General features: G+C 37.8%; 3 protein-coding genes across 7 annotated transcripts; all 3 read right to left on the bottom strand.

The window, feature by feature from the left end:
- Positions 1 to 38,091: 38,091 nt before the first annotated feature.
- LOC126605589 (uncharacterized) lies at positions 38,092 to 39,329 on the bottom strand. Of its 3 annotated transcripts, none has more exons than XM_050272994.1 (5): positions 39,164 to 39,329; positions 38,985 to 39,077; positions 38,800 to 38,876; positions 38,673 to 38,713; positions 38,092 to 38,579 (listed from the first exon to the last, which is right to left on the bottom strand). In XM_050272994.1, exons 1-5 carry the CDS (start codon positions 39,234 to 39,236, stop codon positions 38,351 to 38,353), a joined length of 513 nt encoding a protein of 170 aa, XP_050128951.1. In that variant the 5' UTR covers positions 39,237 to 39,329; the 3' UTR covers positions 38,092 to 38,350. The 3 variants fall into 3 exon arrangements, with proteins under 3 accessions (XP_050128951.1, XP_050128952.1, XP_050128953.1); XM_050272995.1 differs by having other exon boundaries at positions 38,092 to 38,490; XM_050272996.1 differs by lacking the exon at positions 38,985 to 39,077.
- A 3,049-nt stretch (positions 39,330 to 42,378) lies between these two features.
- LOC126603876 (uncharacterized) lies at positions 42,379 to 50,145 on the bottom strand. 3 transcript variants are annotated; one of them, XM_050270880.1, is made up of 13 exons: positions 49,361 to 50,145; positions 48,587 to 48,668; positions 48,162 to 48,218; positions 47,444 to 47,499; positions 46,369 to 46,597; positions 45,468 to 45,554; positions 45,312 to 45,386; positions 45,074 to 45,157; positions 44,497 to 44,561; positions 44,231 to 44,420; positions 44,065 to 44,153; positions 43,254 to 43,362; positions 42,379 to 42,623 (listed from the first exon to the last, which is right to left on the bottom strand). In XM_050270880.1, the coding sequence occupies exons 1-13, from the start codon at positions 49,993 to 49,995 to the stop codon at positions 42,588 to 42,590; spliced, it is 1,794 nt and encodes a 597-aa protein (XP_050126837.1). In that variant the 5' UTR covers positions 49,996 to 50,145; the 3' UTR covers positions 42,379 to 42,587. The 3 variants fall into 3 exon arrangements, with proteins under 3 accessions (XP_050126837.1, XP_050126835.1, XP_050126836.1); XM_050270878.1 differs by having other exon boundaries at positions 43,254 to 43,368; positions 49,361 to 50,144; XM_050270879.1 differs by having other exon boundaries at positions 43,254 to 43,368; positions 48,587 to 48,665; positions 49,361 to 50,144.
- A 7,339-nt stretch (positions 50,146 to 57,484) lies between these two features.
- Positions 57,485 to 64,166, bottom strand: LOC126605120 (protein LIKE COV 2-like). Its single transcript, XM_050272484.1, has 7 exons — positions 63,868 to 64,166; positions 62,967 to 63,019; positions 62,771 to 62,880; positions 61,316 to 61,483; positions 60,006 to 60,103; positions 58,663 to 58,789; positions 57,485 to 57,856 (listed from the first exon to the last, which is right to left on the bottom strand). Exons 1-7 carry the CDS (start codon positions 63,982 to 63,984, stop codon positions 57,756 to 57,758), a joined length of 774 nt encoding a protein of 257 aa, XP_050128441.1. The 5' UTR covers positions 63,985 to 64,166; the 3' UTR covers positions 57,485 to 57,755.
- Between the last annotated feature and the right edge of the window lie 7,923 nt (positions 64,167 to 72,089).

Below are 72,089 nucleotides of genomic sequence, written 5' to 3'. Positions count from 1 at the left end.
ACATATGCAACCCATAGATCGTTAAAGCTTTAAACCCATTCAACCTTTTTGTAAAAATGTTGGAGCCACATTCAACTCAAGATTAAGCCTGCTTATCTAGCTCAGCCCAACTATGTTGGGGCCAGATTCAACATTTCTAAAACTTAGTAAACATCGAGTAATATTTGAACAAACTACAACATTCCGAATACGATGTCAACGATTCAAACCTTTCTCCTTTTGGATTCCACTAAAAGATGATACTTTGAAAAAAGAATTACTGAAAAACTTTTACGGCGATGCCCAATCAAAGCGTAAACGTAAACGATAATTTAACAGTTAGTTTGATCCCAAGCTTTGTCCTCCTTGAGATCTTGATGCGGACAACATGCTTGTGTTGGCGGGGAAGAGTGTAGGAGCTATTTTCTTCTTCTTCAGGCTCCACATGAGGTGTGGGCTCGTGCCCCCCGAGCGTTGGTGTTTGGCCTATACTAGCCATCATCTCCATTTTAGCTTGGTCTCCTACAACCATATCCATTTTCATGGATTTTTCATTGGGTGGGGCCATTGTTTGGCCTTCATCAATGTGTATGATTTGTTCTTCCTTGGTTGTAGTAGGGTGAGTGTGCTTTGTAGAGGGGATTTGACACATTTGATCTATCAACTTTCTCAAAGTTTCTCCAAAAGTTGTATAGCTTTCCTCCACCCTTTTAAAACACTTAGTTACCTCTTCACCATATTCGATGCTTGCCATATGGAGTTTGGACACCTTCTCCAATTTGCCCATATCCTCTTTGTAGAGCTTTTCATCCGGATGATCATGAGTTGGCATCTCATATATTGGCTCTATGTACTCATTGGAAGCATTTTGATACTCAAAGCCATTTGTTGGCCTATCATAGTATTCATGAATGCGATTGTCTTCAAAAGAATAATAACCTTCATCATAGCCATAAGTTGGCCAATCTTCAAGATTATTATTTATTTGATGGCCATGAGTTGGCCGACAATCATATTCCATGGGATTTGAGTACTCTTCAGCCATGTACCCATAAGTTGGCAACTCATAGGTTGGCTCTATGTGATAGCCATAGCTTGGGCGCTCTTCCACACTGTCATCCTCCAAAAAAGCAGAAAATCATGAACATAAGGATTGTTCATGATCTAACTTCATATAAGTATCCCACCAGGCGTGCCAAAATATGTTCGTGGCGGGAATTTTCGTGGAGAATGCTTCCTGGCCGACGAGCACACAGCTCCCCGAGAGGTTGGCGCCGGTTGATGCTTTCTGTCGGGCTTCTGCTTTACTGGCGGGTTTGTCGGGCAAAGCCTGTCGGGCAAGGCTCGAGCAAGGCTTGTCGGGCAAGGCTGATCGTCTTGTAACTTCCTATTTTTGTGGGTTAACAGAAGGTTTGAAGGCTTAGAAAAGGGGTAGGGAAATGAGTTTGTAGAAAGAAAATTGATACTACAGCAGGCGTTGAGCAGGGTAGCAGAGCTATTACAAAGGGTTTATCCTGAAAGGGATGAAGGCTTGGGCTGACTACAGCTTCGTTTTGAAGGCAAATCTGGCTTTGAGCAGAGTTTGTGTATTTGTTTGTTTGTTTGAGTGTCCATAATCCTTCTCCATCTATTTCTTTATATAGAGGTCTGGAAGAAACCCCCTGCTGAGGTTTTTGTACTTGCCCGAAAGAAGCTTGGGCAACTTGTATTCCATTGCTTGGGCAACTTGTATTTCACTTGCCAACTTGCATGGAGAAATAATATTAAAAGGGGAACTTGCATTTCCACCACATGCTTTCATCACATGTTTTCCCACTTGTAATAAACTAACATTAAAAAGAAGCAAGTTGGCTTCTTTCACATGTTCCTTGCCCAAAAGCTTGTTGATGCCTTTCCATCTACTTGCAATACATGCATGTATCTTGATTAAACAAAGGCTAGACAAACCTCCACCACCCAAACAAATAGGAGAAACAATATTATAGTGTAAAACCTATCCCACTTGCACCAAATATCTCTCCAGATTAGTCTTCTTGCTCATTAATCCTTTAAATACCATATTTTACCCAAATTGCCCAAATAAGTAAAAATGGGTATATTTTGAGTGCAAACAGAACCTATTTCACATGTGATGTCAAAGCATAAGTAAAATGAAGGTAAAAGAGGAATTATACCGTAGGTAGTATTCCTACCACAACCTTTTGCTAGAAATTATCGTCGACACGAAAGCTCAGCCACTAAAACCTAGAAGGGCAAAAAATAAGGGTGAGTGGGCCTGAAAATAAAGCTTTATAAAACATTTTCGAAAGCATAATAACCTCTCACCGTAAAACAAGTATAATTTCCAAAATATGTTGGAAATGTGCCCTAAAACCAATCATATGATGATACTTTACGGACATTTCACATGTTAAACTAATCTAGTTTAAATATAAAGGGCAAAGATTATTGTTTGAGCCGTCTCATATAAATGTTATATGCTTAAACGATAAAGTCCAAGGAATATGTGATTGGGAGAATGCAATCTAAAAAAGTTAGATTCATGAGACCATTCTTTCGTAGACACATCCTAAACGTTCCTGATCATAGGATTGCCAATTGGGCATTGACAGTCCGTTAAGATCAGTACGTGCTGTGTCTTCTCTCAGGGAGAGTGACTAGTCTCGAGTCATTGGTGTGTGTGACATCAAGGCAAGTACGTAGGTTCTCAATAGAGAATGAGTTCACTGAACACGATCAACGAAGAGTTCTCATATTCATGTCACATGAGAACTCATGGTTGGGATAATGCAAAGTAGTCCTTTGACCTGAGGCATCACAGTTGTCTTGTGGTTAAGTCCTTGATCTTTGATTATGTCAAAGTCACTCCATTTGGAGGGTGTCCACGGCATCGTTGGGGTTAAGCCACTTAGCTATGGAGGCAAGTGAATGCGCAACAAGGGATCTCTAACCTTCAAACCGTTTGGGGGAGAATACTCTGGCCAGAGTATGAATGAGATTTAGGAAAGTCATTCCAAATCACATTCAAGGTAATCATATAAGCACACGAATCACATTGGATAGTAGACATGAATAAACTATCAAACCAAACAATGTGGTCAAGAGTATTGTATTAGAGAAAGACCGTATTGCATTTGTAATCCTAAACTGAATAGGTTCTCTACCTCTTCTGATTAGCTTGGGTAACCATGATATGCTGCTAGGTGTCACTCTTGGTTTGTGGAAGCCCTAAACGTGTATAAACACTAAAGGGAGAATTGAAAGTAAGTTTCAATTCACAATCGATTTGAAAGAGTTCTAATCGCCCACTGCCTCGCTAAAAGGAACCTAATGGATCGTACACCGTGTAATGCATTTGTAATCCTAAACTGAATAGGTTCTCTACCTCTTCTGATTAGCTTGGGTAACCATGATATGCTGCTAGGTGTCACTCTTGGTTTGTGGAAGCCCTAAACGTGTATAAACACTAAAGGGAGAATTGAAAGTAAGTTTCAATTCACAATCGATTTGAAAGAGTTCTAATCGCCCACTGCCTCGCTAAAAGGAACCTAATGGATCGTACACCGTGTAAGGTGGAGATTGAAGAAACAATGGAGATGAGTAAGAATAATTAAATGGTTTAATTATTTATGGAAAGGATTAATTAATATGTTAATTAATCAAACGAATAAGTTCGTTAAAGACCTCGAGATAGTTTTGGACCTTAAAGCCCAATGGGCTTCGAACGTCAAGCCCATTGACTTAAGTTGTATGACAATTTAATGAATAAAGATTCACAAATGCCCAAAAGCCCAAATTCCCTATGTGGCCGGCCATGTGTGATGAATTAGGGTTTTGGTTCTTTAGGTCACTTAAAGAAGTGACTATATAAAGGACTTTATAGCCTAAAATTCAAAAAGGGTTTCTTTTGGAGAAAATTGGTGAGAACTTGTCTCTCCTTTTCTCTCTAGGAGGCCGGCCCCCTTGGAGGGTGCATCTAGCAATCCCACTACTCCAAGGTCACTCATTTCTTCTCCAATCTCTCCTTGGTGTGGAGACTTAGAGGTTCTCAATTTTGAGAACTTGGAGAAACCTTTTCATCCAACCAAATCCATAGATTTTAGATGCAAGGAATGAAGGCCCTCTCTTTGGGTGATTAGCCTTTGCTTATGCAAAGAGGAATCTACAAAGGTAAATTTCAACTCACTTTGATTTTGAGTTGAGTCTTGGTTCACCAATCTACTAGGCTTTGAATTTCATGGGTAATGTTTTGTTTTTGAATGCATGCAAGCATGATTCCGCCTTTTAATTGTTAATTGCATGCTATAGATGTTATTCAAATGAACATGTTTTCACAAAATCATCCTTCAAAATATACATACTATGTATATTAAGAAAATACTTACCGTAGCCTGTAATATCTCAATAATTCAATACGGCACAATATTTCTTAAATAATCACATGACATCCATAATCACGTAATCTCGCATAAGCAAACACATCATATCAGGTGCTCATCGACACATGCTGACACACGAGTTCATGCAGAGATATTCTGACATGAACAGAACTAGGTGTAACAATGATATACGCTCTAGTACTACAATCACGTAAAGACTGGCACTACGCGCAGCACATACGAGTCCTAATATATAGTAATATAGGACAGGACTGGCACCTACAATGGATCGAAAGTGAGTGTATGGTGTGATTTGCACATACACGTGAAAGACTAGTCCTGGCCTGGTCGAGTACTAACACTAGTGTAGCAACAATGAGTAGATAACACAAATATAATCATGCAAATTTTGCGTTTCGCTTAGAAATGAAACCATTTATGTAAATACATAACGTACTAACGTATCAACGCGTTTTCGTACAAAGTAATAAAGTAACTATTTTAAAACAATCGAATTTCAGAAAACGGACGGCGGATTCGAATTCAGCACGTCGAGAAACCTAAGGAAAGACCTTAGGTTCCTCCACATGCCGCCATAAGGTGGCTGTACATGCAGTCACACGCCGCACACGCCGACCACGCTACACGTCCACCTTCACCCACGCGCTTGCGAGTAAGTACATACTCACCTTCCTTGCGAGTTCCTGCAATTTTGTAGGTTTTTTGTCCAACTTCCAGAGCTCCAAACGAGCTCATTTCTCAAACAAAATCTGTGATTCAACAACCTAATTAAAGTTAAGAATGCAAGGAATAGATCTATACCGGAGCGGGGCCGAGACATGGTCGGATTGGGCAGAAAAATCCTCTGAAAGTGGCCTAACGGCCACGATTTAAACTTCCAAAATTTCTGGGGAAATTTTCCCTGAGGTGTATCTGCACCTATACACCATCAAACACATGTATAAGCTCAAAATCTTACTCAGAAGTCCCAAACTAGGGTGATTTAAGTCGATTGCTACACTTACCTTCACTAAAATCCAAGGTAAGGTGGTCTTGTGCTTCTGTGCATTGTGTGCATAGTGGGTGAGGGAGAGGGTGGTTCCAATGAGGGTTAGTTTTCCTTAGTGCTTCCCCAAGAAAGAGGTGAGGGTAATGGCATTGATGGGGTTCCTAGAGAAGATGGCGAGTGAAGTGTGATACAGTGGATACATGTCTTGGCCTCTCGGACAATTAATGGTGCAAACGGAGGAGAGAGTTAAGGGAGAAAGAAGAATCGGGAGAGGAATGAGAGCTGAGAGGGTTAGAGGAAACAATGATGTGGCAGCCATCTAGTGGAGGGGTGAGATAAAGGAGTTTTGAAAAAAAAAATGAGAGAGATAGGGAGACACGTGAGTGGTGAAGGAATGGATAAATTTTTAGTTGTGACGGGAACATGGATGGTACACTATGTGTTTTTATGTAAGTGGTGAAAATTTTAATTTTTAAGTGATTAACCTTTTAACACACATAACTTACCATTTATATAGGAACACATGGTGTACCATCTCGTGTGACGATCACACTAAAAAATCTCTCAAAGAAATGGGGCATGGGCCCCACATGTCTCACAAAACACTATTAAAATATCTCTAAACATGAAATTACCAATTTGCCTTCGATATTCGATATTTCATAAAATTTTAACTGTAGCTCTGATTTCGATTCCACCTGTGGCTACGCGTTCGTATCGTCGAGTACTTTAAGAATATGGTAAAATAGAAGCTCGTGCACATCACAAAATGACGGTCAACAAAAGTCAACAATCTCACCTCTAGTGGCATTTTCGTAAATTCACTCTTTTGAAATTTATAAAATCGTAAAATTAAGGACGGTCGTCACATTTGTATAGTTGACGACTAGCAAAAATGGTAGGAATGATTTAGGTTTGGGTGATTTGAATAGTTTGTCATTTGGAATAGTATGGTATAGGACGTAAAAATTCTAAGTGAATACTTATTCGAATTAGAGGATTAGGTGATGCGTTTTGTATTATATTTTGTTTATGCATTATTGATTAAACTCCATCATTGTTTTTTTATTGAAGGTATTAGTCCTTACTGAGCCTTTAGCTCAACCTAATTATATTTGTACATGTCATGGACTGGAGAACTAGTTGTGTATTTTGTGTGAAGTGTGGACCAGTGTTTATACATAAATAAATGAAGAAGCTTGGATGTTTTCTTCTTCTTTTTGTTATGTTTCTTTCTTTCTTGGGTAAATTACATAGTAGCCTCTCAGGTTTAAGGTCTATTACAACCCCATACAACATCTTTAAAACATTTCATTTTCATACTTCAAGTACTATTTTATTTCAAAATAATACAACCGTTACATTTTTCATCCATTGATCCGTTAAGCGCTGACGTGGCTACCACATTTGTGCCACATGGCTGCCAAATGTGTGCCACGTGGCAAAAAAATAATTTCTTTTTTCTTTTTTTTTTAAACCTGAATTAAAAAATTAAAAAAAAAACTTGAAAACGTAGAAACCCACCCCACCCCTCTTCTTCCTATATCTGTTTCTTCTTCTCCGCCCAACACAAAAAAACACCAACCACTCTTTCTTTTCTCCCTCTCTGCTCTCTGCTATCCTTTTTCACTTTTTCTTCAGCCTTCCTCCCCTCTCTCCTCCCCTCTCTCCTCCCCTCTCTCTCTCTTCTCGGTGCGGCATTGTTCTGTGGTTTGAGATTAACCCATTCAAAAATCAGAACTTTGACCACATTCGTAAGCACCCCAAACCCACCAACCAAGCACTGAAAAAATTCAAAATTTGAATACATACCTCGTTGTCAGAGCCGACCGACTAGCCGACGAGCCCACTCAGCGATGCGTCGAGGAGCACTGGGTCTGGGTTTTTTGGGGGGGAGAGGGGAGAGGTTTCGGATCTGGGTTTGTTTGGGGGGGGGGGAAGTTTTCTAGGTTTGGTTGCAGATTTTTTTGGGGTGGATGTTTCCAGGTTTGCTTGTGGCGCCCCAGGGGGTACGTGGGTTTGTATGCAGAGAGCAGAGAGGGAGAAAAGAAAGAGTGGTTGGTGTTTTTCTGTGTTGGGCGGAGAAGAAGAAACAAATAGAGGGAGAAGAGGGGTGGGGTGGGTTTCTGCGTTTTCAAGTTTTTTTTTAAAAGAAAATTAAAAAAATATTTTTTTTTTGCCACGTGGCACACATTTGGCAGTCACGTGGCACAAATGTGGCAGCCATGTTAGCACTTAACGGATTCATGAATGAAAAATGTAACGGATGTATTATTTTGAAATAAAATAGTACTTGAGGTATGAAAGTGAAATGTTTTAAAGATGTTGTATAAGGTTGTAATAGATCTCAAACATGAGGGGCTACTATGTAATTTACCCTTCTTTCTTTGTTTTAGGATTTCTTTTGTCGTTTTCTGTATGTTGGCATAAGGGTCTACTTGTGTGATCTTTTGAGTAGTCCCAGACGTTGTAATTTTGAATGTAAAAATACTTTTAAAGTTCATGTCTCCACTGATCCTTTCTATGTGTAAATATAAATTTGTATTTTGATCTTCATATTTTAATTACTTTAGATTAGCTAATTTAAGTAAAGTGTGAATCGCGTCCAAATCCCGGGTTTAGACTTAATCTTGGATTGGGGTGTGACAAGGTGGCATCAAAGAACGGTTCATCTGATTGTTTGTGTTATTCCTTGCAGTTAGCATCAGTTACTACCAAATAATATGTTGGCTTAGTTCAAACATATACATTGTATATACATATATAAATGGGATGATCATATATAAGAATTATATTCTTATCAAATCAATATAATCTGTATAACTACAAAAGTAGTTTGGGAAAATATCGATATCTTATAGACTATTACATTAATCTTCATACTGATGCATACAAAAATAAGAGTTTGTATGACATCTTTTAGTGAAATGGGTTCAGAAGGGAATCACTACTTTGTCTTTGTATTTTCTACATATTTGAATTGGTAGTATTTATTACAATAAACAGTTGTATTTCTACTTTTACATAGTACATAAAAGTTGATTATTAGAATTGGGAAGTTATAGTTTAATTGATTTTGATATGATATATGTGCATAAATGAGTATATGATATTAAATTGGGTTGGAATTGAGAATTATTTAGACGTGATGGTTTTATATATCTTGAATATTCTAGTTGATAGCTTTGCTGTTGCAGCATGATCTTTTGTTCATTTTAGTTATAATTTCTTAGATTTCTTTATGTTAGAGTTGTCTGTCACCTTAGTGAACTTATAAAATGGTGCAAAATTGTCTTCTTTGTCACGTTAAATTATGCCAGGATATGTGACTTTGAAGATTTCTATCATATGGAATACTTGTGAATCCTCAAATTTTCTGTAATGCTATGTATTGATAAATTGATTCGCTTGCCACACTCAATCCACTATAAGTATTAGAAATCTTGCTTTACATTCTTGTACAATAATATGAATTCCTTTTTTCTGTTAACATGTCAAGAAGCATATAGTGAAAGAGTTAATGACATGATGCATATAAATACTTTGAAGAAGGTTCACTGTTCGGAGATGCAAAGGGCATTAGTAAGGTATCATAATCACTCTTTACATATAAAGTGTCATTATAATATGAAATTAGAGGAGAGTTGATGGTGGACCATCTGAAGAGTCGCTGAGAGAATTAAAGTCCGAGGTGCTATATTCTATTTTCAAGAAATGTCCTAGGGGGATGATCACTAAACCCATCAGATTCCATGACCAAGAAGATTAATAACATTGGGAACGGCAGTACCTATTGAGCTTCCTTATTTATTTCATGTACTAGTCTAATTAAGTTCCTTTTATTATATAATTTGGTTGTGATTTGGATGCGGGGAGACCAAGTTGGAATATAATTTTATGGCCTAATCGGATAAATGGTCCTTGTGGTGACAAGGTAATCGGAAGATAGCCCTCATGGTAAAAAAATTAGGATTTAAACCCTTGTGGTGCTAGTCCGTTAGTAAATTTAGTCCAAAAGTAATTTTTCCGTTAAATGTATGTTAATTAAAAGGTAAACATGTACTTTAACTTGTGCAACTTCTTCTTCCTCACCTCTCTAGTTCTTTGTTAAATACGGGATCAAACATTTACATTTCTTCAAGTACCACCCAGGAGAGAGAGACATTACTGCTCAAACCAAAACCCTGAAATCTGAATCGTTTCTTCCCCAGGAGAGAGAAGTTTTGATTAGGGATCCAAATCTTGTTCTTGTCCACAAATTCTACAAAACCCAGAAGAAGTGCTTCTTCTCCAATCACTTGTGAAGGAAGCAAGAAAGCTTCATCTCTGATCTGGGTTTTCAACATCCTCTGTTTCTTGAGCTTTTTTCTGATTTTTGTTTTTCTGGAATGCGGTGGAAAGATTCAAACTTTCTCGGAAAATTGGAGTCCTTCTTGGTTTTGGACTCTAGGTTCGTTTACTTTTCTGGTTAGGACGATGGAGCAGGTGTGCAAGCTCTGCAAAAAGAGCTTCTTGAGTGGCAGAGTCTTGGGAGGTCACATGAGGTGCCATGGAGCAAAGAAATCGGCTAAAACTGAGAAAAATATCGAAATGTGCAAAGCACATTCTGAGGTTGAAGACGATGATTATGCTGGTTATGGATTACGAGTGAACCCGAAAAAGTCCTGGAAATTTTCAGGGCACTCGAAGTACATGAGGAAGAAGAAACAATGAGATGCTATTTCTACAACCACCATTATTTCAAAAATAACCTTGATATTTTAAAATTCTTAACAATAAATAAAAAAGAAAATTACAATTAAAAATTTATTTTGTTTAATCTGCTTATGATTTATGAAAAAAAAATCATGAATTGGGTCTAGTGCTCCTTATCAATGGAATTTTTTTTCGGTGATATCAATGGAAAAGCTTGAGATCTCATAGTTTTTTGAAAATTTCCCTTTGGATCCTAGCTGGAGAAGGTTGTCGTGGGTTGGATTTGGACGAGAGAAGCTGTCGCGTGTGGGGTATGGAGAAGGCTAGACGTTCCAGTTCGGTTGCGTATATGGAGGAATCGCGCGGGTCGCCTCTTCTCGGACCTGCAGGAGGCCGGTCTGCAAGTAACAGTTCGTGGGTCTTCTAGCCGTGAGTTTTATCTTTGCAAGAAAGAAGTGGAGGCCAGCGGGGAGCAGTGGTGGTCCTGGTAGATATGGAAGAAGAAGAAGGTGAGGAAGAAGAAGGTGCACAAGTTAAAGTACATGTTTACCCTTTAATTAACAGACATTTAACGGAAAAATTACTTTTGGACTAAATTTGCTAACGGACTAGCACCACGAGGGTTTAAATCCTAGTTTTTTTACCACGAGGGCTATCTTCCGATTACCTTGTCACCACAGGGACCATTTATCCAATTAGGCCTAATTTTATCTCTATTGGGTTAGCTTCCTATAGTTTCTCTTTTTATTAGCTTGCGTATTGTTATTCCCTTCCTATACTCTGCAGCTTCTACGTGAACTGCATCTTCAAGAGTAACAATTTATTTTGACAAATCATGGAAGAAGTCAGCGCTCTTGGAGGAAATGTGTGGCCACCCTCTTGGAACCCATTTGAGCCCAATGTCAATACCAAAAATAAATCTCATCATTATACCGCAGTCGTCGATACCAAAAATAAATCTCATCCTTATACAGCAGCCACTAATACCAGAACTACCAACTCCGCAACTACCAATACCAACACCAAATCATCTTTCCTCACCTTCAAGTTCCGATGTGGTAGAAATTCGAGGACAATCAGTTAGTCCACCTCTTGTCATCTATATTAGTTCCGACTCAGAAGTGGACAAAGAAGAGTCTGAGGAAGAAGAAGATTTAGAGCAAGCAGCTCCTGAGAAAGATGAGAGTTCACTTGGACCTTCACATAGATCAGGACCATCTAGACACGTTAAGTCTGATAAAGACGACTGATGTTTTATGAAGTGACTATATGTTATGTAGGTAGTACGGCTGGTATTTTTGGAGTAAATGACTGCAAGCCTATATAAGGTTTGGAGTTTAGAAATCCATGTTGAACAACTCAGTTTTATTTTGTGAAACATATGTTGTATTTTGCTGGAGAGTTGTAAAAGTAAACTAGTTGTTGTACTGTGGTTTCATAATGTAAAATAGTTGTGTAATATGTATGTTTGCTTTATTCTCTATCCTGTGTTATAACTACAGACCATTGTAAAGTGAATGTACTTAGTTTCAGCCCAATGAAATTTGTAGTAAGTTTGAGTTTGTGTTTGAAGTGTTTAAATATTTGAGGGTTAAGTGGTGTGTGATAAAGGCAGTCAAAATCAATAGTGAGTTCGGTATCTGGGAATTTGGCCTATCTGGGTGTCTATAAATTAAGGCTTTAGGTGTGCGAATTCATCTAGCCTACTAGCTGGAGCTGGAGGTCTAATTCTAGGTAGTATCATTTGAATTCGTTCGATAAATAGTGGGTGTTGGAAACCCTAGTTTGGTTTTTTCCAATCTGAGTATTTTGAGGGTTTTGTATCTATAGAAGAAGGGGAAATTTCAAGTCCGTTTCTGTAAGTTGTAATCTTTAAGGGTAAATTACATAATACTCCCTCAGGTTTGGGTGCAATTACAATCTCATACAACATTTTTAAAACATTTCAATCTCATACATTTACTATTATTTTTTTTCAATTTCATACAACCGTTAAAAAATCTGTTAAGTTAACTGTTAAGTGATGACGTGGCAAATATAAGGTCCTCATTTATGCTGATGTGACTGCCACATTTGTGTCACGTGGCTAAAAACATTAAAATAATTAATTAAAGAAAAAAAACACACAAATCTTCATCTTCTTCTTCCCCACCTGAGCCACCCCTTCTCCCACTACCCATTTCCCCACCCGAGCCACCCTTCTACCATAACCACCCCATCCCCCATCACTTCCGCACCAACAAAGCTTCTTCCTCTAGAACCACCACCATCAATTTCCTCATCTGCAAAGCCCGGAGCAACCTAGAAAACCCCAATGCCTCACTATGAATTTTGCCCCCACCTTCTTCACCACCTTAAACCCTTGCCTCGATTTCTTCTTCCAAGTCGTGTCCTTGCCTGCTACCCATTTCTTCCCCCCATTTGCAATCGAAACAACAACCAGCAGCATGATCAAACAACAAGCCATCCCCCATAAAAAATTTAAAAAAAATTCCCATATTTGTTTTCAACACAAGAATCAACCAAAAATATATATAAGATCTGAAACAGATTACCCATAAATAAAAAGAAAAAAGAAAGAAAGATGGAACCTATTTCCCCTCCCCTACAAACACCATTGATGCCCTCCCACTTGATCCCGGCGACCTCATCCATCTTTTTCTCTTCCTCATTCTCTCACTCTAACCTCGAATTGGCTTTGATCGAAACCGCGAGACACAGCCAGCAACGAAATCGAAGGGGAGTTTGGGGATTTTGGTATTTGTGTAACATCTCACATCACCCAGGGGAGTGGATCATGTAAGCCTTATATGTATATTCTCATCTCTACCTAGCACGAGGCCTTTTGGGAGCTCACTAGCTTCGGGTTCCATCGGAACTCCGAAGTTAAGCGAGTTCACGTGAGAGCAATCCTATGATGGGTGACCCATTGGGAAGTTCTCGTGTGAGTTCCTAGAAATAAAACCGTGAGGGCGTGGTCGGGGCCCAAAGCGGACAATATCGTGCTAAGGCGGAGTCGAGCCCGGGATGTGGATAGGACCTAGGCCGGGATGTGACAATTCACCCCTCTTAGGAAAATTTCGTCCTCGAAATTCACACAATAATTACAAACCACTAATAACCATAAAACAAGCGTGGATGCATCTCTTTCATAAGCTCCTCCGTCTCCCAGGTGGCTTCCTCCACCGAGTGATTCCTCCACAAAATTTTCACCAGACGCACGGTCTTATTCTTTAGAACCTTATCTTTCCAATCCAAAATCGTCACTGGCTCCTCATCATAAGTTAAATTTGGATTAATTTCCAATGGTTGAGGAGGTATCACATGCGATGGATCAGAAACATAATGACGAAGCATAGAGACATGAAAAACATCGTGCACTTTAGACAACTCTGAAGGCAACTCAAGCTTGTAGGCAACTTCACCGACTCACTCGGTGATCAGGTACGGTCTGATGTATCTAGGACTTAGCTTACCTTTCTTCCCGAACCATACCACGCCTCTCCACGGGATGTGACAATTTGGTATCAGAGCCAATCTCTGGCCGGAAGTGTGCCGACGAGGACGTCAGGCCCCTAAGGGTGGTGGATTGTAACATCCCACATCGCCCAGGGGAGTGGATCATGTAAACCTTATATGTATATTTCCATCTCTACCTAGCACGAGGCCTTTTGGGAGCTCACTAGCTTCAGGTTCTATCAGAACTCTGAAGTTAAGCGAGTTCGCATGAGAGCAATCACTTGATGGGTTATCATGTGAGTTCCTAGAAACAAAACCATGAGGGCGTGGTCGGGGCCTAAAGCGGACAATATCGTGCTACGACAGAATCGAGCCCTGGATGTGATGGGGGCCCAAGCAGGGATGTGACAATTCGATTGGTCGCTTAGAATGAAATTGAAGGGCAGCGAAATTCGGGTTTTGGGGATTTTGGCTTTAGGTTCAGTGCTACTTCGTTGAGCTCACCTTCGACGACTTCTAGATGACCTATGCCTTCCGTAAGAGGCTTAGATCTCAGTGCAGCTTTGTCGAATTTGAGGTTGAGCTTCTACTGGGACTTCTGGTCCTTGAGTGGACTAACTGGAGATGGAAGAACATGAAAAGATGAATTTCTGTGTGTTTGAAACTTTTTTCTATTTTTTAATTATTCAATTATCTTTTTAATTTTTTAGTTGAATTTCTAATTAATTTTAAACATAATAAAAAATTAATTTTTTAATCCACATGTCCGACTTGCTTCAGCCACGTAGACAGTCAACAGAAGGAATAACAAGAAAAGAAACGGTTGTATGAAATTGAAAAAAAATAGTAAATGTATGAGATTGAAATGTTTTAAAGATGTTGTACGAGGTTGTAATTGGACCCAAACCTGAGGGGGTATTATGTAATTTACCCAATCTTTAATTTTGTTAGTTTTTATTTTTCAATTTTGTATTTTTATTTTAGAGAAAGAAATGTGATTCGGTTTTGTAAATTTCTTTCGGAAAAGAAGTTTATATAACTTGTAACTTAGTTTTTCAGAATTTAATTTGTATTCTAGTTTTTTATTTTAAATTTTGTTCTATGCATCTATGTGTTCACTATAGTGAACGTTGTAAGGTTTGAACAGCTTATGGAGCACCTCAAGTTCTGTAAATAAGGTAGGCAGTTCAAGCAACCTGGATCAGAGGTTCGACTTCGGCTCTCGGTTGATTGTTCTCTTTCTCCTTGTGTCGTACACAGCAACAAGGATAAGGAGAAGCAAATGGAGAAGAGATGATATGAGATACTTTTCCTTTTGAAGAAGTAACTTTCCACAGGCTTATTCTTAAACTAGGCTGGAGGGTTTTCTGGTTTCCTCCAGAGTATAAGGTCGACTCAAGAATTTGAGGGTCAAAACAAGTCCATCAAATCTAGAGTACGTTCGACCCTGATGATATGGGATACTTTTGATGTTAACAAAGTAGTGGATGTATCGGCACATGTTATGTTATGCTTGTCTCCACATGCTTCCCTGTATCCTTCTCACTTGCCATATCTGTTCCTCAGGCAGATGTGATATCTTCTCTGGAAGCATAAGATGTTGAAGATGAGTACTCGAGAGCAATGCTAGGTAAGTAATCAGGCAAGGGGTCCCAGGCAGTCAGTTCCTGACTGGAAGCTTGATTCCAAGTGCTGACTAATTGCTCTCTTTCTCCTTGTCTTATAGGTAAGAACAAGGCCAAAGGAAAAGATAGAGAAAAAGCATGATATGGGATACTCTTGCTTTTAACCCTGATGATATGAGATACTCTTGCTCTGGTGTGGCTTGTTTGCAGAGGTATTATAGGGAGGAAAAGAAGCTGAGTATTTCGAGAGACTCTGCTGAGAGTGCCCTCTCGGATGTGAAGAACAGTTGAACATTTTTTTTTATTTGCAGGTTTGCCTGGCTGTGGAGGATGGAGGTCGACATATATAGGAGTCTCCCTAACAATAAGTAGTAGTGTTATTCCTTTACCCTTCTTGATCATAGTAATGTAGTGGAAGCTGCAAACTTCATGTGTTTTAACTTTGTCAGAGCACTTTGAAAAAGTGGTATGTGGTATCTGGAAAGCTAATGTTGCGTGTGAAGATTGCAGACAAGCTTTATCCGAGGAAATCTGGTTCTCGAAGTTCGGAGAGCGGTGCCTCTTCGGTTTTCGAACAAGCAATCATGTCGGGGATCTGGCTCTCGAGATTCAGAGAATTGTGCCTCTTCAATTTTTAAGAAAGCAATCATGTTGGGAGTCTGACTCTTGACATTCTGAGAGCAGTGTCTCTTCGATTTTTGAGAAAGTAATCCTGTTGGGAGTCTGGGTCTCGAGATTCGAAGGGCGGTGCCTCTTCGATTTTTGAGCACGTAATCCTATTGAGAGTCTGGCTCTCAAGATTCGGGGAGCAGTGCCTCTTCGATTTTTGAGAAAGCAATCCTGTTGGGAGTCTGACTCTTGAGATTCGGAGAGCAGTGTCTCTTCGATTTTTGAGAAAGTAATCATGTTGGGAGTCTGGCTCTTGAGATTCGGAGGGTGGTGCCTCTTCAATTTTTGAGCACGTCATCCTGTTAGGAGTCTGGCTCTCAAGATTCGAGGAGCGGTGCCTTTTCAATTTTTGAGAAAGCAGTCTTGTTGGGAGTCTGACTCTTGAGATCCAAAGAGCAGTGTCTCTTCGATTTTTGAGAAAGTAATCATGTTGGGAGTCTGGCTCTCGAGATTCGGAGGGTTGTGCCTCTTTGATTTTTGAGCAAGCAATCTTGTTGGGAGTGTTTTCTCGAATGTGAGTAAAGGTTGGGCATTTTTGCAAGTCTGCCTTACCACGGAGCACGGAGGTTAACACACATTGGGACTTTCTAGTTATCAAGCAGTGGTGATGTTCCTTTACCCTTGTGGGTAATAGTAGGGTAGCTGGACCTTCAAAATTTATGTGTCTAAACTTTGTCAGAGATTTTTGGCAAAGTTATCTGTGGTACCCGAGGAGCTGATGTTGCATATGGAAAGTGGTGCCTCTTCAATTTTTGAACCAACGGCCATGTTGCCCTTTCTTTTATAAGGGCACCAATTGTGTTCAAGAAGTACATTCAGAGAGTTATTGCTTGTAGAAATTTTCCCCTTACTTCAGAGATTTATTGCACCTCATTTCTCCTTCATCATTTCTAAGAATGTCTGGCCCATCCGATCGTCGTTTTGACTTGAACTTTGGTGAAGAGGCAGTCATACCTTCTCAAGACAACATATGGCGCCCATCCTTCTTATCCCCTACTGGTCCTCTTACCGTTTGGGATTCTGTGATGAAGAATGATATGACCGCTGCGGTGGTAACTAGGAACCTTCTCACTCCCTACTTTCCAAACGGTCTGATGAGTTGGCTGTTAAGGATTCTCTGGCTCTCAGTGTTCAGTGTGCAGGTTCTGTGTCTAATATGGCCCAACGCCTATTTGCTTGAACCCGCCAAGTTAAATCATTGGCGACTGAAGTGATAAGTCTCAAACAGGAGATCAGAGGGCTCAAGCATGAGAATAAACAGTTGCACAGGCTCGCACATAACTATGCTACAAACATGAAGAGGAAGCTCGACCAGCTGTAAGAATCTGATGGTCAGATTTTACTTGATCATCAGAGGTTTGTGGGTTTGTTCCAAATGCATTTATTGCCTTCGTCTTCTGGGGCTGTACCGCGTAATGAAGCTCCAAATGATCAACCTTCGGTGCCTCCTCCTTCTGGGGTTCTGCCTAGTACTGAGGCTCCAAATAATCACATTCTGGTGCCTCCTCTTTCTGGGGCTCTGCCGATTACTGAGACTTCTCCTGAGCAACCTTTATGAAAGTTCCCTCTTGTTTGTTTATTTTGATACATATATATGTACATATTTGTAACGTATCGGAGATATCAATAAACAAGTTTTGCTTCATTTCAACGTACACCAAGGCCTTCTTCACTAAGTTCTTTGAATTTTTCCTTTTGTTGAAGCTTGTATGTTAAAGCTTTGTGAGTGAAGCATGTAGGTTGAAGTAGTGCTCCCTTAATTTCCCGAATGAGGAAAACTTCTCGTTTGGAGACTTGAAAAATCCAAGTCACTAAGTGGTCGTGAGACTTCCCAGTATCAAGGTGCAGTAGCATATGGTAAGAGTCCCCCAAGTCTCCGGTCAAGAGAGTTGACGAATGAGGTGTCTTGCTAGTAGCCAAGTTTCCAAAGTAACAAAACTTCACCATTTTCCTTTCTAAGTAGTAGCCCAAAACCCCTCCTTCATATATATTTGTTATGTAAGTTGTTAGGCCCAAAGAAGAGAAAGCCTAGACAATTTTTTTTTTTCGATTTTTTTTTTTTTTTTTGAATTTTTTTTTTCGAATTTTCGAATTTTCGAATTTCCGAAGAAAAAAATAAATAAATATATATATATATATATATATATTTTAAAGCTTTGTAGGTGAAACTTTGGTGTTGAAGCTTTGTAGGTGAAGCTTTGAGGTTGAAGCTTTGTTGGGTACCATGAATTGATTTTGCTTCACACTATCTTGATCAAGATTGTGTGAAGCTTTTGTAGGTGAAGCTTTTGTGTTGAAGCTTTGTAGGTGAAGTTTTTTTGGGTGAAGCTTTTGTGGTGGGTGAAACTTTTGTGGTGGGTGAATTTTTTGTGGTGGGTGAAGCTTTTGTTGGTGAAGCTTTTGTTGGTGAAGCTTTTGTGGTGGTGAAGCTTTTGTTGGTGAAGCTTTTATGGGTGAAGCTTTTGTAGGTGAAGCTATTGTGGGTGAAGCTTTTGTAGGTGAAGCTTTGGAGTTAAAGCTTTTGTTGGGTACCATGAATTGATTTTGCTTCACACTATCTTGATTAAGATAGTGTGAAGCTTTTGAGAATTTGTAGTTGTCCTCCATTGATGAAGCTTTTGTTGGTGAAGCTTTGGAGTTGAAGCTTTTGTTGGTGAAGCTTTTGTTGGTGAAGCTTTTATGGATGAAGCTTTTGTTAGGTACCATGAATTGATTTTGCTTCACACTATCTTGATCAAGATGGTGTGAAGCTTTTGAGAATTTGTAGTTGTCCTCCATTGATGAAGCTTTTGCTGGTGAAGCTTTTGTGGTGAAGCTTTGTTGGGTACCATGAATTGATTTTGCTTCACACTATCTTGATCAAGATAGTGTGAAGCTTTTGAGAATTTGTAGTTGTCCTCCATTGATGAAGCTTTGTTGAATTTCCTTTTTTTTTTGGGAAACAAGAAATTTGAAAATGTGGGAGAGACAACATATACAAATTTTGCTTCCATACTGTTGAGCAAGAGATTGTGATGCAAGCCACCTTGTAGTAGTCGAAGGTTTGGATGAACCATATAAATTGAATTTGCTTCGAACAGTCTTGAATTTGCTTCGAATGTTTGAGAATTGTAGTTGCCCTCCATTGATGAAGCTTTTGTTGGCACCATAAATTGGTTTTGCTTCACACTGTCTTGATCAAGAGTGTACGAAGCTTTTGAGAATTGTGGTTGAACTCCTTTGATGAAGCTTTTGTTGGCACCATAAATTGGTTTTGCTTCACACTGTTTTGATCAAGAGTGTGTGAAGTTTTTTAGAATTGTGGTTGCCCTCCATTGATGGAGCTCTTGTTGGCACCATAAATTGGTTTTGCTTCACACTGTCTTGATCAAGAGTGTGAAACTTTTGAAAATTGTGGTTGAACACCTTTGATGAGGCTCTTGTTGGCACCATAAATTGGTTTTGCTTCACACTGTCTTTATCAAGAGTGTGTGAAGCTTTTGAGAATTGTGGTTGCCCTCCATTGATGAAGCTCTTGTTATCACCATAAAATGGTTTTACTTCATACTGTCTTGATAAAGAGTGTGTGAAGCTTTTGAGAATTGTGGTTGAACTCCTTTGATAAAGCTCTTGTTTGCACCATAAATTGGTTTTGTTTCACACTGTACACTGTCTTGATCAAGAGTGTGTGAAACTTTAGAGAATTATGGTTGAACTCCTTTGATGGAGCTCTTGTTGGCACCATAAATTGGTTTTGCTTCACACTGTCTTGATCAAGAGTGTGTGAAGCTCTTGAGAATTGTGGTTACCCTCTATTGATGAAGCTCTTGTTGGCACCATAAATTGGTTTTGCTTCACACTGTCTTGATCAAGAGTGTGTGAAGCTTTTGAGAATTGTGGTTGAACTCCTTTGATGAAGCTCTAGTTGGCATCATAAATTGGTTTTGCTTCACACTGTCTTGATCAAGAGTGTGAAGCTTTTGAGAATTATGGTTGAACTCTTTTGATGAAGCTTTTGTTGGCACCATAAATTGGTTTTGCTTCACACTGTCTTGATCAAGAGTGTGTGAAACTCTTGAGAATTGTGGTTACCCTCTATTGATGAAGCTCTTGTTGGCACCATAAATTGGTTTTGCTTCACACTGTCTTGATCAAGAGTGTGTGAAGCTTTTGAGAATTGTGGTTGAACTCCTTTGATGAAGCTCTAGTTGGCATCATAAATTGGTTTTGCTTCACACTGTCTTGATCAAGAGTGTGAAGCTTTTGAGAATTATGGTTGAACTCTTTTGATGAAGCTCTTGTTGGCACCATAAATTGGTTTTGCTTCACACTGTCTTGATCAAGAGTGTGTGAAGCTTTTGAGAATTGTGGTTGCCCTCTATTGATGAAGCTCTTGTTGGCACCATAAATTGGTTTTGCTTCACACTGTCTTGATCAAGAGTGTGTGAAGCTTTTGAGAATTATGGTTGAACTCCTTTGATGAAGCTCTTGTCGGCACCATAAATTGGTTTTGCTTCACACTGTACACTGTCTTGATCAAGAGTGTGTGAAGCTTTTGAGAATTATGGTTGAACTCCTTTGATGGAGCTCTTGTTGGCCCCATAAATTGGTTTTGCTTCACACTGTCTTGATCAAGAGTGTGTGAAGCTTTTGAGAATTATGGTTGAACTCATTTGATGAAGCTCTTGTTGGCACCATAAATTGGTTTTGCTTTACACTGTCTTGATCAAGAGTGTGTGAAGCTTTTGAGAATTATGGTTGCCCTCCATTGATGAAGCTCTTGTTGGCACCATAAATTGGTTTTGCTTCACACTGTCTTAATCAAGAGTGTGTGAAGCTTTTGAGAATTGTGGTTGCCCTCTATTAATGGAGCTCTTGTTAGCACCATAAATTGGTTTTGCTTCACACTGTCTTGGTCAAGAGTGTGTGAAGCTTTTGAGAATTGTGGTTGAACTCCTTTGATGAAGCTCTTGTTGGCACCATAAATTGGTTTTGCTTCACACTATCTTGATCAAGAGTGTGTGAAGCTTTTGAGAATTGTGGTTGCCCTCCATTGATGAAGCTCTTGTTGGCACCATAAATTGGTTTTGCTTCATACTGTCTTGATCAAGAGTGTGTGAAGCTTTTGAGAATTATGGTTGAACTCTTTTGATGAAGCTCTTGTTGGCACCATAAATTGGATTTGCTTCACACTGTCTTGATCAAGAGTGTGTGAAGCTTTCTACGAGTTGTAGTGTTTGCATTGTTACAGAGGGGAAATGTTTGAAGCAGATGCAAGAGGGCTGAATAGCTTGATCTTCGTATGCCATGCACTGAAGTTGTTGTTGGCTTGCAATAAGGCTTTATTGGTAACTATAACTCTTGTTGGGCATAAGTGCTCCCCTAGTTGAGTTGTCAAGCTTAAGGGTTTTTGATTATTTGTAAATGCTAGGAGTTCACATGTACAAGTTATACCACTCATCTTCTGGTAGGTGGAATGAATGGTGAGTTACTTTCATCACTTGGTTGGTGGTACGAATGTGAGTTCCTTCATCACCTTTCATCACATTTCATCACCTGGTTGGTGGCACAAGGATGAGTTCCTTCTTCCCCTGGTTAGAGGCATGAATGGCAAGTTGCCAAATGATATTAGAGTACGGATTGTACATTTCATCACCTGGTTGGTGGCATGAAGGAGAGTACAGGTTGTACTTTTCATCACCTGGTTGGTGGCATAAAGATGAGTTCCTTCTTCACCTGGTTGGTGGCATGAGTGGCAAGTTGCCAAATGATATTAGAGTACGGGTTGTACATTTCATCACCTGGTTGATGGCATGAAAGAGAGTACGGGTTGTACATTTCATCACCTGGTTGGTGGCATGAATGGCAAGTTGCCAAATGATATTAGAGTACGGGTTGTACATTTCATCATCTGGTTGGTGGCATGAAGGAGAGTATGGGTTGTACATTTCATCACCTGGTTGGTGGCATGAAGATGAGTTCCTTCTTCACCTGGTTGGTGGCATGAGTGGCAAGTTACCAAATGATATTAGAGTACGGGTTGTACATTTCATCACCTCGTTGGTGGCATGAAGATGAGTTCCTTCTTCACCTGGTTGGTGGCATAAGTGGCAAGTTGCCAAATGATATTAGAGTACGGGTTGTACATTTCATCACCTGGTTGGTGGCATGAAGAAGAGTACAGGTTGTACATTTTATCACCTAGTTGGTGGCATGAATGGCAAGTTGCCAAATGATATTAGAGTACGGGTTGTACATTTCATCACCTGGTTGTCTTGATACGAACTTTTATCCCTCTTGTTGTAATGGGCTTGCTGAGAGTAAAAATCCTTCCCCTTACCAAGAGACAGATATGTTTGGTGACTTAGCAAGTAGCTAAATGAAGCAGGAGATGATGCAATGGGTGTCTGAATGGCTAATATCTCCTCACTTGGTAAAACTTAACTTCCACTTCCCATTTGTTGATAGGGGTTAACCATATGGAGGTTCCCTTGGTATGTCCTTGCTTTGGCGGATGCGTGATTGTAAGTCTGTGCCATCACCTTAGAGTAAGTCTTCCAAGTGTTGGCATTGATCATGTACTTGAAGAAACAATCACGTAGGCCTGTCGTGAAGGCCCTGAGGGTGGTATTTTCATCTACCTCAGCGCAGCGAGAATACTCATGGCTAAAGCGACCGGCATACTCTCGTAGTGACTCGTCCGGCTTCTAGTGAATAGTGTATAAGTCATCAGTTTAGAGCTCCGCCAGAGTGGGTGGAGGGGAGGAAAAGACATTGATCTTCATCGGTGTGCATCCAATATGCCATGGTAGACTCAAAGAGGTTAAGATGTTCAATTGGGCCTTCCCTTCCAGTATAGAGTTGTAAACCAAGCTTTTGTTTTGTCTTCGCTTGAAGGGGGTGTCGAGGATCCTTCTTGTGAGAGGGCCAGGCCTGGGTTGGTTCCAGTCAAGTATCTCGGCATGACTTTCGGCTTTCAACTTGTTTACTTCCTCAAAAAGCTGTAGGACAATGGGGTCTTAAGTGGAGTCATGTACCATTAGGATTTTCTTTCGTAAGTCTCCATCGCCTCTTGGAAGTAGGAAAGTTTGAGCAAGGGTGTGTGGTTTTTTCTTGGACTCGCCGTACTGACTTCTAGGGCGAGTCTATTGAAATACCTCAGAGTCCCCCGTACCTTCATGTAACTCTTAGACCTGTCGTTCCTTCCCTAGATTGACAAATGGCCTGGGTCATGGGAGAGGACCGAGTCTTTGAGAAACCCTTGGATCATTTATCTTCGAGCATATATGAAGGGGATTCTCTCGACGTTGCTTTAAGAAGTCTTGGCAGTCACGATAAACGGCTTTCGATCCTTCCAACCCTTCTGCAAGGAGGTGTCTTCCTCCACTTCTTCTACTTCGGGTCGAAGCATCTGGGTTGAAAGAAGTCTCATGTTGATCAATGTTTTGATGATTAGCTCACTCATCATCAGGGATACCCATGTCGAAGGGAGGTGACCCTCCGTGTTGAGGGGCACCCAGAAGATGGTTGATGTCCACATGGGCAACGAACTCGCGTGTTTGAGTACACCTAGTTTCATGGAGCGTCTCAAAAAGCTTCTTATACTGCTCCTGGAGGACCTCATTCTTCATTGCTATCTTGTTGTTCTGAGCTTCTAGCTCGTCAACTTTAGCTTGAAGAGCAACCCTTTTTCCTTCCTTCTTTCGTTGCTTCACACTAGGTGCAGGAGAGGTGTCATTTTGTGTGCTGTGGCTTCTTTTGCTCCCCATGTTGGAGAGAGATGTCTGGTCAAAAGAGAGTGTACGAATGGTGGAAACTAGTTTGGCAAAGCTGAAGAGAGTAGGAATATCCCACAGACTGCCCCAAATTTTTATGCACAAAATCAGCGAGGACTTTAGTACAACAGAAAGTGTTAAGTTTGTGGCCTTTGCTAGATTGCTCTGGTCACTAGTGTGGATAAGTAAGTAAATGGATAGGGACAGGGAAGCGAACACAAGATGTACGTGGTTCACCCAGATTGGCTACGTCCACGGAGTAGAGAAGTTCTCATTAATTGTGAAGGGTTTACACAAGTACATAGGTTCAAGCTCTCCTTTAGTGAGTACTAGTGAATGATTTAGTACAAATGACATTAGGAAATATTATGAAAGAATGATCTCTATTTATAGAATAGAGTTTCTAGTTTCATTCTGACATTGACACGTGTCGTGTTGTGATTGGCTTATGATGTTGACACGTGTCGCGCTATGATTGGCTTCTAATGTCGACACGTGTTGCGCTGTGATTGGCCTCCTGGTTGGAAGGAAGCTCTTCTGGGTCCTTGACAGTATAACGTTAACCGGTGCTCAGTAGTTTCAGGATTTGTCAAGTATGGTACCAACAGCTTTTAAAATGCAATTAGTTGCATATAGAATGTTGTGCATTAGCTGCATATAGAATGGTTTGTTAGGTTAAAATAAAATTTCTTTTGTTTGTTGTTGGCTTTTAATTAGGGTTTTTTTTTGTGAATTTCAGTATATCCAGAACTATTCTCTATTGAATTGCATCACAGTTGGGAGATAAGTTATGACCTCTACGTTGGGGGAAAAGTGACATATATAGATAACTGTGATAAAGACCTCATGTCATTGCCGGTGATAGATGATATGGTGGAGGCACTTGGATACAATAAGCAGTTCATGAACTACTATTACAAGATTCCCAACATGGACCTTCCAATGATTTGAAGTCGATTGAAAGTGATTCTGATGTTCAGTCCATGTGCAATTTTGTTCCAAAAGATAAAGTGACTGAGATGTACATCGAAGAATTAACAATAGAAGAAGTCGTAACCCAAGAGCAACAGTTTCTGAAGTTCATGGAAGTCAGTGGTCCAAGTAAATTGGTTATTGAGAAGATAAGTAGTTCAGAGAGGGATGTTGGGCCAACAACAGTTAAACCAATCAGATCTAGAGGCTTGCTAACTATTGAAGGGCCAGAAGTAGATGATTGTTGCACATCTCAACTAGTGCAAACATGTTTGACTGAGGTAAGAAAGATAAATGCTGATTTTGGGAATGGTCAGAAAGAGAGAAATTGTGAAGGGCCAGAGGAGAATAAGGGGAAATCTGTGGGTGAGGTAGGAAAAGAGGATACTCAAGTAGAAGAATGGGATACTGAGGTAGGAGACGGGGATGTAGCAAAGGGGATGCTGAATTATTCTTTGATGTACCTATTAGTTTTGAGGGGAATGTTGAAGAAGTTGCTCAAGAAGTGATAGTGACTTTGAAGAGAGTGAATATGGGAGTGATGATGAAAACCCAGTGTTTTCCAAGTTTGATGGTATTGTGGAAGAAAGGGAATCTGAGCACAGAAAAAAAAAAAAAAAAAAAAACAAGGAACTCTGAGCAAACAGATGAAAGGAATTTTGAGGAAAGAAGTGAAAGGCAATCTGAGCAAAGCCGGGAAAGAGAACAAGAGCAAATGGAAGAAGAATTTGATATTGCAAATGTGGAACAAAATGTGGTTGATGATCCAGACTATAACTCTGATGCTCTTGAGAGTGCACACTCTTCAGATGATGAATGAGGCAAAAAACATAAGCGATTTCCAGAGTTCAATGCGAAAATAGACATGAAAAATCCCATTCTTACACTTGGGCTTGTTTTCAAGGATCATGTGCAATTCCAGAGAGCTGTCATCATGTACTCCCTAGTAAATGGATATGGGGAAATCCATTTTCCTAGGAATGAGAAATTGAAAGTCACAACAAAGTGAGCAAAAGGGAGCCCTTGGAAGTGTTGTGCTGGAAAAAATGTATGGTTCAAATAGCATACAAATCAAGACCATACTTGATGAACACACATGTGGGAGAACTTGGGCAAACAAGAACATGAAGTTCCCTTTGCTGACCGATTTGTACATAGACAAGATAAAACTGAATCTCACATGGCCTGTGGATTCCTTTTTAGCAACTGTCGAATCAAAGTGGAATCATGGTTGTGGAAAGAAGAAGGCTTATAGGGCTTTAGATAAGGCTTTGAAGATCATTAAGGGAAAACATGCAGAGCAATACACAAAGTTGTGGGACTTCACTGAGGAGGTAAGGAAAACTAACCCCGGAAGCACAGTAAGGTGAAGTTGGATAGGGGGAGGTTCCAAAGGATATATGTGTGCTTGGGGGCTTACAAAGAGGGGTTTAAGTTAGGGTGCAGACCATTGATAGGATTAGATGGATGCCATTTAAAGAGTGTACATGGAGGTCAGCTACTTTGTGCTATTATCATTGACCCAAATGGTGAAACATGGGTTATAGCGTATGCAGTTGTAGAAATGGAGAATAAGTCCAATTGGATTTAGTTCTTAGAGTTATTGGTCATTGATGTTGGGATTTTCAATCAAGGGGGATGGACATTTATCAGTGGTCAGCAAAAGGGGTTAATTCCGGCCTTTCAAAAAGTCATCCTTAATTCCCACCACAGATTTTGTGTGAGACATTTGTATACCAACTTCAAAAAATTTGTTCAAAGGGAAAACATTGAATGATGCTTTGTGGTCAGTAGCCAGAACAACAACAGTTCCCCGCTTCAAAAAAGCAATGGAGGATATGAAGAAGCTCGATGAAAATGCCTACAATTGGTTGGTGAAGAAGCATGCACATCATTGGAGAAAGTTCCATTTTGAAACATATCCTAAGTGTGACATGTTACTGAACAATCTCTGTGAAAGTTTCAATGTTGTCATACTTGTGCCGAGACAAAAACCTATTGTCACCATGCTACTCCTTATTCACACACTTTTGATGAAGAGAATTCAGATGAAAAGGGATATAATCGTGAACAAAGTTGGAGATCTCTGTCCTAAAATCAAGAAGAAATTGAAGAAGCCAAAATTCAAAGTGGCAGGTGCATTGCACAATGGTTAGGGGGCGCTAAATTTCAAGTTGATGCTGGAAGGAGGGAGCAATATGTGGTTGACTTGGTTGAGAAGACCTGTTCTTGTAGAAAGTTTGGCTTGACTAGAATCCCATGCAAACATGTAATAGCGGCCATAAATTTCAAGAGAGAAAAACCGGAGGAATATGTCGATGCTTATTATTCGAAGGCACGATACTTGAAGGTGTATTCTCATTTAGTAATGTCGATGAATTGGATGTCTTTGTGGGAGGAAACTGATAACCAACCAATATTGCCTCCTACGTATATAAGGTAACCTGGAAGGCCGAGGAGGATGAGAAATAAGGAAGCTGCTGAGAGGGATAATGAGGGTGAACAAACTCCCACAAACCCAACCAATAATCCTCTAGGTCCTCCTCAGCCACTTAAGCTAGGAAGGAAAGGGCAAGGCACTTTGAAATGTACTATATGCAAAAAGGAAGGTCATAATGCAAGAACCTATCATAAACATCTTCCTCCAAGGGACCAACAGGTAACATTTTCTACTTTATGTGGTTTTTTAAATCCTTTAACATCATATCAGACTCTTAATCCTTTAAATTGCTTTGTAGGCATCCACATCTGATCAAGGACAATCACCATCAACAAATTCAGCAAAAAGAAGACAAGGAAAACAAAGGTAAAAACTTAACCATTTCCTTAGTTGTAAAACATTTGGATTTAGTTAAAAAGATTGCTTGTCTCTAAATGAACTTTGGATTTAGGCATCACAATCAGTAGCTGAATCACCTAGAAGCACCAGGCAGAGAAAGACCCAGCAAACCCATAACTGAATCATCCAAAGGCACCAAGCACAGAAATACCAAGCAATCCAACCACGTTTTTTGCACAAATGGTTGTTTTTTGTAAAGGAATTGTAAAGTTAGAACAGGTTTTATGCATCCAGTACGTATTTTGTGAATTGAATGAATGATGTAGCAGGTTTTTATGAATTCAGTAGGTTTTGTAGTGTTGGTTGGAGATGCTAGATGAATTATGTTAGTTTTTTTAACAAGTTTATGAATTTCTAGATAATTAAGCAGGTTTTATGCTTAATTTGGTCTATTTCATGTTTTTCTTGGAAATGATGAGTAGTTTGTGCTTGAATACACTTGTTTTGTTGTGGTTATATCATTATTTTTTGGGTGAGATTTTTCTAATTTGAGGTCAAGGATGATAATCTATGCTTAAAATGGTAGATCATCTTTGTCGATGATAGGAGCATATTTATGCGACTTTGTTATCTTATTTCTTTGCATTTACTTCTTTAATTTCCATTTATTATGGTAATTTATGTTATTTTCGTATTATAGGTCCAGTTGGTAAAGATGACAATAAATAACTAAATGGAGCAATTTGGAGCAATTTTGGACTTGGATTGGATAGAATGCGTGGATAGCATATGGGCTGAACGTTTTTGGTGTTTAAATGGTGTTAGACATGTGCTAAAATCTGGAGAAATTAAAGTTGAGGCTTGGAAGACAAGAAATTACACAAGAAAAAGGAATCCTAGTTGGAGAGGAATACTATCTTATCCAACCTTATCTTTTCTTATCCAACCCAACCTTATCTTATCTTATCCAACCTTACCTTATCTTATCCAATCTTACCTTATCTTATCTTCAGCTGCAAGGAGGAATCCTTATCACATTCCAACACTTCCTATCTGATTGTAGGAGTCCTAAAATAATTCAAACAACCTAATCATTTTCCTCATGGGATTCAGCTATGCCTTTACCCTATATATACACATTATTGCCACAAATTAGAGGGGTGGAGTGTGCCGTAACTTGCAATCATCCATTGAAGTCGCTGGAGTTTGCTGCGTTCTTTCTCTCTTTATTTTAAGTTTCAATGTTTATTTTAGATTATTTTTCAGTTATGATGAACATCTATAACTAAGTTTCTTTTTAGCTAAAGGTGAATTCGAAGCCATGATCATATGTTTTATATAAATTGATTACATCTAGTTATTGTTTCATAAAACATGAATGCGATTTACTTATCTGTTTTATAGAGAACTTATTCTTGTATGTTTATTAAGGGTGCACACTTAGTTTGCATGTAGGGATTTAATGCTAGAAGATAAGGAAATTTCACCTAATCGTTATGAACTTATATTTGCAAGTAGTAAAAGTCACTAGTCATGATTGAGTTAAGTAAATTCCTGGCAGGAGTATTATGTTTTTCATAGTTACAAATGTCACATCCCAGCCCGGGCCCCCACCACATCCCGAGCTCGACTCCACCATAGCACGATATTGTCCGCTTTGGGCCTTGGCCACGCCCTCACGGTTTTGTATCTAAGAACTCACATGAGAACTTCTCAGTGGGTCACCCATCATGGGATTGCTCTTGCGCGAACTCGCTTAACTTCAAAGTTCCTATGGAACCCGAAGCCAGTGAGGTCCCAAAAGGTCTCGTGCTAGGTAGAGATGAGAATATACATATAAGGCTTACAGGATCCTCACCCTTAGGCAATGTGGGATGTTACAATCCACCCCCCTTAGGGGCCCGACGTCCTCGTCAACACACTTCCGGCCAGGGATTGGCTCTGATACCAAATTGTCACATCTCAGCCCGAGCCCCCACCACATCTTGGGCTCAAGTCCGCCGTAGCACGATATTGTCCACTTTGGGCCCCGACCACGCCCTCACAGTTTTGTTTCTGGGAACTCACACGAGAACTTCCCAGTGGGTCACCCATCATGGGATTGCTCTCACGCGAACTCGCTTAACTTCGGAGTTTCTATGGAACTCGAAGCTAGTGAGCTCCCAAAAAGCCTCGTGTTAGGTAGAGATGGGAATATACATATAAGGCTTACAAGATCCTCACCCATGGGCGATGTGGGATGTTACAACGAATGCTTTGTCAATGCTTATAATTTTCACATAACTTAATGATCTTTGAGATGTATCTCTATCATGCTTTTCATAGTTAGGGAACTTGAGAAGAATAATTTGGTTGCATCGCTGAGTCCAATTCAATGAACTTAGGAAAATCTGAGAGTTAATTAGTGTTGTTCACAGTTAATTTGGGGCATTGTCATTCATGGTTTATAGGAAGAATAACTGGAAATCGATTTGTATGCATATGATTCATGTGTGGAGAAGAATCCTTTAGCTATCATTTCATCCATATTTTATTCACGACTTAATTTACTTGCTGCCAAAGACTTTTGTTTTAATTAAATTCGTCCAAAATCCCCTCCCCCTTATTGTTTTAATGTTAGTTTAATTTAGTTTTCAATTTTATAAGTTTAGTTTGTGTTGATTAGCATCCCTTCTAATCCCTAGAATAGAACGATCCCTACTTACTCGTACTACGATTGCATAATTTATAGGGTTTAATTTGTGTGTTAGTTTCTACCACATCATCTCAATTTTTGGCGGGAAAATTTGAAAATTTGAATTTCAAATTACCAAAAAAAAAAATCAAATATATTTTCTGACGTGGATGCCATTTGGCGGGAAAACATTAGGTGTGGTGCCACTTAGAATCCATCTGGGCGAGGAACTGGGCCCCGGATCAAGCCAAGTCAACATTTAACTGGGGAATTCACGCACAAGCTAACGGAGGTATAACATTAGACCAAATTCTAAACATGAGGTATGACATTGTCAATTTTAAAAGATGAGGTATGATACTGTCTTAACCCCAATAGTTGAGATAATTTTTTGTAATTTAACCTTATAAATACACACACACACACACACACACACACACACACACACACACACATATATATACATATACATATACATATACATATATATATATATATGAAATTCTTGTGATGAAATTATTATGTTCTGATATATGTATATATAAGATAATCTACTACTGATGTATATATGTGTATATGAATATGTAAATGTTTCGGAGAGTAAAGTGCTTGTGTTCTAATGTGCATATATATACAGGCCCTTTAAGGGAAGGGATTCCTGACACACTCCGACCCGAAATGTCCATTAGGACTTCGAATCGAGCTGTGCTAGCCGACACCTGGAAGGTGACGAAACCATGAAGTGTGCTGATGTGAAAAAAAAAAATGTCAATAAATTTAAACTTAAGAGTGCCTAGAAACCAGAGTACGCTGGTGAGCAGGAATGAACCCACTTCACACATGACGTTAGAGCATAAGTAAAGTGCAGTAGAGTGGATTGAAAACCATACCATCGAAGGTAATCTCCAATACCAAGACTTGCCACGAATCCTCGTCAATACGAAAGCTCTGCTACTAGACATGGAGGGATAAAACAAGAGTGAGTGGGCCAGAAAACAAATCTTAAATAAAGACCTTCTAAACAATATAATCCCTCGCCGTAACACTTGTTTAGATTCCAGAAAATCATACTACGGATAAACATGAAACCAAAAGTATACTAACATTAAATCCAGAAGTATACCACATCACATCATCTCATTAGCAATATAAATAATCAAGTGCTTAATAACCCATACTAACACGCCAGTCGGAGTCACCTATGGTGACCTGTATGACTACAACCATATCTCATCAATCAATGCTAGCTCATAAGTCGGAGTCACCTATAGTGACATGTACGACTTATCCATATCTCATCACATATGCTAGCTCATAAGTCGGAGTCACCTATAGTGACATGTACGACTGATCCATATCTCATCACATATGCTAGCTCATAAGTCGGAGTCACCTATAGTGACCTGTACGACTGAATCTATGTATCATCACATATGCTAGCTCATAAGTCGGAGTCACCTATAGTGACATGTACGACTTATCCATATCTCATCACATATGCTAGCTCATAAGTCAGAGTCACCTATAGTGACATGTACGACTGAATCTATATCTCATCACATATGCTAGCTCATAAGTCAGAGTCACCTATAGTGACTTGTACAACTTATCTATATCTCATCACATATGCTAGCTCATAAGTCGGAGTCACCTATAGTGACCTGTACGACTGGATCTATAGCTCAATAAGTATACCTGCACACGAGTCGAAACCACCTAAAGTGGTATGTACGACAGAACTGTGTACCTACCTTGGATCCAAGGTGAGCGTAAGGTGCGAGAGGTGAACATCAGGCGAAAGACTGTGCCCTGGCCACGGACGGGAGCACTAACACCGGGGTGCAGGTTTATGAGCTCTCAATGCATCTCAATATAACATGTACAACTCATAGGCAATCCGTACGACAGTGTCATAGTTGTCTGTCATTGCAACCTGTACGACAAGGTCAGAGTTGCCTAAAACATGTTTGTCGTCATGCCATAACTCCATCATTTCAACTAATACCATAAACTCACCTGAACTTACCTGGGTGTCATGCGTTCACCTTTGCACTTCAAGCGTTCACAATAATTATGTGCAGGTAATATACATATAGATAAACCCTGATGCAATCTGATACTCAAACATGTTATAGCATTTTCAATTGTATACATAAACATATATATATATACATAATATGGCAAAAAAAATGCATAAGTTGTAACACTCTACTCCCGAACTATTTATTTTCGGGAATAATTATCGGTGATAAGCCCAACTAGACACTAGTTTAATTAATTATCAATACTTACGATTCTTTACTTCAATTTCTCGATCCTTCACACAATGATTTATGATCAACATCCACTCACTAACTCATAAGGTTAAATCTCACATTTTCCACCAATGTCCCTCACATTGCACAATTTCTCAAACAAGGCTATTGTCTCAATTATTTAATGTCATTTATGTTATAGTTGCATCTAATGTCTCGTTAGACTACCTACGTACCTTAAACAGGGATCAAGCCATTCGTAGTTCACATCAATTATTTGTAGGTAACATGCATATGGATATACTATAACATAATCTAAACTCAACCATCTCGTAGTACTTTAGAACATATAAATATATATAACATGGCACAAATTGCTTAATTCAATTTAAAAGTATTTTTGAAATTATCAATCATGTGTGTGTGTGTGTGTATATATATATATATATATATATTCGATAAAAAGGAAAAGATCCACTCACCTGGAGTCCGCCCTACCATTTTCCTAGCATGTACATCGAGGCGTCCCGGACGAACGGCGCCCAGGACAATTTTTTAAACCACATCTCAGAATCCTTATCAATAGATCATGTAACTTACGTAAAACACATCCCTAAAGACGTTTTAGAATGATTTGATACTAATTGATCAAAAGTCAACCGTCGGTCAAAGATCGACGGTATGGTCCATAACTCTACGTAACTCGATTCAGAAGATCCGCTCTTCAAATTTCCGATCAGAAACTTCCAAAGATCCTCATTATGTTTCTAGAACAACGTCCTAAGGTTTCATTACAATCCTACGGTCAGATCTCTGCCAATTGCCAAAATCAAGTGGCAATCAACATTTTATTTTATGAATTTACAAATCCAATTCGGGAAGATCCGTACGTTGGATTCCTGATTCATAAGTTTCTATGGTCCTCAAATATTACGTACCATAATGTATTAAAGTTTGGTGACGATCAAACGATCGGATCGTCGATTCATATTTTTACCAAATAACGTGACGTAGAGAATTTAGGTTCCAACCATCAACCTAAGTCATACAGTTACCAAGCCTGAACTCAAGGCATCTAATTTAGCCTAAGAATGACATCGACGGCCCCCTGGCCACGCGTTGCCGTGGGTGGTGGTCGGCTGCCCCGACTTGCCGAAAAATCCAACTATTTCTAAAAATTACCAAATTTTACATAAATAAAGATCTCAATGAGTAGAACAAGTTTTATACCTGTGGCTAAGTCCAATTTAGCCAGGAAAGGCTCCAATTTCACTCAAACTCGTCGGAAACCCTAGAATGGGTGTTTTTTTATTCTTCCTCTCCGGTGCTCCGCCACCCCAAACCTTGTTTGGGCATTGTTCCTGGCCTCAAGATGAGTGGTTTGATGGTGGTGGTTGACGATGGTAGCTGCAGGAACGGCAGAATCGCCGTCGTGTACACCGGAAAGCCGACAAGCTCAATCTCGTTGAAATGAGAACCAAAACCCATCAAATTTGGGTGGAGATACAAGCTGGAAGGTCGCCAAGCTGTATGCAAGTGGTGGATCACCTTGCTTCGCCGGAGAAACGACGATAAAGCAGTCAGAAAACATGGAGGAAACGGATCGTCATGTGGGTCAGGAATGGGATCTGGATTGGGTGGTCTCCTCTCTTCTCTCCCTTCCCTCCTTTCCTCCTTTCTAATTGGTCACTCATTTTCTTCCCTTTTTCCGATTGGTCTCTCCCCCTTCTCTGGTTGCTCTCCCTCTCTTCCGTTATTATCCTCTGATTGGGCAGCAGCCCTTTCTTTCTTCTCCTTACTTTTTTCCACTCACAGCCACACACGTGGCTTCCCTCCTTTTTCTGATTGGTCTCTGCTTCCCACTTGGCGGGAAGTTTTTAATTAATTTATATCTAAACTTTAAATTACTAATTTCAAACGTCCGTAACTATACTGATATAACCCGGACTCGCAAACGGTTTTCGCCTATGCATTCGTACCAACGAGTACTACTCAAATACGCTAAAAGAATAAGTCATACATTTCTTTAGACGATGATCAACGAAAGTCAAAGTCCTTACCTCTAGAGGTATTTTCGTCAATTCCCTCGATTAAAATAAATAAAAAACGAAACTTCAGGGACAGGTTGACACAATTCCCATTTTTCAAAAAAAATAGGGACACCCTCTTAACCATTAGATTTGGCTTTAATGAAATTGTATGGTTGAGATTAAATCACAAGCCATATAATCTCAACCACAGGATTTCATTAAAGCCAAATCTAACGGTCATGAGGATATCTCCATATTTTTTGAAAAATGGGGATTCCTTCCCTTAAAGACTTCCTATATATATTTGGAATATGGTCTTGTTTCAGTTGTTTCTTAAATATGCATATACTATCGATCAGATTGTGAATAATACTTTGCTATTATCGCTGAGCTTGTTAAATTAATTTGTCATCTGCTTGAATGCAAAGTGGAATTTGTTTGCTTTCTGTTGTCGAACAGAAAGATGAAATAAAAATATCATTGTTACATTGTGAGATTGAATAGTTTTAGTGCAAATAAAAGGTTGGAATTTCGGCTAGAGGTTAAGATTTTTGTGTAGTTGAGCCGATTCTTGGTAGGTACCAATTCCTAGGTAAGCCCAAGTGCACAAGGTTCTTTTAGGCAGGACTGGCGACAAAGAAATTGGCAAGACGACTAGCAAAAATGGGTAATTTAGGAATTATTTTGTTTGGTGATTTCGAATAGTTTTTTTTACTGGGAATAGTACGGTATGGGATGTAAAACTTTTCAATGAATAATTATTTGAAATAGGGGATTAAGTGATGAGTTTTGTATTATATTTTGTTTATGCATTATTGATTAAACTCCATCATTTTTTGTATTGAAGGTATAAGTTCCTATTGAGCTTTTAGCTCACCCTAATTAAATTTGTGTAGGTCATGGACCGGGGAACTAGTAGTGTATTTTGTGTGAAGTGTGAAGCAGTGTATGTACATACATAAGTGAAGAAGCTTGGGTGTTTTCTTCTTCTTTTTGTTATTTTGTTTTCTTTCTTCATTTTCAGATTTCTTTCATCGTTGTTTTGTTTGTTGGAATAATTTCGAAAGTAATTTCGAATGTAAAAGTACTTTAATAAAGTTCATGTCTCCACAATCTCTCTATGTATAATTATAATTTTTATTTTTATCTTCATATTTTAATTACTTTAGATTAGCTCATTTAATTAAAGTTTGAATCACATCTAATTTCCGGGTTTATTGGGCGTGACAAGGTGGTATCAGATTACAGTTTGTCTAATTGTTTGTTTCATTTCTTGATGTTAGTATCTGTTACTAACAAATAATAAGTTGGCTTATACATATGTAAATAGGATGATCGTATATAAGAAATTAATTCCATATTCTCATCAAATCAATATAATTTGTATAACTACAAAGTAGTTTGGGAAAACATCGATCTCTTATATACTATTAGTCAAACCGTTTAATAAAGGCTAGTACAACATCCATAACCTTAAACATAGTTTTGAGATTAATTAAAGTTTAATTTTCAACTACATGCTGATGTATATTTGAATTGGTAGTATTTGTTACAAGAATAACATTTGTCCTACTTTTACATGGTGTATAAAAGTTGGTTATTAGAATTGTGAATCTGCTATAGTTGAATGGAGTAATTAGGTTTTCATCCTTATTTTTACTACTCTATTGATTAAAACCTTATTACTTTTCAATTTTTGATCAAGGTCCTTTGTATTAATAATATCATTAATTATTTCAATAATAAAATATTTTTTATTTCTAAATATATTCATTTAATATTAAAAATATTACAATTAGTATATTTATATTTATGGCTAAATTTTTTATCATATATTTTTATTTTTAGTTTGTACCCATTTTTAATTTGCAACCCTTTTTTAATTTGTACCAATTTTCCTTTCAGTTTTAATTTGTACCCATATATTAATTTCTTTTTGTGCCCATATTTTTTAAAGTTTTATTTGTATTGTACCCATATTTTTTTATTTATTTGTACCCATTTTTATTTTTGCTAAATGTACCCATTTTGAAGAATGTACCCATGTTTTGATACAATAATTTTTTGGTTATTTTTTATGAATGTACCCATGTTTACACACACACACAATAGTATATTTATATTTTAATATTTTTAATCCCACAAATTATGGTTTTTTATTTAAAATCTCATTACTATAAACAACTATAAATTTTAATTTTTAATTTAAAAAATATAGTAACGTACATAGAAATAAATTATCAATTAATTTCAGGGACTTGGATCAAAAATTGAAAACCAACAAGGTTTCAATCAAAGACTATTCATAACTAGGGACCGCATCCAAAGTCTCCCTTAGTTGAATTGATTTTGACATGATATATGTGCATAAATGAGTATATGGTATTAAATTGGGATTGGACTTGAAAATTTGGACGGTGGTGGTTTTATCTTGAATACTCCAGTTGATAGCTTCACTGTTGCAGCATGAACTTTGGTTCGTTTTAGTTATTTCTCGGACTTCTTCATGTTATAGTTGTGCGTTACCTTATGAACTTATAAAGTAATGCAAAATTGTCGTCTTTGTCTTGTTATATTATGCCAGGATATGTGACTTCTGTTTATTTCATGTACTACAATGTGATTTCCCTTTTCTGTTAACATGTTAAGAATTAACCTTTATATGTTATTTTTTTATTTCTAACCTTGAATTTAGTTGTTTAGGATGAATCCTCCGTTCGATTCGGATTTACGTGAAGGTTTTAAATTCATTGGGTGTTGATGCTTTAGAACCCTACAATGGTGATTATTATCATGCTTGCCTTCGTCATGAAGCATATAGTAAAATGGTTAATGACATGATGCATATAAATACTTTGAGGAGTTTTTATTGTTCGGAGATGCAGAAGGCATTTGTAAGGTGTCATATCACTCTTCACATATAAAGTGTCATTATAGAATGGAGTTAGAGGAGAGCAACAATTTATTTGGGCAAATCATGGGAGAAGTCAGCGCTCTCGGAGGAATGTGTAGCCACCTCTTGGAACCCCGACCCCAATAATGTGCTAGCTGACACTAAATTGACCATATGACCCCATCAAGAGATGATGTCACAAGCCAACTTAATAACGAAGCTATAGTAAGATATTTATGATATGTAAGAATTTGAACAAAAACGTTCAATAATAATGATCCAAAGCTGCTACATAGTTCACTCATCAACCTCCCCACTTGGGGACACAAATTATCTTGCTATTAAATCCCGTTATTATCACATCATACAGATCAGCTAGAAGTTTCACACAATAGTAAACACATAAAAGTACAGTGTTGTGCATAATCATAAGTGTGATCATTCAATTATTACAATAAAGATAAAGCTGCAGTAAAAACCATTACCCTAAATCCAAAGGATGAAAGCCTCACTGCCAAGCTTACTCGTCACCACTAGTGTTCTCCTTATTCTCGTGAAGGGGTCGACAAAACAAAACGTGAGTGAACCAATTTTATCACATTTAAAACCATTCCAAATAATAGCCCATGTTTTGAAAACATATATAATAATACCACCATAATAGTAGTCAAGATCAACCCAATCTTGCTTGTCATATCAAAGAAAGTAAACCAATCACAAATAAAGTAATGTATAGTAAGCAGGTGAAGCAGCGTCTACTTGATCGATATCTAGCGTCTACTAGCAGCTTCTAACCTTTACTAGAATAGAATGTACTATACGATATGTATGATAACCATTTGGTAAAAATAAATTACCAATGATCTCAAGATACCATTTTAGGTATAAGTCTTGTCAAAGACTAACATAAGTAATATGCATCCACAAATATGATCATGTATAGAAATAGAAATATATAACGTAAAGGGTCCACTCACAGGTAAGCAGAGCATCCCTCGTCAATAGGCTCCTTGCCTAAACTCTTTCTATCCTCTAATAAGTCTGTGATAAACATGTAAAGCTAAATTAAGCTTAAATTAACAATCTAAGGAAAATCGTCCAAAACGACCATTTGGGCGATGGATTTTCACAAATGGAGGCGCCACGTGATTCAGAACACCAAAAAACCTAGAGGTAGGTCAAGGATCCTGCACGCCGCCGTGCTCCGGCCACACGCCAGTAAACACGTGCCGACGTGGGCTGCAGTCGCCGTCGTACTCGCCATCGCTGGAACCATGAGCCGGTGCGTTGAGGATTAACTGAAGATAACGAAATATACCTGCAGAGGAAGGATATGCCGTTAAAGTTAATGGCGTCGTCACTACCGCTGTTAAAACTAAAGGCGACTGCCGTTGACGGCGCCGGAATCTGCAGAAAAGCACAGAGACGATCAGGCCTTCCCCAAGCTCCAAATTTACAGATCTTTAGTCCCAAATTGATCCCAGCGATCAAGAGACTCACCTCGGATTCAACAGTTTTTGCTCGGAAAAACTTGTCGGAAACTGCAGAGAGTTTGCATGCACCAAAATAGAGGCCAATCACCACATTAAACTCGAGAAAAATCCAACACACATTACTGAGAACTTACCCAGACCACATGCAGCGGGATTAGGGTGAATCGTGGCTCAAACTCGCTGGATTTTGTCCTCCTTCTCTGGCCGGAAACTGGAAATAGAGATGAGGGTGCATGCAGGGGTTAGAACTTCAACACATAGTTCAAAAACCTCATCCAAACATCCCAGAAGCAAGAGATATAGAGAATGGATGCATTACCAACACCAGCCGACTTCAAACTCGACGGCATTTTGCCGGAATTTGTCGTCGGAGCTGCGGTTCGTACGCGCAGAAGTTGCAAAGGTTGAAACCCTCGAGTTTCAATGCAAAATTAGCATCACAGAGTGCAACATAGTGAGATTAAAACCCAGAAATTCAAAAGTAAGTAGAGACCACACCTGGGTTTGAGTTTGAGAGCTTCAAGCTCTCGGCATTGATGGTGCCGAGGTCCACACGGCACCGATCCCACATGTAAGATCACCACTGTGATCTTTGCATCCCACAGACTTCGAATATGCTAAAGTTGGGGTTGATTTGTGAAGGTAAGTGGGAGAGTGAGAACTTTCTCCTATAACGGTGTTTAATTGTTAGAAAAATAAAATTATGACAAATTTTTCTTTTTTAATTTTCAAGTTGTTAAAAAACACGTAGACGGGTGAAAAATGAGTAAATGGTAAAAAAGAAATGATAAACGGGTTTAAAAATGATAAATGGGTAAACGGGTACTAAACGGTTACGGTTAAATGGGTACACGGTTATGAGTATGGTTAACCGTTTATAAACGGTTATGGGTATAGGTATAACCGTTTAGACAATTACCCAACGGTTAAATGGGTATAACCGTTTATAAACGGTTAACCATACCCATAACCGCATACCCATTTAACCGTAACCGTTTAATACCCGTTTACCCATTTATCCTTTTTAACCCGTTTATCTTTCTTTTTTTTACCATTACCCCTTTTTCACCAGTCTACATGTTTTTTAACAACTTGAAAATTTTAAAAAAAAAATTGTCATAATTTTCTATTTTTTTTACAATTAAACACCGTTATAGGTACATTCATCTTACATTTCCATATTTTAATTTTTTAAGTCCTTACACCATTCCAATAATTGAAATAATAATTTACGGACGATATTTTTAACTGTTACCAATGAAGGTAAAAATAATATTTGCTAAGTATTATTGGGTTACAAAAATTGTTTAGAAAACATTTCTGTCAAAGCATTTCTGTCAATTTCACGGTTACCCGCAAGGAATTTAAATTAATTTGGCCAATTCCTTGATGATGAGAATCATCATTCCTGTAGCAATGTTATTGAGAGAATGACCGATGAATTCCTTGCTAATTTATTGGGTGCTAAGTATTATTGGATCGAGAACATAGTTTGTGTTAGTTTTACATATATAAAATAAATGAGTAAACGGTTATTCATTTATAATAGCGGTTAATACCCATAACTGTCTATTTAAATTTCGCAGGTAAACGGTTATACCCATAACCATTTATTTATCTAAACAGTTACCCATAACCGTAATCGTTTAATTTAAATGGATGGGTAACCGCGATTACCCATAACCAATTGATATTTACCCTTCCCTAAGTACAACTGGCATTTTTGGTGTAAATAGCTGCACGCCTAAGTGATGAGCTTAGGCACAATATGTAGCTAGAAGAAGGACTAAGAGTTGAGATTAAGGAAAAAGTAAAGCTTTTTAAGTTGACAATATATAGCCCCAAAGGTAGTCCAAGTTGTACTTTTCTAGTCTTCAATTCTTGGGCCAAGATATTGTTTGCCCCTGGTGCTAGAAGACCATTTATTCTACATCTTTTGCGTCCACTTGGGATTAGAGTCTGAATTTATGAAATTTCCATTATTGATTGAATCTGCTTTCGTGGATTGTGTGCAAGTCATGCACAATAGATATATCGCATCATAAGCTTGAATGTGATTTGGTGTTGTTGGACTTGTTGGATTATGATGTAATATTTGGAATGGATTTGGTCAAATGATTTGAAGGTATTACTGATTGTGTTAAGATATTTGTGACTATGACCATCTCTGCTGGAGAAAAACTTAGTTTTATGGGAATAAGAGTGTTCCAAAACCTGATTCGGTTTTTGATAAGACAAAAGTTGATTACGTGAGACCAATCGCTCAAATGATGTTGGAGGGTATAAGTGAATCCAAAACTAAATTTATACCGGTAGTAAGAAATTTTCTTAATCTATTCCCATAAGACTTGCCTGGATTGCCACCCATTCAAGAAATAGAATTTTCCATAAGACATATCCAGTGCATCACCCATATCTACACCTTCATATTATGGCAGCAGTGGAATTGAAAGAACTAAAAAAGCAACTTCAAGAACTTCAAGAGAAAGGTTTTATTCGGCCTAGTACATCACCTTGGGGTGCTCCTACACTATTTGTAAAGAAAAGTGATCGAACCCTTAGGTTGTGTATTGATTGCCGTTTGCTAAATAGAATTACTATAAAGAACAAGTATCCATCGACTAGAATGATGATTTATTTGATCAACTAAAAGGTGCTTGATATTTCTCAAAGATTGGTCTTTGCTTTGGTTATGATCAACTTCGAATTAAACCAGAAGATATACCAAAGATAGCTTTCCAAACTCGATAGACATTACGATTTTTGGTTATGCCTTTTGGTTTAACGAATGCACCAGCAGCATTCATGGATTTAATGAATCGAATTTTTCAACCTTACCTTGATTAGTTTGTTATTGAATTTATCGATAACATTCTCATCTACACTAAGACCGAGAAAGAACATGAAGAACATTTATCTATCTTACAGACTTAGAAGGAGAATAAGTTATATGCTAAGTTAAGCAAATGTGAATTTTGGTTGACTGAAGTGAAATTCATAAGACATGTCATCTCAAATAAAGGCATTGTAAAGGATCCTTCAAGAGTAGACGCAGTGTTGAATTGGATTGAGCAGAAAAATGTACATGGCATACGAAGCTTCCTAAGTTTGGCCGGCTATTATAGAAGATTTGGTAAGGATTTCTCTCGAACAGCCATTCTCATGACCAGGTTAACACATAAGGGAGTTAAATTTATTTGGACTGGTGAACGTGAAGAATCATTCCAAGAATTAAAAATTCAATTAACAACTGCACTAGTGTTAAATCATTTCTGAAAGAGATGCCGGTTACATAGTTTTCACTGATGCATCATTACATGGACTAGGATGTGTTTTAATGCAATCTGGCAGAGGAGTTGTTTATGCTTCCCGTCAACTAAAGCCACATGGAGGAAATTATCCAACACATGAAGTAGGGGTGAGCAAGCCACCAACACCATGAGCGCTTTCATAATCCTACCCAACAGTGCTAAAGCATGTCCTCAAATAAGATCCGTAGAGGAAACACACGATGAGCACAACAGCAATTAGAGAGGAAGAAAGCTAAATCCCATATCAGAGACGAGAAATTTGAGAGTTAAAAGAGGGTGATACTCGACTCAAAGAACAAAATCACTAGAAAACATAGGGTTAAAAGGAAAGCCCGGTGCATATGAGTTTGTATGATCGCATCTAGAGTCCAGGAATGAAAAACACTACGGTGGGATAATTAATTGACCACTAAACATTAATTAATATAAAAAGAAGGGTTGGGGCACAAATTACACAAATTTCCACGGTTGTCATGCATTCGATGTAATAATATTACAGGTGTAGGATCAAACTAGAAAATTTGGTATCCTAAAACAAACAGACTATCCTTGAACTAAAAACACTCGATGCATGTCCGCAAAGACTTCCGTTCCTGCATCTGAGCAGTTGTTTAAGCTCCAAACTTGGCCTCGTAAACTTGTGGTTGCTGCAGCAGACACCAAAAGCCGATGAGAAACAAGATTATTCATGAAACGAAACCAAAAGAAAAGGGTGCGGCAACGAGAAATCAACTTCGCAGTTAACAGGGAGCGCCAGCTAACTAAGATCTACACTACATCCTCAGTTTTGACGAAACTTTTAATTAAGAACAATGTCAACTCAAACTTATTGTCAGAAAAGTTTCCCAGTGCTATAACAAAGAAGTCCAAGAAGAATACTTGATATCTTAAATTATAGGTGCACACACTCATGAGATTGGATTGGAGTATTAAGGCCTCGTTTGGTGCATATATTGGCTCGGAATAGATAATTCTCCAATTTCAAGGAAAATTGAAGGTAGATTATTCATTTAAAGTGGTTTACAAGATTGGAATGGACAAGTTATCTTCATAAGTAATACATCTTCTACCCTCTAGTGGGTCATAATTTCTTCATTTCTCCCGTAACATGCCTTGACATTAGAGAGATCCATTTCAATCCAATCCTATGCACCAAACGAGCCCTTACATTTATTTTTTCAGATACACACAGGAATTACCAAAAGCATACTCGACATCAGAAATGGAAAGTTACCAAAAACATACTTGACAGTCAGAAAGGGAGAGAGGCATGTTACCATGAACAGGGCTGAAATCAGCCTTCCCGCAAACCATCTCAAATGCATTGCACGTTGAGCTGCAGCAGCTGCTTCCACAGCTTCAAACCGCAAGTACACAAAACCAGCACTGTTTCTGTATCCAAACAGAGCAAATTAGGAGAAGAAAGCCTAATTCAGTTTTGAATTTACCTACTCCCTGACATATCAAACACAACACATGTATGTAACTAGTACGAAAGAACTGCCTTTGTACTCTTAAGTAGCTTTTCATATTATCAAACAAAAATAAATATTTGAAAATACAGAAGATTTTGGAAAGAAAAAAAAAATCTTTGTTTCTTAACCAGGATTTTATAAAAATATTTCATCATTCAATGTGACAAATTATTTATTTTCTTGAAAAATATTCAACGTAACAAAAATTATATTAGTTCTCATTGTTACAAGGGTTTTGAGAATAGAGGCCCCAACTAAAAATTATTTATTCTCTTGAAATAGAGGCATCTACTAAAAATTATTTATATTTCCATGTATTTCGTATGGTCTTGCAGTGGGCTCCTTTCCGTTTCGATGCCTCTATTCTCAAGCACAACCCTAGAAACTGAACACCCGACCCTTGTTGAATTGGGTTGGGGTGAGAGTTGAATCTCCCTTGTCAGTTCTACTTTCCAATTTTCTCCACCCTGTAAGGTGAGACTGGTTGGAACTTGGGCCCATCCCCAAGTTTGCAAAGTATTTCATAAATATTAACAGCATCTTGCAATAATATTACACAAACAAGACATTCATATAATAATTGCATGCTTAGTATTCATATTTAAGCACTTACTTGTCCACATAAATATGCTTCACCCGGCCATATTTTGAACATTCTTCTTCGACATCCTCTTTAATGTCTACATCAAAATCTGGCTCCCTCTGCAACATGATACTGAATTTTAGATTACAAATTTATTTAGGGAGGAGAGTGAACAATTATTGCAAAGAACACCGACCTCAGTGGCTGGATCGAACATATTCTTCAGTAGTAGACATTCGCTGGGGTTTCCAACGGGTTCATTGACTGCAACTGCTGCTGGAAGAATAGGAGCAGAGACTGCAGCTTGACCATTGATAGGCAACGTAACAGCTCGTTGATTAGGAGCTGCCCCATTCAGCCCAGGAACTCCAATAGACCCCGCAATACTGCCAAAAGGGAGACAATCAGAAATAGGAAAACAAAATAATTAGCAGAAACCAGTGAGGAAATATGGATGCGAACCTTGTGGCAATACCAGAGCGATCCAGCTTCTGCATTAGCAGTGCTCTAGATTGGGCATTTAAAGACTGCAAAGAAAAGCACTTAACATTAGAGAGGAAGTTTCTTTTGTAAAAATTGGATTATTCAGTAATATGTATACATGCACATATAATACTACATGCATAGTATTAGATATCTACGCAGTTAATAAAGACTCCAAGGGCTGACCTAAACCCCTGTGTATGTGTGTGTGTAGAGTATTAGATATCAATAACCTATTTTTTCTAGGTGTGTCTTTAAGATTGGATACAATATTTTATCAGGGAATTGTTATTTGCACTCCAAAAATCTAATTGTGCACTCCAAACTATCTATATTTAGAAAAAATACTCTTACGAGGAGTCAAAATTAAATTTTTGGAGTGGCAATACTAGTTCCCTTTTGTAAATACTCTTTATCAATATATTTCGCTCAAAAGTCAACTTCCACCATTTAGTCAACGCATTGATATTTTATTAATATTCACATTCATTTGACATTCAAATTTTTTTCCTTTGAATATACGTGAACGGAACATAATGACAATTTTGAAACTCACCAAACCACCCCCATCATCATCATCAAAGTCTGCAGATTTTGCTCCAGCCTCTTGAGATCCAACATGATCTGTAACAGATGAAACCTATACACAAAGTGTCCAATAAGTGTTCGCCATGACTCCTCACAAAAAATAGCTACCAAAGTTCTAGCTGCTGACAAGCAGCCACCATAGTGTAAACTAGGAACTTTAAATATTCAACTTCCCATCATAACTTTTACAAAAAATACAAGCGTACCTTGATAGTTCGACCAGCAATCTCCAACTTTCCATTCAAACTTTGAGCTGCCTTTGCATGTTCTAGATGAGCAAACTAGCAACATAACGAACAAATAAATAAGCACCAACCAAACATAAAAATCGTCTAAACATACAAAGAGAAGTAAACACTGACTTGAACAAAGCCAAAACCCTTGCACTGTCCTGTCTCAAGATCAATGGGAAGTTGCACAAGTTCCACTGGTCCAAATGGTTCAAAAATCTGAGCATTCAACATAGAAATATATGGTTGTGAGAAAAATAACTCAAAATATATAACAGAAATCAAAATCGGGAATACTAGTTCCAACTGCTGTCTAGTCCTAGTTTATAGCATGGTCTCCCTGACCCTGAGTACAGCATAAAATGTGATACTTCAATAATCTTATCTATGATTCTACTCATGGTGTCTATAATTAATCCTACAGAATGACAGTTCATCAAAGCCTAGCACTTCCTTGCTTACTTTCTTTTGTGTTTGCTGTTGTGAAAGTATTCATTTCACATGTACACATATGTAGCCATCCAGTAGTTTACAAATATATACGTCAGCTTAAATTTAAATACATAATTATATATAGGGTTTAGCAGAACTAAGGCATGGCATTTTTTCCATGGCCCTGCCGAGAAAACCGCCCAGGCTAGCCTTGAGACTAATTTTTTAAAACATCAGTGTGTGTGTGCGTGGGGGCATATTTAATCTATATATGCATATATGCACATAAGGGAGAAGTGAACAGGTGAAACTTTCATAAACCTATATAAAGACCCTTGGTTATTAAATTGCTAAGAGACCCCATATTTTAAAAGGAGGGTAAATTTGTAAAAAATATTTTTAGATTAAAAAAGTAAAAGGTATTTAAGTATATAAATATATACTGGGGAGTTACACCTCCCTCCTTTTCATTTGTTTTTTGTTTGGTCTATTTCATCTCATTATCTTTTACATATAAAGAATTACTCTATAAAAACTTCATTCACACACACATATAAATATATATTAGAACATTAAACCTAGATGAACTGAGCATAAATACCTCTCTAAGGTGAGTCTCAGTCATGTTAAAATGCAAGTTCCCCACATACAGTTTCCTATCAACCGCACCATATGGCCCAACAACGCCTGCAGCCCCACTCGTGGCGTTGGACTGAACAAGATTCTTTTCAGCTTCCGAAGGTTTCACCATTACAGGTTGCCCCAGAAGTAGTTGGCCAGAGAGAGCTATAGCCATTGGCACAGACATTGCATCATAGAACTCAATATACCTGCAAATATCAACGGGCTTTTACAGTAAGTTTGATGGAATATACAATACCATAAGTATTCTAATCAAAACTTACAAAGCATATATCCAAGATATGTAGGGAAACAAAAACTCTAGGGCATAGAGCTCAAGCTGAATTTCTTTTGATGAATCTGATGACTCATAAAAGAAAATGTTAGCTCATCACAATAAAATAAAGAAAACAACAAATATTTCATTAAAAATTGATCTATTAATGAAAACAAAAGAATAGGGCAGAATGGGGGGAAATTTGAAGCAAGTCTCTTCTAGTTCACTAGGAGCTACAAGTTTGATAATGAAGATCCCAATCACAAACAGTAAAATTACATGTACAAACATACATTATACATATATAATGTAGCCTTAACTAGGACTGGAAGATCACAGAGATGTCAACCAGACTTGGAGCTTATGAAACACTGGAACCAAGGGAAATGGAGATAAAACTCTCCACTGACCCTACCCTGATAAATTTTACCAATTAAAAAAAATACTATCATAAATAAATATCACCAAATGGAATGACCATTAGATGAGAACTTTGAAAAGGTGCACTGGGATTCAGAATGGAGCCCTTATAGCACAAAACACGAAGACGAAGAAAGCAGGAAAGGATATAAAATAGGTTTCTGTCATCTACCTTGAGTACGCAGCATGAATTGATTAAACATGAGTGCAAAGTATTCCCACCATCCCTCATCATTATCGCATTGCTAGTTTATTAAAGAATACAGTTAAACTTGATTCTAAAAGGATGATATACTAACATCTATCTTACAAAGAACACACACATGTCTATGATACAGTTTCATTTAAATGCACATACCCAACTCCTTTCGACCGTCTAGAATTCCTGTCCATGATCAGGCGTACATCCCTCACCTGAAAGTGAAAGAAAAAGAATTAGACAGTGTCAGATCACTTAGAAATTTATGTACTTGAAAGAAAATTGGCTTATACATAGGCTTCAGATATTGACACTGCATGATAGAACACCTAGTTTGGGGTGTCCATAAGATGCCCACATAGCTCATTCGTACATTTTCACTCACCCCACATACACAGAATGTTGAGAGAATAGAAACTCATTATATTACTCGTAACTGAAGGCAGAGGAGCATGTACTGCAACAGGAAGCAAATGCATCTCAATAACATGCAATTTGAAGAGCGTCTATTGCAACAAGATTGAAATTATTCTTAGATGTGTAGAAGTAACCAGAATCATAATTCATGCAGGTGTCATAAAATGAGGAATAAAGGTACAAAATCCTGGTTACATCAAGTTTTCCTTATTTTAACAAGGAGTCTTAATAATTACTTTTAAAATGAAGAGCATTGTAGTAATTTTATTTTAAACTGACTTACGAATACTAACTTTTCTCTTTTTTTCTAACCAAAAAAAAAGTTCTGTAATAGTTAAAACTCACACATGCATAGCATGTGTATGCTGCTACTATTATATAACATATTCGTAAGGAGAAGTAAGAAGAAAAAACATCTAATAATGTAAAATAAAGAAAGAATGAATGGAGTTAAGCCAACCTTGCCCGCTTTTGAGAAGAATTCATAAACATCTCGTTCAGCTGCCTTCAGTGGCATCTGTCATCACCAGATTATTAACCAAACAAAAAATAGTCAGATATATTGCAAAATGAAAATCATAAGGTTCCACAACTTCGGAAATTAGGTTCAATTAAAATTTTAAAATTAAACAAAAACTAACTTGATTTTAAAATTCTAACAGTTGAAACGAACTCTCATGTGTCTCATATTGTCGTGTTTTTTTAACCAGCTCATTTCTGACTATTTTCCTGTGGATGTGAACCATTAACAACATTTACTAAATATAATTTTCCAATCTGCAATCATATTACCAAAGCCATAAGTTCTAGGACACCTTACAGACGGAATTTGGCCTAAGAATTTATTGCAGATATAGTAAACTTTCTGAAGAGCAAACCAGATACCTGGTAAGCAAAAACAGTTCTCTGATCCCTTTCCGGATCAGCTTCTGGCTCCATCGCTTCCTTTTTGTCTTTAAACCTCCTGCTATTTAAATGCCATTTGTCACGGTTCAATAATTTTAAACTTTATTATAATTAACCACTTTCAAATGAAATGTTTAAGTATTACTTTACATAAGCCAGACAAATCCATTAACAAAAGCATTTTGAGACATTTGGTATCAACGGTCAGTGACATTGTTGGACATAAAATAACAATGAAAGAAGAAATTATCCTATTCATCATTGTATTTCCAATTGTAATCTCTATTAGCAAGAATCTTGATAATTAAGTGAAACTACTGAGATGCACAATATCCGGTGTACTAAATGAAATTGAATACTTTCTTCATTACAAAAATCCAACATTTTCTCCAAAACAAAACAGTTAAGTCCGCAGCAAGTAATAATCAACAGTGAAATAAAGAAAAGGGTACAATGTCGATCTATAGGAAATAGTACCAATACCGAGCACAGAAAGACATGGAAAAAAAAAATGAATAACCAGCCAAAACTAAATTCCCTGAGACTATAACCAAACATTGTAGGAACAATGCATGATATGTTGTTCCCACAAAACTATTTACATTACCATGTGATATACAGATCCAAACACTAGCAACGACACCGATGAGCAACAAGTAGAAATACCAGAAACCAATAAAGGTATGAAACTACGAAACCAAACAAACATAAATTAAATAAACTGAAGCATAAGCCCATCGTTCATATGATTACCTGCTCTCCCTCAGCTCAAGCTCTCGTTCCCTTTCTCTAATTTCCCTCTCCCTATCACGCTCCGAGCGGCTCCTACTTCTGCGAGACCGCTCTTTATCTTCTCGGTCACTACTTCTGCGAGGCCTCTCTTTCTCTTCGCGGTCGGAGCGGCTTACGCTCCTCCTAGACCTCTCTTTCTCCTCTTTCTCTCTTCTGTGTCTGTCCTCCCTCTCTCTCCTATCTCTCCTCTCTCTTTCCTTTTCCTTCTCTCTTTCCCTCTCCTTATCCCTCTCCCTCCGCTCTCTTTCTCTCTCCTTGTCCTTATCCGCATCCTTCTCCTTGTCTCTGCTACTCCTCTCTCTGTCTCTCTCTCGCTCGCCACGATCACGATCCCGTTCCTTATCCCTTTCGCTCTCTCGGTCCCTCTCCCTTCCAGTCCGATGGTGCCGATCCTTCTCGCGCCCGTTCTCGTGCTCAGCCTTTGACCTCTTACTGCTCTTCCTATCGTCCTCCTCGCCGCCCACTGAAACGTCGTCGTCAACCTCTCTCTTCCTGTAGCTCTTCTCGGTGCCTTCCTTCTTCGTTTTCTTCTTCGGATCCCGCTCGTCGTTCTCCTGCACAGTCTTCTCCAGGTAATCGTACTCGTCGAAGTCCATCCTTAGCTCCAGAATTGCTCGCCAATCTTCTCCGAGCTAGGGTTTGTCGAAACCCTAGGTTTAGCACAAGGGGAAGAAATCAAATGGTGTGACTGTATTGTGAAATTTTGTAATTCCAAGGTTTTGGAAAGGATTTGGTTGGTCGCTGCTGCTGTTCTCTATAAATCTAATCTGGATTCTAAAAGGCCCAAGGGAGAGAAATCCGTACCATTTTTCTGTGGCAATGGGTCAAAAGCCCAAAGTAGCCAATTAGGGCATTCATGTCGTAGATTTTTGTTACAATTTTCAACCATTCATGTAGTGTTATGTGCCATTATTCATTAGTAAAATTCGATCAATTTTTTTGTAAGATTCTCGAACATTCATTTAGTGCCACATATCATTATCCAATCTTATAATTTTCTCATTTTTCTCCATAAAAAACCTTAAAACCACCATATATACTCACACCAAGCCTTCTTCATCTCCCTACTCATCTTAATTCGTAGATTTTTACAAAACAAAGTACTTTCAACAATGGATAACCTGAGGAGGTTGAATGAGAAAGAAGAACGAGAAGACGGGGGAGAAGATAACCAACGAAGAAGGAGACGTGCCCAGCACCGAAGGCGTAGAGAAGCATAACTCTTCAAGTGGTGCAAGTGATCGCAGCAGTCAGTCACCACAACCAAGAAGCAGGTGGCTCAAGCATTGGTCGTGCACCCAACCTCAACTGAGGCAGGGAAACTTGAGGTGAGAATCTATTGCAATGTTACTTTATTCCAAATTGTTTTTACACGGCAAGTTATTTTTGCAGAAGATTTAGGATACAACCACAGTTGTTTAACAAAATCATGGTTGCTATTTCCAACCTTGATAATTAATTTGTACAAAAGAAGAATGCTGCTAATAATTTAGGTCTTCTTCTTATGCAAAAGATCACATCTGCCTTGCAAATGCTTGCGTATGGGGCATCTGTAGACACGGTTGATGAGATAGCGAGGATTGGGGAATCCATTATTCTTGTGTCCCATAATAGGCTCCACATCACAATCGAATATCCATACACCACGTAGTACCTTCGTCGACCCTCACCAGCAGACCTCAGAAAGCTTATTCAGAAAGCTAAGGGTCGAGGTTTTCCTGGCATGATTGGAAGTATTGACTGCATGCATTGGCAATGGAAAAATTGCCCCAAGTTAGGGTCAACAATTTTAGAACGGTTGCATCATTTGATACATGGGTTTGACATGCATTCTTAGGTGTTCCATGAACTCAAAATGAATGAAATGTTCTTGGTCAATTACCTATTTTCAACGACGTGTTAAGGGGAGAGTTGCCTCAAATTACATATGAAATCTACGGTACTGTGTACTCGGGGGTGTACTATCTAGCCGATGGAATTTATCCTTGGTGGTCCACTTTTATCAAGACATAGGCAAATCCAGATAATGAAGGAAAAAACTTTGCAGCAAAGTAAGAGGGGTGCAAGAAGGATGTGGAGAGGTGTTTTGGTATACTTCAAGCTCGTTCGGCAATCATTAGAGGGTCTACTCAACTATGGAATGATGGGGCACTTCGAAGCATCATGATGACGTGCATCATCCTCCATAACATGATTGTGGAAAATAAGTATAATTATGACGAAGAAAATTTGGACAAAGACACGGTGAATAATTCAAAAGCTAGAATTTATCAAGCCCATGACAACACTGAAGAACTTGCCCAACACGATCTTATAGAACGAGATCGATGTTACCACAACATGATCATTTAGTGTTACCACACCATACATTCGAATTACATCAACAAATAGTGTCAACATGACTTGATTGAGCACATGTGGGCTTTGAAACTTGCTCAAAACATGTTACAACTCGTACATAAAAATATTGTATTTTATTCTTGAGTAATTTGATTACCAAAATGCCCCTAGTTAGGTGTTTTGATTAAATTATCGAGCCTCGTTGTCAAATTTTAAGTTCTTATACCTTTTTAGTTCTTTAATTAGTTTCATATACACGAAGGTGTGGGTGAAGATGAAATTGAATTCGAAGTTACGAGAGTTGAGTTTTAATTCGCATTTTAAAAGGGCAAAATGTAAAAAAAAAAAATATAAGCAGGAAATGAACACTACATTGTAGTGTCTGAATCAAAAAGTTAAAAAAAATAATTAAAAAATAAAAAATAAAAAAAACAGAACCAATAAATGGACATTACATTACAATGTATGAATCTAAATGCAAAAATAACATAAAAACAAAACCAAAAAACATACATTGCAGTGTATGATGACATACCCTGACCCGAAATGTCCACTAGAACTCCAAATCGAGCTGTGCTGGCCAACACCTGGAAGGTGATGAAGCCATAGAATGTGATAATGTGTAAAATGTGAATAAATTTAAACCTAAAAGTGCCTATATACCTAAGTGCGCAGTGAGCGAGTATGAACCCATTTCACACATGATACAAAGCATAAGAAAAGTACAGTGAGATAAGATAATAATTATACCCTTATAAGGGGTCACCTGAACTAGGAGTGCCATAAGTCATCGTCGATACGAAACTTTGCTACTAGAACCCGGAGGGGTGCAAAATAGAAAGTGTGAGTGAGCAAAACAAAGATTTTCAAAATCATTTCAATTATCAAAGGTAGTAACCCCTCGCTGTAAAACATGTATAGTTTCCAGAAAATCATACCACGTAGAAGTATGAAATCAAATATATACTAAGAGTAAATCCAGAAGTATACCATTACTCAGCATCTCATTAGCAATATAAATAATCATGTGCTTAATAACCCCTACTAGCATGCAAGTTGGAATCATCTATGGTGGCCTGTACGACTGCACCTATATCTCATCAACTAATGCTAGCACATAAGTCAGAGTCACCTATAGTGACCTGTACGACTTATCCATATCTCATCAATCAATGCTAGCACACAAGTCGGAGTCACCTATAGTGACTTGTACGACTTATTCATATCTCATCACATATCCCTGTAATATGTCAACCAGATCCACCTCTTATGGCCTGTACTGCTGAACTCATAGCTCATCACATATCATTGCACACGAGTCGAAACCACTTATAGTGGTCTGTGCGACAAGACTGGATGTAAATAAGTACGCTCAAGTGCTACGATCACATGAAGACTGTGCGAATAAACGCGGGTCACCTATGAGTCGGAACCACCTATGGTGGTTTGTACGACAGGACTGTGCACCTACCTTAGATCCAAGGTGAGCGTAAGGTGCAGGAGGTGAACATCACGTGAATGATTGTGCCCTGGCCACGGGCGGGAGCACTAACACCGGGGTGTAGGTTTATGAGCTCTAACTACATCTATTGTAACATATACGACTCGTGGGCAACCTATATGACGGTGTCGAAGTTGCATATCATTGCAACTTGTACGAAAAAGTCGTAGTTGCCTAAAACATACATGTAGTCATGACATAACTCCATCATTTCAACTAATATCATAAACTCACATGAACTTACATGGGTGTCCTGCGTTCACCTTTGCACTTCAAAGCGTTCACAATAATTATGTGCAGGTAATATACATATAGATAAACCATGACGCAATCTAATACTCAACCATGTTATAGCATTTTCAATTATATACATACATATATTATGGCATAAAAATGCATAAGCTGTAACGCCCTACTCCAGAACTATTTATTTTCGAGAACAATTATCGGTGATAAGCCCAACTAGACACTAGTTTAATTAACTATCAGTACTTACGTTTCCTTACTTCAAATTCTTGATTCTTCACACATTGATTTATGACCAACATTTAACCACCAAATCATAAGGTTAAATCTCACATTTTCCACCAATGTCCCTCACATTATTCAATTTCCTAAACCAGGCTATTGTCTCAATTATTTAATCTCACTTCTTGTATGGCTGCATCTAACGTCTCGTTAGACTACCTACGTATCCTAAACAAGGATCAAGCCATTCGTAGTTCACAATAGTACTTCAAAGCATTCACAGTAATTATACGCAATAATCAATTTATAACCGTTAGTGGAAATGTCAATCATATATATATATATATATGATAGAAAGGAAAAGACCCACTTACCTGAGGTCTGCGCTATGACTCCTCAGCACGAATATCGATACATCACGAACCATCGTCGCCTAGAACAATTATCAAATCACATCTCAGAGTTCTTACCGATAGAATACGTTATTTATTTAAAACACATCCCTACGTAATTCAATCCGGAAGATCTGCATCACGGATTTCCGATCCTTTACCTCCAAAGATTCACATTATGTTCTTAGAACCACGTCCTAATGTTTCATTATGATCCAACGGTCGGATCTCCGTCAATTGCCAAAACCAAGTGGCGGTCAACATTTACTTTATGAACTTATAAATCCAATTCGGGAAGATTCATACGTCGGATTCCCAATCCGTAAGTTTCTATGGTCCTCAAATATTACGTACTAATATGTATCAAAATTTGGTGACGATCGAACGGAAGAATCATCGATTCATATAAAGGTCAAGTGATGTATCGTAATGAAACTAAGTTCAAACAATTAAACCACATCATATGGATATCAATTATGACATTAGAACATCTAATTGAATTTAAAAGGACATCGTTGGCCCACTGGCCAGGCCATCGCTGCACTTGCGTCCGCGGGTGGTGGCTAGCCGCCACTGTTTGCTGGAAAATTCCACTATTTCTAAAAATTCTCAAAAATTACAGAAATGAAGATCTCAATGAGTATGACAACTTTCATACATGTGACCAGGCCAATTTGGCCGGGAAAAGCCCTAATTTAGCTAAAATATGTCGGAACCCTAATTGTAGATGTGCTTCGATTCTTCCTCCTTGATGATCCGCCGTCCCTACAGCTGATTGGACTTTGTTCCATACCTCAAGGGAAGTCAAATGGTGGTAGAGATGGGTGTGATTAGTTTCAGATTTAGGTAAATTGAACCTAAATCCGCCGCACCCCACCATGCGGTTTCTCCCAATTTTAAAGTCAAAACCCTTGATTTTTTAGGTGTAATAGGAAGATGGAAGGTCATGGAGGGTTTTACAAGGTTTGGTTTGATGCGATTCGCCGGAAAAATGGGCTAAAACCCGTCAGAAATGGCAAGAACACCGACCGGGTCCGGTTACCCGTTCGCGGGTTGCAATTCCCCGTTTCTCCCTTCTCTCTTTTCTCCTTCTTTCTTCTCTTCTTCATTGGGCCATTCAATCCTCTCTCCCTTCCCTATTCGCTGCACCTTCTCCCTTTCTCTTTGATTTTTCCTTCCTCTTCCTCCCCGTAGACCCCCTTTCCTTTTCTTTTTCTCTTTCTTTTCCAACCACCCTTAATAATAAATATAATAATACTAATAATATGAAATGAATGAAATAATAATTAACAATCCTTACCAACATACTTTTAGAGTACAGTAAGGTAATAGTTCATACGCATCATGAACTAGCGATCAACGAAAATCAATACCCTCGCCATTAGGGTATTCTCGTAAATTCACATTTTAAAATTAATAAAAACGTACAATTAGGGACGGGTTGTCACATCTGAATCAAAATGTAAAGAGAAAAAAAAAACTAAGAAATGGACACTACATTGCAGTGTTTGAATCCAAATGTAAAAATAGAACCAAGAAACGGACACTACATCGCAGTGTCTGAATCCAAATGTAAAAATCAAGAGTCGCACGATGAGTGACGAAAAAAAGGGAATTAGGAAACGAACACTACAACGCAACGTCTGAATCAAAATGTAAAAATAGAATCAGGAAACAGACACAGTAATGCAGTGTCTAAATTCATATTGACTTATTCCAAAATATGGAAATATGAGAAAGAGTATGTCAGACTTGTCAATTGAAGTGGATGACAGCTAAGAGTGTGTCAGACTTGTCAGTTGAAATAAGTGACAGTTGTAATAGGATATTTTGTAATTTTTGTTTTATTTTAAATGCATTTAAGTATCATAATGCATGATTGACCTATTTATAATTAACATAAATATTATTGATATATTGTAATTTTTTATTGATTTGATACAAAAACACCCTTATTTTAATATAGAATATTGCTTGTATTAAAAAAATTAAAAAAAACAACAACTCTGCCATTTTTTTTAGGTTTTTTTAGGGTGAACTACCGATTTAGTTCCCGAATCATCGTCTAAGTGAATTTAAGTCCCTAACTATATTTTTGGAAAAATCATTAATTGAATTATAAAAATCTGTCAATTGCATCCCTAATATTATATTAAAAACTATTATATTCAAATTTTCGTCAATTTAAGTCACGCATGTATTACACATTGGAGAGTAGATCGATAATTTTCATAAAGAAATAGTATATGTAGTTAACTTTGGAGGGTAAATTAGACATTAGATTCTCAACCTATATGAAATGTTAAGGGCTTATATGCAAGAAAATGATGGTATTACACTTTAAAGTGTGTCAATTAACTTAAGTCGACGAAAATTTGGATAAAATAACTTTGAATATGATAATACGGATGAAATTAGCAATTTTTAATGAATTTAGAGACTTATTTTGCTGAAAAATAAATTTAGGGACCTAATTTCCCCATGTGTTAATTCATAGACTAAATCGGCACTTCACCTTTTGTTTTATATAATTATTTTATAGTTTCTTAATAGAGGTGTGCTATCCACACACCCTTTATTACTTCTCACACATCCTAAGTTTACGACCGTCGAATCGAATGAATTGAAGAATATCAAATGACAGAAATTAATAAAAGGTGTATAAGAAGTAAAAAAAAAAGTGTAGATATCACAACCCCCTTCTTTTTTTTTTCTTTTTTTTTTCTTTTTTTTTTAGTACATCAATATTTTTACCTAGGGGAAGGAGAGTTAGGCTAAACCACACAATGGACAACCTAATTTGATATCGAATTCATCATCCACAAGATTCGAACCTAAGACCTCTCACTTCTAAGCAAAGAGGAGTACCACCATACCGTAGTCCTAAGTGGCATCACACCCCTTCTTAATAAACACACAGTAACCCATAAACTTTTCAACCTAGTATCATTTGACTTTGTTCTCCTTCCCGGATTAGGATTCTCTCCCCTCCTCTTACCATCTCCTTCCATCCTCTCCTCTCACATTCTCTTATTTTGTTTTTCTCTTGTTATAAAAAATTAATATAAGATGTTGACGTAGCCTAACCGTGACCATTCAAATAGGCGGGGGATTCAAATAGGCGGGGGAGAGAAAAAAAGATGGGAGAGAATCCTACTCCCTCCTTCCCACCCCTCTCCCACCAACGGCCGGATTTTTCATCCGCCTATGAGAAAGGTCGCATGCGTTAAGAGTGGTGATCACAAATGAACTCATTTTCCACAAGTGCAAACATAGAAGGTCACATGAAAGTTCCAATTTTACCAAACTACAAATAAAAACCAATAGCTACCATCATCATGAACAAAACGCAGCAATCGCTGCCAACTGGAAATGGAGGAAATCTTTGAAGATCAAGGATGCTTCGCGATGAGAAATTATATACAACAGGAATCATGTTGTTCAGTCTCCAGTTTTTCGTAAACATCAAACATACATCATTGATACAAATGCACCTCCAAATGTGAGTATAACTATAGAACTGGCAAGAGCATAATATTTCTTCATAAGGCCTGCCGCTATGAACAACCTAATCTCAAACATTCCTGCAAACAGAGAAGACTAAGACGTATAATAGAAGTCGTACAATTACCAGGAACGCCTTTGTTTGATGCAATCACTTTATTCTGTTCAAAGGGATCTTCTCGTTCTGCTGGGCAATCCTTTGTTGAGGAGAAATGATTTGGGGCATTGTCATACCCCCAGACACAATGATCTCTGGATGATTGGCAGAAGGAAAAGTGTAAGAGCAATCTAATGATGGTTCAAAACTTAAATGTTTGGTACCAAAAGTTTTGGCATTGATGCATTCCGTTAATCCACTACACATTAGGAAGGCAAATTTTAAGTCAAAAGCGAACATGCAACTGCACACTTACATCTGTTATTTATAGGTTGACTACCTACTTAAGTACTACTGCAACAACAATCTGATGAGGATCCAAAAGTTCAATGTTTGGTAGTTTTAACGCTGATCCATTCAGTTACACCAGTACACACTACTGACACTAGGAAGGGAAACTTTCAGTCAACAGCAGACATACAACTTCCCACATGCATCTGTTAATTATAGGCCGACTACCTACTTAAGTACTGCTGAACACAAACTACTTATGAATTGGTAGACGGTCTATCCAAAAATTAAAATGGGGATAATGCATGTTTGATATCCATTGGCATGTAGATTAGATTTTCTATAAGGGGATAAATTGGGAACGTAATGCAACTTTTTTTGAACATCATCAAAATTTCCAATAAATTATAATGAAACACGATTAAAGTTTCATTTTCTAGAGGGTGTGTTAGAAGATCTTGGACCTCTCCACCCACCGCCAATTGGTTTTGGGTTAGACGCTCGCATTCTAACTAACATGATTAATCAAATAGGTCAGGCTAGGGGTAACTAATGTATGGTGTGAGCACTAAATGACACGACAAGGGACCCAAGAACAAGAATTGCCATCCCTGCCTCTATGTAAGGCCCTTCTTTGGCCTGACGTAGGGAACAAAAGAAAAAAACATACCTATGCCTTCTCGGATAGACAAATTCGGTCTTATGATCTCTGTGGAGTTAACAAGAAATATATCGCCTATGTATAGATGATTTGTTGGGACAAACACACTACACAACTCTTCATCTTCATTATCTTTCTGCAATAAAAACCAACAGGTGAACAAAAGATTAGTGTTAGTTTGACGAATCAAACTCAAAGATACTGCACTAAGTGGCTGGTGTCAGAAAGGCCACCTAAAGCTGACTTTTTATGTTGGGAACAAGGCAAGAGGATTCTTCTAGGATGATGTTGGGCACCATTTTCTTTGATGTCAATTTGATATAAAAATAAGGAGAAGAGTAAATTGGAGCAATGGTCCCTGAACTGTGACTGAATTGTAGCTTTTGTCCCTGAATTAATAATCCATTACAATTGGCATCGAGGCTTAGTGCTCCACAATATTTCAAATTCAGATGCCAATTGTAATTCAAGGATCAAAACTACAATTCGGTCATAATTCATGGACTACTGCTCCAATTTTCTCTGAGAAAGAAAACAGAAGAGATGTGAAAAAGAAAAACTAGATCCATATATCATTATCGTCAATCTGTATGTAAATTGTCTGAAATTCTATAACTATAGACTATAGAGGCAATCCCATAATAATTAAATAATCAAATAATAATAGTCATTAGTACTGAACTAAAAGAGTCAAACCCTAAGAATTAAAACCCCATGTTCATAGAAATAAAACAAACAAATGATCCGCAATTTGCAATCACAAATTCCTAATATCTGAAAACTAAATCAAACAAATCGAACTTCTATGCATGTGTCTACACAAAATATGAGTTTTCTTTCTGCATCACCATTATCTAGGGACGAAATCCAGCAATCTTTCAAGGATCCAAGGAAAATCAAAGAAACAGGAACCAAGGCATACAGGACAATGGATACTAAAGGTTGTAAACAATGAATTTCAATTGCCGCTGAATCACAAATGCCATGTCCAACCCATGCTCTCTCACTGATCAATTAATTGGTTGGTATCAAAGAGAGATACAATTTATTCTGGTCTTCGTCACAATTGAATTAAACAATTATAAATGTTCAAGCTTTGTGTCTTATTCTTATATGCCAAAAACCTAATCCAACAACACACTTAAGTAATGGATGTGGCCTTTTCTACCACAGTTCATGGGGGAAAGGGAAAACACAACACTTCGCTTAGATGGACTCAAGAATGAGTAATAAAGAAATCTGCAAGAAAATTATTTTCCTGGAATAAGCTATGCATACACAATATCAACTACACGGGCATCAAGCATCACAACTAACGTAAAATAAATACATAAAAGCATAAGAAAGAGAACCTGAAGGGTGACTGTTGATGTAATAAATCCAAAAGCATATTCACCAACACGTGGGTGACGGATAATTGCCACCTCTTTAAAAGCTGTAGTATTTTGGTCTGCAAGAAAAATGGAGCTCTAAGCCTGAAATACCAATTTGAAGTATAATTACACAATTACATTGTTTGAATAGTATAATTTTTTTTCATCCCTCGACAGCCGTCAAGAGCTAGCACTGATTTTAAAGAAATTTACAATGTATCTAAACGAATACATGTGTATTTTACTTTATTTTATCTTTTAAGGACGACTAAAAGAGTATCTAATATCCATAAGATGGCAAAAAAAAAATTGGCAAAATATGGACAATCCGAAAATGTTAGTTTACAATGATATTTAATATATCCTTTTGTTTTCTTTTTTGCTTAAACTTTTCTGCTAGTTCTTTCCGTAGCTAAGTTGAATATGTTAACATATAAGAGAACAAGAGATCAACCTAGCACAACCCCCAATCGCCAAGCTCAGTTCATATGAATACCAAATAAATGCTACCAAAGTAGATGCTCATCGGTGAGAGAATTACCAGAATTTGGCAGACCAAAAATCATTCAAAGGAAGACAATGTCATTGATATAGTCAGGAAATTTCATACTTAATATGAAAGAAAAATCAGAAAACCCAGACAGTTAAGAGTCCTTGAAGCCTTGGAGAAGAAATAAGTAATAATATGTAACCCAAATTTTTGTGTGTTTGATTAATGGAAGTCAATAACAGCTTGTTACAAATCTAAATAAAGGAAAACATTTCAGCGGAGGATGCAAATATTCCGGATTTCCAATATCTCGTAAACACTGGTACATGATTTCTAAGGCCTTGCTTTATATAGTTTAGACACTCCTCAATTCACTTCAGAATCTTCTGCAGGAATACGTTATCACCACCAGGAGACATTGCATTTTCTATTGAAGTTGAAGGGTGCAATAAAACCGGTCTATTTCTGGATTCATATTAATAGTTAGAACATTTAATGTTTTTTATTTAAAATTGAACATGAAAATTTTGTATTCGTTCGTCTCCTTCGTGAAAGATGGAAAAATTCCCATATTACGACAAGCTGGGATTGATTCTTTTTAAATTTTAATATATAATCCTCTTTTCAATTGGTAAGCTGGTACTGGGATTTCAGTGTAATTACAGCCCTGCTAAATAGAACTTCATACAACAATATATAAGCTAGGATGTTGTTTGTACAAGTTCTTGTTCATATATCCCTTCACACAACAGTATATAATATATGCAGTCCCCCAGCTTTTACAGATAATAACTGTTACCTGGAGAAACTGCAGCACTAATTTGTTTGGAGGCGGAGTAAATATGCTTAACAAAAGGCATTCTCTTTATGATCCATTCTCCGACTGAGAAAACAGTGGCACCCATCCATGATGAAACAAAGACGCCAACAAAGAATACAAACAATAAGGATGTGACAAATCCAAGTCCTGCAAAAAAAACAAGCGCTTTGAGAGACGCATTAAAGCCGAATATGAACTGAAGTCAAAATATAGAGACTACACATTTAGTGAATATATATAATAAAAAAATTAAAAAAACTTTGAGATTCAAGCATATTTCAATAAAAGATGCAGCAGACTTCTGCATTGAAAAAACCAACCGTTTTCAAAAGTTCAGTTGTAAGATTATAATGTGACACATAAAAAGAACCCCCATAACAAGTCATATATCCCAGTCAACCCCCATAACAAGTCATATATCCCAGTCATTGTCAAGTGACAAGCCCAAGAAACCCCTATCCTTCCCCGCTAGATGAAAAGTCAGTGCGAACTACCAAGGTGAGTTAGAACAAGTAATCCGAATTTAGAAATCAGAAAGAGATCTTAGAAAACAAGAGGTACCAGGTCCGATTATCAGAAAATATAGGAATTCAGAACAAGAAGTCAGAGAACAAATAGATAGACCGAAGAAAAATCTAGTACAGAAGGGGAGATCAGGGTTTAGAATATAGAGATAATTTCATTCATGAATCAAGTGTGGCTATATTAAATTACAAAGAACATGCTCTTATTTTTAATACCTAATCTTTCAAAGAATAGGAAAGTAATCCTTACTAGAAACAGGGAAAAATAATAAAAGGAAACGAATAAACTATGAAATCTGTATTAAAACTAATTTGGCTTTACAAATTAAAACCTTCAGTTTTATACAACCGCAATTGTTCCTACAACACTGAAGCTCCACAATTAACTGAATGCTGTTTGCCATGCATGAGATTTGAACAATGGGCTTGATCAAATATTAAAAGTTCCTATGGCAATAGACAAGCAAATATTGAGTCTAAGTAATCACCTTTACACTTTCTAAAACCTGCTGTATTATCTTCTGCCAACTTTGCCACCTTAAAAAGGAACATCCAAGTTCTCAGTTAAAGCAAATGCACCAATTCTGCATTGCTTTCAGAGTTTTTTATTTTATTTTATTTTTTTCTTATGGAGGAGTCAAGTTAAAATTCAATAAATTAGTATTTCTACCTTTTTATGTCGTGAATGCAATTTAGCCTGAAAATCATTGTGTTTGAGTCTCTCTATGTTACAATATTAATTAAGGTGATGCTAGGGAGACCACATTTCGTAAACCACATTTAAACCGCATCTCCCTAATAGAGGCAGGGTCCACAATACACATAGGTCCCAACCATAATCCTCACGTTTTCCTCATTTTATAAAAGGAGGCTTTCAACAAAGGAAACTAGTAATTCATTAAGAACATACCGAAGATGTTGATGCCAAGCTGAGCATAGAGTGGACTAAAGAAACCATCAACAAACTGAATAAACCACCATGTAACAAAGAATGTAACAGCAACAGGAAAAAGCACCACACTGCAAGCAATTCAAGACACCACTAGGCTTAAGAAATCATGAGAAAATGATTGAGAATTGCACCTAAGAGCAGGTAAAATTCTTACCATCCAGTCATAAACTTCTTTGAGACCCAACTTTGGAGAACAAAGCAGCAAGCCTGAAAATCATTGGACACAAACATTACATGTTGAACAAGATATCACTTTGATTCTTACATTTAAATTACAAAAATCGCAAATTGCGAAACTATTGTCTAGGTGGACAATGGACGGGACGAAGCTGCGGCCCGCTGTTGAAAATCCCAAATTGCAACTAGAATAGGTTCCTTAAGCCGGGAGCATTTGGTTTGTTTATGAACTAAACATCCTAATTATAACAACATTAACGGTCCAAATGGAGGGAAGGATTTGAAATGAGGGAATTAAATTTGAACCTTGGTGTGTACAGCTTAATTGGACTTTAAGCAGGCATTTGATTCTGGACAGGGACTGGATTGGGCTATTTAACACCCATTTCAGCCTACCAACATGGGAACATGGGGTTAATTAACAACCAGATAAGCCGGGATTACAATGAGGGGCCTAAACAGAAGCAACCTAACCCAAGCCAAGCCAATCCTATGTATCAAACATGCCCTAAAAGTAGTATTTCAACTAGTTTCTTATACTTGTAAGAAAATAAGAGGTTTCAGTGTAAATTGGTTAATTGTACTATTGAAATTGATATTTTTTTGTAGACAAGGAATGCTCATGTGAAGATATCACCCTTCACTTAAATAATCAAATCTATATTAAAACTATCCAAAAATCAACGGCTGCCATCCCATTTCAGTTCGACTATTTTCGCCATATTTCGATACATGGAATCCTTATTGCTTAATTAATTTAACTACAAATCGAACATGGTAAAACAATCTGGAAATTAGAGTAACTTGGAATACAATGTCAAGCATTAGATCCGTAGATTTGGAAGAGAAAAGAATGGAGGGCGGAGATTGAATCAGACCTTACGAGTAGAGGAATTGGGGGAGGGAGGGGGAGACTTGGCTGGATCTTCGGGATCCGGACCACCATTCTCCGCTTGACTCAGAGGAATCGACGTCGATTCTTGATCTTCGGCCATTTTGCCGCTGAGAATTCGGGAGAGAGGGAAGTGAAAGTGAGCGGGTGTGGGAGGCGCAGGAGGTCAAGGGCGACGATGATTCCGAGGGAGATGATGATGTGTAGCGTCGGTTGGAAGGTGTAATCGTGCAGACTTGGATGTTAAGCATAATTTACAATCGCAAATGAAAGCACTGCCATCAGCGCTATGCGACGTGTGGCATTTGACCCGTTTTCTTGTTTTTCATTTCTATTAATTTTTGGCCCAAATTTTACAAGTGCTAAGGGTCGAGTTCTTGTGCAAGCAACATGTATGTAGGCCAAAGGCAAGCTAATTTTTGTCACAAAAAGCAATAAAATATGAAAATGAATAAAATATAAACATGCATGATTGGAGATGAAAAAATTCATCCCTAAATCGCTCCCTAAATCGCCTTTAAAATATTAATTTTTACAAGGCTAATTCCATGACTGAATACGACGTAACTAAGAGTATCTTCAATCCTAACTTCAAACTCTAAGATGTGATTTTAAAATGACATAACTTCATACCATTCAAACTCTAAAAGTTTCACAGTCCAATCTTACTCTATAATTGAAACTTCAAAACAGATTATTCTGTTAATATTTTATACTTTTCCAAAACAAAAATTATATACTTGTTATGATATACATTCTAATACATGTGTAACTGTGTAAATCATATGTAGAGACAAATTAGGAACCTTGGGGATCTAGAAGAGCTTTTCTATTAAACTTTGTATTACTTGCAAAGCAAGTTTCTCTCCTCCTTATAACTATAAAGAAAGGCACAAGGCCTAGGGAATAATACACAAAATTCCTCAAGCCCTTTTCTCCATCCTCTTCTCTATGTCGTGCACCCCTCCCTTTCCCTCAATTAAATATAGGCTACAACGCGTTATCAGCACGCTCTTGATGCTGCTAAAGAGAATTTATCCATCTTCAATCAAAAGAGTATTACGTTTCAATTCTTCTTAGTTGATTAAATTTTGATTTTATTGAATTCATATACTATTATTGATTCAATTTACTTTTCTTGTGTTGAACGTGATACAAGCCTTGAAGATGAAAAGCCGAAATCCTGAGGAGGAACCCTTACAAATCAGTTCATAAATATCATCCTGCAATCCATGTTCTTACAAAACAACGATGTTTATCTTGATATTTTTTTTCAGCCTTCTTTGCACGAACTTTCACCATAATGCATAACCCAACTTTACATTTCATGAATTTTAGATTTTACATAAATTGTTTATGTATTATTCATAATTTTTCAATTATGTGAATTGAATTGAAAAAAAAAAAAAAGGTTCTAAACCTAGGCAAGTTGCGGCTTTAAGCTGCCAGCCACTAACAACTTGAGCCACTAGAGCCGCGAGCTGCGAATCAAGCCGGAGCACAGTAGCTCCCTTGGAACCCAGAAACCCACGACGCCGTTTTGGCGTTGTCACCCCCAACCCTCGCATGCAGCGAGGACCACCACCATAATCGTCATCCCCGATGACCTGAAGTCATCCCTAACGAATCCTTGGCTGAGATTCCCTTGAACATCACCGGATTTAGAAATCCTGATTTCAAATCCATGGGTTTTTGGATCGTGGACGTCAAGATACCCCTCTCGGCCACACAAATGAGGTTCTCCGTTGAATCGAGGTCCATGACTTGGAACATAGTCACCTACAACGACGACACCAGTCTTTTCTCTGGTGAACTCACCCAACACTAGGGATGAGCAACGGTTATGGCGGGTGGGTAACCGCGGTTATTTACCCATAACCATTTATGTCCATACCAGCATAACCGTTTACCCGTTGGGTAATTGTATAAACAGTTATATCCATACTCATACCTATATATAAATGGTGAACCATACCCATAACCGTGTACCCATTTAACCATAATCGTTTACCCATTTAACCATAACCATTTACCCATTTTTGAACTCGTTTATCCTTTATTTACTCATTTACCCCCTTTTCACCTGTCTACATGTTTTTTTAACAACTTGAAAATTACAAAAGAAATATTTGTCATAATTTTCGTTTTCTGACAATTAAACACCGTTATAGGTACATTTTAGCATACATTTCCCTATTTTAATCATTTAAGTCCTCATACAATTCTAATAATTGAAATAATAGTTTACGAGCGATATTTTTTTGCTACATCCATGCAAGTCTTTAATTATAATCCATATGACTACAAAGTAAAGCTTCTAAAAACAAAAAGTAGTCATTATCTTGAATACTAGATGATTCAAAGCTCCAAAATATTCCAAAACTAAACACTTTTGAACACTAATGCTTTAGCACGTTCAATCACAAAGTCTCATCGACTCATTGTCACCAAAAGAGGCCTACAAAAGAAATTTATAAATTGAATTAGTATCCCATTTAGGAACACCGACACCAATTAGCATGAATCCAACAGAGCTAAGTGATCACAAAAGGTTTACATTGTACGCTCAGTTATCAGGGAAAAAAAAAAAGGCAAACAAAAGCAATCCTTAGTCCTTCTCCTCTCTAATGTCGCATCGCAGTGGTACACAATATCTTATATTTTCTTTCTAAGTGTACAATATATATATATATACATATATATATATATGTATATATATATATATATTAAATGGGTAAATAGATACCAGTTATAACTGCGGGTAATACCCATAACTGCCCATTTAAATTTCATGGATAAACGGTTATACCCATAACCGTTTGTTCATCTAAATAGTTACCCATAACTGTAACCGTGAACTTTAAATGGACGGGTAACCGCGGTTACCCAAACCCATGGGTATTTTTTCCATCCCTACTCAGCACGCGCTTGGGTGTTCTGGTCCAACCCGACACCCTATTGGGCATGGCTTCACCTCGGGCCTCAGCAAATTGAAAGAAAAAAAAATCTCTTTGGACCCACCTGCAATTGCTTTTGTTGTCTTTCATTTCGCCCTGTGATACCAACCTGCAAAGGCTTTGGGTCTATGCACCGCAAAGCATATGATCGCCCTCCACGTGGGTTTCAGTATCCTGGCCACTTCGTTGGGCCTGCCTCCTGCGGCCCAGCTTGACCTGTACCTAATCCCAGCCTAATCTTTAGGCCTCAGCTTCACAGTTTTTTGTTTTTCCAGCCCACATGGGCTTTTGGTTCAATTTTTGGGACAACTAAACTTCCAAGGCCTGATGTTTAGGCACAAGTATGTGTTATTACTTTAACCCATCATTTCTTATTGGTCCGAAGCTTAATAACAAAATATTATGAATTCATGGAATTATTGTTGTAGGCCTTGAATACCTACATGCATTTATTTGTTGCATATTTTTCAGTATATATTGCGTTTTTTGCAGGTATGATGAACCTACAGTTCATAATTCCGAATTCGAAGTTTTCGGAAAAGTGCCATAGAACCTGAAGTTTCTTAACACGCACTACTCATGTAGAGAAATTAAGTTATCCATGATTAATTCGTTTAAACCAAACCATGTCTTAAGAACTCGAATGTTCTAGCTTGGATGCTTATGGAGATACCAAAGCACCAATCACAATCTTGTCCCCTCCATTCAGCAAAATTTTGAATCGTAATAAGTTTGATTTCCCTGATTTGGACGTTTCGAACAGAAACTACTTTATGTGAATACAAAATGTGACACTTCGCTTGACTAGAAGAGTTGTGAAATCATTGTAGCCAACTTTGGTGTAGAAAAGTTGAATAAGCATCCGTCATTATCTTCATTTGAAGACTTATGCCTGAAGTATTACAAATAGAAGTACCTTACTGACGAGGATTCCATGGCTCTTTGACTCACTTATACGGACCATTCCAATCATAAAAGATGATCTCATGCCCGAAGCAAGACATGATTGAAACCTTTATCTCCATGAATAGGTACAATTATGAAGTTTATGGAATCTGATTGAACTTCAACTAGAGAATTTTTTTTTTCTTGTCCTTACATGCCTCTAAATTGCTCATAAAGTAGTAGTGTAGAAAGGGAAAGTTTCCAAATTCTCGGTTCTGATTGCTACCATAACTGTGAGAGAAAAGTATCCCAGTGATTCGACTGGGAGGTAATAAACAATGTAAACCCAGTTTCGGCTGGAATCTACCAAATGACGGTACCTTGCTTCGACAAGGGATGTTCCTGACATTAATGCTTTGCCTCCGCAGAGGTGCACTGAAAGGTATGCTTTGCTTCAGCAAAAGTGTACCCAACAAACCCTCCCCACCTTCAGCTGAAACCTCCCAAAACCAAGTCTAAGTCCGGTCTGACTGAGAAGCCTGACTAGTATGATAGTCCGAAAGTCATGAGCTATTGGTATTCTGGTTTTTTTTGCCACCCTTAGTGCCACGTGTCATAGGCCTAGAAAGTTATGGTCCAACATCTACTATCCAATGTGATTCTCATGTTTATATGTTACCTTGAATGTGATTTTGAGCATACTTTCATAATTATGTCTTCTAGCCAAATATTCTTTATCAATATCATAGAGTATTCTCTCTCATTGTTTTGAAGGTTAAAGATCCCTCGTTGTACATTCAAATGCATCCATGACTAGGTAGCTTAACCCCAAAGATGTCGTTGACACCCTCACACATTGGAGTGCCTTTAACACAATCAAAGATTAAGAACCTAACCTCAAGTCAACTATGATATTTCAGGTCAAATGACTACTTTGTATTATCTTAACTAGTGAGTTCTCATATCACATGAGTATGAGAAGTCTTAGTTGATCGCGTTCAGTATACCCATTCTCTATTAGGCTTCTATATAATTGTCTTATTGTCATGCACACCAATGACTCAAGATCAGTCATTCACGGGAGAGAAGATATAGTATGTACTCATAATCCAGATTGTCAATGCCTAATTAGCAATCCGATATCAGGAGCATTTAGGATATGTGCATGAAAGAGAAAGGTACCGCGAATCTAACTTATTTAGTTACATTTTCTTAATAACATATATTCATTAGACTTATTGTTTAGGTGTATAAGATTTAACGAGACAACTTTAAACAACAATATTTGCCCTTAGATTAAACCGAAATAGTTAATATGTGAAATGTTTGTAAAGTATTATTTCATGATTAGCTTTAAAGCATATTTCCAACATTATTCTCACCAAGGACATGTATCCCAAGACACCAACTGAGAAAGATGAGATGGCGCACATTATGTACATGTCAGCCATAAAAAGTCTCATGTATGTTATGCTATGTACAAGGTCGAACATATGCTTTGTCGTTGGAATTGTAAGCAGGTTCCAATCGAACCCAGGGTGTTAGCATAGGAAAGCCGTAAAGGCAATCCTTAAGTACTTGAGAAAAACTAAGTATATGATGCCAATGTATGGAGGAAATGTTGAAGGAAATTGCTAGACAAATGTTACATTGATTTAGACCACTTAGGATCTTCAAGGTGTAAGTCCACATCGGGATGTGTCTTCACTTTGAATGGAGGAGTTGTCAAGCTGAAGGAGTCATAAGTAGAAATGCATCGTACTTTCGACCATAAAAGCAAAATACTATGATGCTCTAGATACTAGTAGTGGGGCTATTTGGATCAAGAAGTTTGCCACCGAACTTGGAGTAGTTCCCACCATTGAGTCACCAATACCTTTATATTTAGACAACATGGGTCGATAGCTCAACCCAAGGAACCAAGGTTTCATATATCATCCATACACATCAAAAGCTTTATCACAAGATTAGAGAATTTGTGAAAAAGAAGAAGATTTGAGTCCAAAGAGTAGACACTGTAGAATGTGTAGGGGACCCATTTACTAAGAAGATGACACAAAAGTAGCTTGGTTGCCACCTAGAGAGTATGAGTGTGTGTAGTTGTGATCATTGGCTATAGTGCAAGTGGGAATTGTTGGAGTGATGCCCTAAAAGCCAATTTTGTAATATTCGATATTATGTAACAACTCCATATTAATTCATTAATAAAAAGAGCAATTTTTATGCATTTATGAGTTTTGCCTTATATTATATAGATAATATACTATGCATTTAGTAGTACAGTCTAGTGGTATTCTTCTTCACTTGTAAATGAGAGGTCTTATGTTCAATTTTCGTCAAAAATAAATTTGGACGACATTATTTTTAGCCCATTGTGAGGCTAAGCCCACCTTTTCTTTGTAGTGTATAATATCGTTTGTTAAAAAAAAAAAAATATATATATATATACACACACACACTATGAATGAGTCCACAAGACTAAATGTATGGAAACAATGTCTTAAATGAGGTTAGAGCAATGATACATGTATTCTTTAAGGCCATCTCCAACTGATCCGCCCATAAGGCCTAAAATTGCCTGAAATGACACGAAAACCTTATCCAACCGAGAGTTAGGCCAAAGGGCTTGTGGGCCCTACCGGGCCAAAAAAGAGGAATTAGGCCAGCCAACTAGCCTTGGGCCGGCCCAAATATTTGAAACCAAAGATTAGCTGATGTCAGTTACCGTTGGATTTGATTTTTATTTTTTCAGCCAAAATTTTAAAAAAATTCTCATTTTTTCCTATAAATACCTAAGCCATTCCTACACCATTTCTCACATAATTTTCACCATTCCATACCATCGTACTTCGTTCTATTTCGATTTTCACATTCTATTTTCTTACATCTTCCAATAATCTTTCCTTCAATTTTTTTTTAATAATTTTCAAATGGCCACATTTACAATGAAAGGTAGGGCTTGGACCGGAAAAGAAGATAAAGCTCTTTGCAGGGTTATAGATGGGTCTCAGAAGATAGTGTGAGGGGGAGTTCTCAAACAAGTGAAGGTGTTTGGACTCGTAAGTCCAAAATAAACAATGAGTTATACGAAGACACCACTCCATCGAATACCTGAAACCACGAGAGTTGTTCTTCAAGATGGAAGAAACATCTTCATCCAAGTTTAAATAAATGGGATCAAGCACTGTTAACGGCCACAAGTAGACATGAAAGCAGCGCCAATTACTACGACGAAGTAAGTGTTTTCACAATTTATTTTAAATATTTAATTATATTACATTTAATTTCATAAATTAAATTCCTTTAATTTTTGTAATTATATTTTCTAGGTATGCCAAGCTAAGGAATTGTATATGGAGGACAACTTGAAACCCTTTCAGCATCACAGTTGTTGGGAAATTTGTAAAGGGTGGGTGTTATTTGAAGATCTACCTTAATATAGATTAGGTCCTACGATGGTGTTCGAAACTGCATCCTTAGCTGTAGATGGGGATGAAGATGGATCTCTTACCATTCAAGAAACAAGGGTAGAAAATCCGTCTCCGGGTGAAAGTTCCATATCTAGGGCTATGAGACGAAACAAGGCCCGAAAATTGAAGGAAAAGGGCAAAGTAAAGGATGATATCGCCTTTCAACAGGAAATGGCGGCCTCTTTGAGATTAAAGGAGGAGCAAAATGCCATTGCTGCGGAAGAAAAGAATCGTAGGCATGAAGAATGGGCCAAACAAATACAAGAAGAGATAGATGATAGGAATATGCAAATGAACACTTCGGATTACACTCTAATGAGTAAGGCCTATTTTGATAGGAAAAACAGGGAAATTATGGCCCGACGGCAGTTGTTTACCTCCAACTATTATCCTACAATGGTGGATGATGATGATGATGATCATAGACTTTAAATTTAAGTTGTTGTAGTTTTTAAATTTAATTTGTAGTTTTTAAATTTAAGTTGTTTTAGTTTTTAAATTTAAGTTGATGTAGTTTTTAAATTTAAATAATAAATTATGTTTGGCCCTCTCGGTTGAAGATGATTTTTTGTCACAGGGCTATGTTTGGCCTATGACCCTTTGGCCCCTTGGTTGGAGATGGTAAGAAATATGACCTTGCAATGTTTATTAAAATATTAATTTCTTAGAGGGCTATAGGGCTAAAATAAGCCCTCTAACCCTCATTCGGTTGAAGATGGCCTAAACTACATGAAGGTATGCTATACAAATTAAATATTTAATTACATAAACGATTTTCATTTTGATATAATTAACAAAACTTTAAAAAAAGGAAAGTCTCATGTGAGTGAATTAAATGCTAAATATCCTACCTCTCTTCAAGGAATAACTAAGTTCAATTTCAAAATGTGATCCAA

Source organism: Malus sylvestris, chromosome 15, assembly GCF_916048215.2.
Source record: "Malus sylvestris chromosome 15, drMalSylv7.2, whole genome shotgun sequence".
Classification (NCBI taxonomy): Eukaryota; Viridiplantae; Streptophyta; class Magnoliopsida; order Rosales; family Rosaceae; genus Malus; species Malus sylvestris.
The sequence above is the reverse complement of the archived record's forward strand: the minus strand, read 5'-3'. Positions and strand labels throughout refer to the sequence as shown.

Bases quoted from the DNA above. Each gene is read 5' to 3' on its own strand.
- LOC126605120 (XM_050272484.1), bottom strand. From the start codon at position 63,984: ATGGCCGAAGATCAAGAATCGACGTCGATTCCTCTGAGTCAAGCGGAG. The intron at 63,020-63,867 runs GTCTGATTCAAT...AATGATTTTCAG, and splicing joins CCAATTCCTCTACTCGTAAG to GCTTGCTGCTTTGTTCTCCA. The intron at 61,484-62,770 runs GTATGTTCTTAA...TTTTTTTTGCAG, and splicing joins GCTTGGCATCAACATCTTCG to GACTTGGATTTGTCACATCC.
- LOC126603876 (XM_050270878.1), bottom strand. From the start codon at position 49,995: ATGGACTTCGACGAGTACGATTACCTGGAGAAGACTGTGCAGGAGAAC. The intron at 47,500-48,161 runs GTTGGCTTAACT...TTTCACTTTCAG, and splicing joins TCTTCTCAAAAGCGGGCAAG to GTGAGGGATGTACGCCTGAT. The intron at 45,158-45,311 runs GTACGCTTGTAT...CTTTGTGTATAG, and splicing joins TTGCTGGTCGAACTATCAAG to GTTTCATCTGTTACAGATCA.
- LOC126605589 (XM_050272994.1), bottom strand. From the start codon at position 39,236: ATGTGGGATCGGTGCCGTGTGGACCTCGGCACCATCAATGCCGAGAGC. The intron at 38,877-38,984 runs GTAATGCATCCA...CTCTATTTCCAG, and splicing joins TTTGAAGTCGGCTGGTGTTG to TTTCCGGCCAGAGAAGGAGG. The intron at 38,714-38,799 runs GTAAGTTCTCAG...AACTCTCTGCAG, and splicing joins TCCCGCTGCATGTGGTCTGG to TTTCCGACAAGTTTTTCCGA.